Source organism: Lycium ferocissimum, chromosome 8 (assembly GCF_029784015.1).
Source record: "Lycium ferocissimum isolate CSIRO_LF1 chromosome 8, AGI_CSIRO_Lferr_CH_V1, whole genome shotgun sequence".
Taxonomy (NCBI): Eukaryota; Viridiplantae; Streptophyta; class Magnoliopsida; order Solanales; family Solanaceae; genus Lycium; species Lycium ferocissimum.
Window position 1 is genome coordinate 28,361,332 of NC_081349.1, and position 72,089 is coordinate 28,433,420.

Consider the following 72,089-nt stretch of genomic DNA (forward strand, 5'->3'; position numbering starts at 1 on the left):
AAAGTTTGCCAAACTCTATCTCACATGCAAAACTCTGCCTGCAGGTAGAGTTTTGCATTCAAAATTCTGCCTGAGGCCTAACTTTAGCCCGAATAGGCGATGGACCGAAATTAAAGACCACCAATTTGAGGGCCAAAAATTAAAGACACCCTTTGAAGGGTTATCGTGCAAATGACCCTTCTTGATTCAATTGTTGGGCCATTTCTGTTATGGGTTGCAATTAGCCCTTTTATCCTTGCTCCTTGGAGTTGATTGGTTGACTGCCAAGTGCTAAGAGAATAAATACTGCATAGTCCAAATAGATAAGTCATAAGTGGAATACAGATAGAGAAATGAAAAAGGCAATTAAAAGAAACCAAACCATAAATAGGGAAGAAGAAATGCAAAATCTGGTTCTCATATCATCATCTTCTTTTTTCTTTTCTACAAGATTAGAAGTCTTTCATATTCCTAAATCTTTAATCATGCTTCTAAAAGAACATTTAGAGCTGAAAATTTTGTTTTAAGAAAAGATTTACAAAGCAATCACCAATCTATATATATATGCAGTTCAAATAGTTGCAATGCAAGTTCTTTTTCAATTTTAGGAAATCCTGTTATGTAGAAGAAAAATTTACAAATTTAAAGTTAGCGAATGCAACATACCACACGTTTACATCTCTTTTATGGAAATGAGTTTGAACTTAAATATAAATATAATATATTTTAAAATGTTTATTTATAAATACATAATATAAAGAGCCATATTTTTTTTTTCGATTTACCATTCCGTGTCCGATACTTGCTTAAGCACCTCAACTAATACAATTCACATAACATAAGGTTCATTAAAAAGGCGTAAAGCTCCATACCAGTTTTTTTATATAATCAAAGTTCGAATCTGAAACTTCTGATTAAGAGTAAAGATGTCCCGTTCATCCCACCAGGGCATTATGGTGGATCAATAGTTGCTTAGGCTTTTCTGATCTTCAAATTAACAATGTCAATTTGAGCCCCATCACAAAGCACAAAAGTCAACATCTTTCTTTTTGAAAATTGTGGATGGCTTCCTCCACTAAAATAAAGGAAGATTCTTTCACCATTAATTCCATGCACCAACTATGAGGCTTCTTTCTATCCTCCCCCCATTTTTTATTAATTCATCTCACTAGTCTTTCTTATCACATAATGTCCACGTAGATAAGATTGGTCTCTTACATCAGCTAAACTTATATTTATTGAATGATTATCGAAATCGTGAATTCTTAATTAGCACTATTATATAAAACGCAAATATAATGTTTATTCCTTCTAGCAAGAGGGTTTCAAGACTCGAGATTAGTCTGTTTGATGACAATTTTCACCAACTCTAAAAGAAAAAGGAATTTATATTAAGCACTCAAGAGGGGACCATACTAATAAGCTATTGAAGTTATAATTTAATTATTAATTTCATTCTTCAGTGCAATATAAAATTACTTGTTCGATAAAATTCTCGTTGAGTTAACCTATTTCAAGGATAAAACATTTTCTACTAGAAGTTTGTAATTATCGGTAGTAGGCGAATTCGATCTTAAGGAATGGCTCAGATGGTAAATACCCTCCACCTACAATTCAATAGTTGTGGGTTCTCTCACCAAGAGACCAAAAAGAGGGAAAAAAATCCTTGTGGGGGAGGGGTTTAAAAAAAAAAAATCATAATCATTCTACCATGCCTTTGGTGGTAAGTATTTGAGTAATTTTTTCTTTAAATGTTTTTTCCATTACATTGGGGGATCAGGGATGCGGTTTGGGGAAAGAGAAAACGGGAAATGAGAATCGAATCCACCAATATCATGTAGAAGATTTTCACTAATAACTAAACTATAGTCTTGATAAATACTCTTTATGTGCTTTAATTTCATAAATTTCAAATTTCTCATCTCTTCTTATTTAATAAATCTTTTTTAATCGCCGAATTCAACCCACAAATTTTAAAAATTACTCCAGTAAACTAATAATATATGTAAGCTGTTTTTATAACACTTTAGACTTTCTTTCTATTTATACTTTTTTTTGTTTTGTTTTCCGCCTAATGTTGGAGTGTGTAAATTGGGTTATGAATAATTTAGATTTCTGCTATGTAAAGTTTATTTAAAGGGAAAGCATTTTTCTAATATGATTCTCAAACTCAAAATTTTTGGCGTAGGGCGAAGAGATTCTATTCATCCTAACACAACCTTGTTGATATACGCATATGCAGTCAAACCTCTATATAACAACATCGTTGGGTCTGGATTTTTTTGGCTGTTATAGAGAATGACTGTTATATAGTTGGTTGTTATAGGCAAAAAAGATGCATAAAATCTAATTTTTATTTTTTTAATGCTATAAAAATTAAAAAAAATCATTTAAATTTTAAATCTCAAAGATATGCATACTTCACTAACTAAACGTTAAAGAAAGTTAATATAATTTTAATAAATTCATAAATGAATGAATAAAGTTTTAAGTTCTAAGACGCATACTTTAAACCTACTTGAAAATTAAGTTCTTTCAAGATTGATGGAATAAATTTATAATTATAGCTTGTTTCGTATTCCAATCTCTTAGTGGTAATATAACACTTGAATTGACGAAGATTTGGGTCCAAACTTACAGCAAACGGGTATCCAGTTGCTTTCCGTAAGAGTTGAACCGTTGAATCTTCTATCCCAGTCCAAGTAACAATAGATATTCTATTTTTATAAAGATAATTAATTATTATGTTATCAAAAATGAAAAAATAACTGTTATGTGATGAGTAATTTTACAAAGAGTGTACTGCTATAAAGTTGGCCGTTAAAATACTGTTATAGAAAAGTAATATATAACATAAAAAATTGGTTCCGAAAAAATTTAACTGTTATAAAAAAATGTTATTATATGCGATAGAGAAGCTGTATACTCGTTTATTTCTTTTTATCTATACAAATCTTTTAAAATATGGTAATAGATCAAGTTGGAGTAGGATTTAGTAATTGGTACCTTAAACAGAACAAAAACAAAAAAAGTGACAGGGTATGTTTTTCAGCTAATTCCTCGCTATGAGTCCCTATAAAACCAAACACACATAGAGAATTTCCATATATATTCCAAAGATTTCAACTTTGCCTTTTGTGTCAACTCTCTTTCCTTCAATTCTCAAAAACCCTTGTTTTCTGGTACTGTCACTCCTCTTTTTCTGTTTTTTTTTTTTTCCCTGCATATATTGATTCTTGATTTATAGTAAGTCTTTTATTGGTCTTTCTCAACCTATTTTTCTTAAAGGGTATCTTTCTTTTTTGCTCTAAAGTTTAGTCTTATTGTTCTTCTACTGCAATTTGCCTTTTTTTTTTTTTTTTTTTGGGTATGTTTTTGTTTGTTCCCCCACCCCCTTATTTTTTGTTTTTTTTATGATAATGAGTCCTGTAATTTTTTTTTTTTATTTTAATGATCAATGAGTATTGCATGTATATGTATAGGTTTTAATTCTTGATTCAAAGCCCTTTTACTGATCTTTCTCTATCTATTTTTGTTGTGGGTATTTTTCTTTTTTTGCTCAAAAGTTAGTTTTATTATTGTGCTAGTTCAATTTGCTATCTTTCTTTTTTTGGGTATGTTTTTGTTTGTCCCCTCTTTTTTTTAGTCCTGTATTTGTTTTTTTTTGATTGTGAACAATGAGTATTGCATGTTATAGTTATGGTGTTTTGGTGTCAATATACTTGTATATGTATAGGTTTTGAAATACCACCTTTGTTCTGTTTAAGGTATTGAGATTGCTTTGATTCTTGGTTTATAACGCTTTTACCAGTCTTTCTCTATCTATACTTTTATGGGTATCTTTCTTTTTTGCTCAAAAGTTTAGTCTTATTATTGTTCTGCTAGTTCAATTTGCTTTCTTTCTTTTGTTATGATAATCACAGTCTTTCTGTATCTATACTTTTATGGGTATCTTTCTTTTTTGCTCAAAAGTTTAGTCTTATTATTGTTCTCCTAGTTCAATTTGCTTTCTTTCTTTTTTTATGATAATCATTCCTGTATTTGATTTGGGTTTTTTTTTTTTTTTTTGGGGTGATCAATGAGTATTGTATGTTCTGTTTATGGTGTTTTTGGTATAAATATACATGTATATGTATAGTTTTTTTTTCAAAAATACCACCTTTGTTCTGTTTCAGTAGGTCTTGATTTTGCTTTGATGGTGATTTACTTTTTCAGTAATTAACTGCGTTATCTGTTGAATCAAACTGTCTGTCTAGCTATTTTCGGGGGGAAAGTGTTAATCTTTTGTTTTTTTATTAATCTGCATTAAGAGCAAAAAATTGAAAAAAAAAAAAAAAAAACTTTTTGGTAGTAATTACTGATTAGTACTAGTTTTGTTATTAATTTTTGGTGTTACTTGTTTTTTTTGATTAAGCACCGGGTGTCCGAGTCTCTTTGAGCCCCGACTAATCCCGGGGGTGCACAGGCCAACTTTTTGGTAGTAATTACTGATTAGTACTAGTTTTGTTATTAATTTTTGGAATTTTTGGTGTTACTTGTTTGTTTACAGTTTAGTGTTTACTTCTGTTTGCTTATTTATTGCACTACTTTCTTGTTGTTGTCGTGGTCTAAAAGGGAATTGCTACTGAAAGGTTGAAGATTTATGTAACGATTTGAAGAAACATCATGGGTTCAGTTTGTTGCTGTTTCAATGTTCCGGATGCTGGAGAGAATGCAGCCTCAAATGGTCAAAATCATAGCTTCTGCCAGTGTTTTAGTTGCTGCTTTCAGAACTTAATTAATAAGGTGCCTGTCGAAAATTATTTTCGTTCTGCCATGAAATTTATTATATTTTGTTCTTATAATGTTTGGATAGTGCACTGTACCATTTAATGTTTCACATTATTTGTAGCGAATCCCCAGCCAACTAACTAATTATGCCTTACCCAGTTTTATGGCAAGATTGTTAACAACCGAGAACTAATCATGTCTAATTGAAGTAGTTAATAGACCACCAAACTCAACTAACTATAACAACAATGAATATTTAAGTAGCATGGCAGGTGAAGATACTTAAAAGGAAATACTTTAACTACCTTAGAGAACTAGGGAGATAACCTACCTTACTCTTATGCAAGGAATAATGTAATTCCGTAATATACCAAAACTAAAATACTTAGGATTATACTAATGTAAAGGATCTGCAGCATCTTCTGTCCTTGCATAATCCACCACACACCATTTAATTATGGATACTGATTTAGCTTTAAGCGACTAATAGTTCAAGATCAGTCGTCATTTGCTTCTGATATTCTTTTGTAATGTATATGAACAATGATGGCACTTGATGGGACTTTCTGATTCATGTTTTACAAGCTCATAAAATAGCAAACTCGTAGAATACCAAAAACTCTTTGCCTGGGGAAGAATGATAGAATGTGAGACACTAGTGTGACCACTCATCAAAAATGAACAAGTCTAACCATGGAAAAGCTCTGTTGTTTTTGAAGACAAGTGAAATCTAAAGCAGAAAAGAATTTTGCAAACTTGGCTCTATTGATCACTGTCGCTAACCTGGAACATTCTAGTTATTAACTGTAGTAAAAGAATCATGACTAGATTGCTAGCCTAGCATCTGCTTTGCAAATGACTCATTTTTGCTTTGGCTTTTTCTCCTCATTAAGATACTAATGGCCTGTTTGGCCAAGCTTCTGGGAAGCCAAAAGTGCTTACTTTTTAAAGTTGAAGTGTTTAGCCAAGCTTTTAGGGGAAAAAAGTGCGTTTGTGTAGTAGCAGAAGCTGGTTTTCAGAAGCTAAAAAAAAGTAGAAAAAACAGCTTTTATCCAGAAACACTTTTGAAACATTAGCCAAACACAGAGTAGTGCTCTAATATTGGCAGAAGTACTTTTCAAATTGATTAGCCAAACTGCTACTTTCCAAAAGTACCTTTTCGAATAACACTTCTGGCAAAAAGAACTTTTCAAAATAAGCATGCTGGCTGTTCCTTATCATGAAATTGGCTTTTAAGTATTACTTCTCTTCAGTGTGGAACAATATTTGGCCAAGCACAACAAACTGCTGGGACTTCAGCTAGTCAAGGCCCGTCATCTTCGACTACTGTAGTTGCCATCAACAGTTCATGTAATACAATCAGGTCTCAGCAGGACAGAGGTTTACCAATTAGTAATGCTCCAAGACAGCCACAAATGCAACAACAAGATGTCACACTTAGACGACATGACAAAGGAACAAGTCATTCACGAGTTGAGCCCGAACCAGATATAGATGCTGATGTTGAAATAACACAAAAGCTTTTAGGAAAAGGCAAGTTGCTTAAATCAGACTGTGAAGGAGGATCTAAAGAATGTCGTCCCGAGTCCCCTAAGAAGGACTATTCATCAAAGATAGTGACTGGAGTTCAATATGAAGTTTCCTCATCAGAAGATGAGGATGTATGTCCCACATGCCTCGAAGGTAGCTGACATTATTTTACACATTTATGATGGTAAAGAATAGGGGTGTCAACGACCCACCCAAAAGTTACTTGGGTTGAAAAAGGTTGGGCTAAAAAGCCGGTCATAACCCAACCCGCTCTTCTTACTAGGGTCTTATTTCTTTATTTGTTATTTTATAATCTTTTAAGTGCCTAATAAAACTATTTTTTCCCCTTTATTATGGCTATATATATATAACATTATCAAACAAAAGTAAAAAAGCAAGTCTTTTTCAAAATATTTTGACAAGGTTTCTATGGGTCAATTTGGGCTAAATATCAGCCCATTTTGGAGTACATATCAGCCCAATTTTTAGGTGGGCTGAATGGTTGGGCTAAAATGGGCGGGTCAAATTATTATGGGCTAATTTTGCCAACACTAGTAAAGAACGATTTGAGCTGCAACAGATTGATAAAAGAGGCTGCTCTAAGGCTCTAAGTTTTGCTACAAGGTTGGATAATTCTCTTGATCTGCCTAATTAGTCAAATGCCACCTTTTTTTTTTTGGGTGCAGAGTATACACCAGAGAATCCCAAGATATCTACAAAATGTTGTCATCATTATCACCTCAGTTGTATTTATGAGTGGCAGATGAGAAGTGAAAAATGTCCAGTTTGTGGAAAGGCAAGATTTTTTATTTCTTTTTACTTTCAGTTCTTATGTTACTCTAGTGCATTGCAAGTTTGCAATATCTTATTTGCTGCATAGTCAAAGTTAAGATCTTCCACAAAGGGAGGAGTCAAAATACTGCTATGTTAATCAAATTACTAATGCTTTATCAAGGAGTTGCTATATTTGCAATATGTTTCTGTTCCTCCGAGGACTTTAAATGGCATGTTATTATGCTCCCTCTGTCCCAATTTATGTGTCATACTTTCCTTTTTAATCAGTCCCGAAAACAATTTCATATTTCCTATTTAGAAATGGTTTAACTTTAAGTTTTCCGTTTTACCTTTATGAATTGATTTACCGCCACCCAAATGAAATTTCAAAAGTCTTTCATTTTTTTCTCAAACTTTGTGCCTAGTCAAACACCGCCACATAAATTGGGACAGATGATATACATGCTTTGTCAGTATTATAACGTAAATAGATTTAAGATAAAGTCTTGTTATCTGAAAGTGAAAGCAATGCCAAGATGGTGATTGGTGCTCAGAAACTTGATATATATTTTTGGGGTTTCTATTGTAAAATGCAGACAGTTAGTAAGTTTTTAACCTATGTGTATCTAACATTCTTTGATTTCATTGCACAGTTGATGGAATTCGAGGAGACAAATTGATGGTCAGAGCTGTGAAGAGAAGGAGCTAAACGAAATGAAAAACAGACGTATATGTGAAGATTTCATGCAACTTAGTAAGGTGTACATAATTTTTGCCCACACTGGTCACCGACATTTTCGACTTACTCTGGAGTTGTTCCTTTTTTGGGTTTTTAGTTTCTGATCGTTTGGAACATGCTCTATTATACAAAGGATCGAACAGTAACACGATATACCATCAAGAGAATATTTGGTTCTCTCCTTGAACTTTTACTTAAAGCTGGTGAGACCTACTACTTGTGCTAATGAAAATTTAGATGATTGACGTTATCAACTTATGCCATCTTTTTATGCTATGTCCTTTACATCTTAAGATTGGTGACATAATGCATTGCCCTGTTTTGCTCCTTAAGCTTTCTCAATCACTGTATAAGAAGAAGATACAACAAAACCAATTTTCTTGTTAGCTAAATGTAGTTTTAGAAGTTATGGAAGTCTTCTTGTTTAGTAACTTCCATAATATTTATGCGGACTCTTTGTTACAGTCTTGTAGATTCTTAATGAGGTGGTAAGGTTGATGTCCTCTTCCACTCTTTGTAATCTACATGTTGTGTATGGAAAAGGTAGGGGTCAAGCCAAACACCGCAAATCAAAAACATATGCTGGAGATGATGGCTTAAATTCTTCTCAAAAGTGCTTATAGTTGCCAGTTGCATATGCTCACACTAAAGGTAAATATAGAGTTTATGTTTTTACATTCTTGATGAAGTGAAGACCAAATCATGCCTAGCTAGCCCCTAGGGATTTCTTGATTAACAAAAAATTTATGTTCTGAATGAAACATTTCAAATGAGAACAGAGAATTGCAAATGGATTATCTCATGCTTTTGAGCTGGAGTTGGCCTTCTCTTAGCCCTCCAACAACCTTGAGAAACTGAGTGTTATGCACCACATTAAATTCATATAAGAAAAAAATTAAAATTGTACGGACAATAATCAAAGACAAAGGTTTAAACTATAGCCAACAAGTGGACCTCCCCTTCCAATTTACAAAGGTTAGGGAATTAACATTCTTAAACAATAATACAAAGACAATAAGGCCTATACATATCAATATAAAGACGCTAAATATTAAGAACTTCTCATGCAAAGATTAATTAACGTTTATTTTCCTCCACATAAAGCAGATGAGAACACAGAATTGGAGAACTCCAGCAAGTAGGCAATTTCTCAGGGTGAACACATTTGCGTATTTATGTGGTAAAGCATCCCATATGGCATGAATATAATGAATCCAGATTTAGGTCAAGCTCATTCCTCCTTGCTTCTGCTGCTTCCTCTTGGTAATTACCTCTAATCAAATGAATTAGGAATTAATGAAACAATCAAACAAGTAATGCTTAACAGACTTTCTAGCTAAAAGAAATTAAATCTGGTTAAAGAGCAGGGCGGCCTGGTGCACAAAGCATTAGCAGTGTTTGGGGAAAGGCCGCACCCCAAGAGGTGTGATCTGGTTAGTTATTGAAAAACCATGAGCCCTCAGAGATTTCTGAGTTATAAAAAAATTGCTTCTAACTCACATTAAAGTAATCTTGTTACTTTCAACAGTAAGATTGACACTATTGGTTTCAGGCGCGGAGATAGGGGGCACAATGAACCCTCTTCGCGGGAAAATTATGCATTTACAAGGTTAAAATTATTTTGATTTATATATATGTATATATAATAGATTTTGAATCTCCTTGGCTTTTTGGTGAGTTTATTTTGTTATATTGTGAATTCCGTTAGTGAAAATTCCGACTTTGTCATTGATTGATTTTGTTTATCTTGTTATAGAGGAAAACAATTACCCAATATTTAGGCATGGATGTGGTTGTAAGAGGAAAGATGTTGAAGTATGAACTTGATTTTGCTGGTGCCATTCACCTTCCTGCCCTACGATCTTATCCTTCTCCTTGATCTGTTTAGAAGCAATTCAAAAGTGCAAATAACATGTTACTATGATCTATTAAATGATATCTACAATTTAGTGCAGAATTTGAATAAGTACAAATTATGTTTAATTTTGAAAATTTTGCTACTTCCTGGACAACTTGGAACAAATAACAAGAGACAAACTCACCTTCTTGGCTAGTATGTTATTTTCCTCCTGGATTGCCCTTTCCTGTGAAAGCATAAAGAAAAGATGCACTCAAGGCATCAATCAAAATTACTGCTTAGTGCAAAAAATAACCACTACTAATACCTTTTTCTGCAGTTCTGAGATTGACTCATGCATGAGTTGGTTCTGCAACATAAGAACATTTGATGTCACAAGAAATACAATAATTAGTACAAAATAAATCAAACGGCAATGCACCCAACGGCTATTCCCATTTATCCAAATCTTGATAGGTAGAGTTACATGGTACCTATTATGGATTTATGGTAAAAGGTAACATGTACATGTTGAAATAGTCAATGTGCACAAAAATTGGCCCGTCACCACCATTGTAAAAATAAGCAGATGATAATGACAGTAGCTAGCTGTAACATCAGTGGTGGTCAATTTACTTGCCTTACAACAGTAGTTGAGGACTCAGTTTTCATGCAATTTTGACAAGTTTTATCATGGATCAATTGAGGCAGCCCAAATTAGCCCAAACTTTTCACATGGTCTTGGGCTACTCCCAAACTTTTTGCACGGATTGGCCTTCAAGGAGCTGGTCTTTAAATTTTGTCCCTCAAACTCAAATTGCTGGTCTTTAAATTTTGCCTTTCGCTTAAAAAAGTTGCCGAAAATACCGCGAGATTTTGGGTTTGAATCCCTGCTCAGTCAACAACAAAAAAAAAAAATCGCAAAGGCAAAAAAGAAAAATTCTTTGCCTTAAGGCAGATGTTAGCCCAAAATTTTTTTTTTTTTTTTACTCTGCTAGAATTCTACAAAAGTTAGGCTAAGATTTAACTTTTGCCAGAATAGGCCTAATTTTGCAACGAAACTCTGCCTTTCGAATTTTTCTTTTTTTTACTGAGCAGGGGTTGGAACCTAAAACCTCGAGGTATTTTAGGCGAAGGACAAAAATTAAAGACCAATGAAGGGGACAAAAATTAAGACTACCCCCGAATACGGCCAATCGTGCAAACTGCCCCATAATGACCCCCATTAGATAGATGCCCAACTGAACTCACCTCAGTTATATTTTTATGGGTTAAATTTGTCACTCCTTCCCTCATTACTTCTACAACACAGAACACTGGAAAAGAGAGGAAAAAAAAAAAAAAAAAAGAAACGATGGAAACCTTTCTTGATCGAATAAGCTTAAGTGCAGTATCAAGCTGTTGTTCCAAGTTTTGCAGGTCCTTAAAGCTCATTGAATCAAGATCTTCTCCCATATAATGCCTGAAAAATAATTCAAAAAAAAGGTGATGATAAACACTGAATCATTTTAAGGTGGAACTCAAAGCATATAATATTCCTGCATGGAATATTAAGTATTCATATATTTTACTTGTGGTTCCTTTGTAGGAGATCAATCCTAGCCTTGAGTTTAGTACATTCCAGGTTCCAGTTTTCCTGCACCTATATATTATCCAAACACCAATAGATCAACTTGATGATAAAAATGGGACATACCTTATTCAGAATTTAAGTAAATATCGTTAGTGTAAATAATTTTTACATCATCAGGTCATCTTTACCTATTGTAGCATGTAAATATATTTTAACTTTAAGATTTTAAATCCCAAACTTTAAAGAGATTTACCTGCAAATATCATTTGGATGACTTGGTGGTGTGAATGTTTTTTTTTTTACACTAATAATGTATGAAACTTAAACTCCAATTTATTTATTTAAAACCCTTTTTTAGGTCATACCGGTGATTCAGAATTATTTGTAAGCAAGCGTCTCTCTGCATATGAGTATCTCTCATATCGTTCAAGTATCTGTTCCATACTGTTTCAAATCAAGAAAATAAATGATCATTAGTTTTTCTTCTCTATTAAATAAAAGTCTTAATAACAATTATGAGTAGGTGGTTGTGATGATTAGGTAGAAGAACATAAGTATAATGCAATAATTAAGAACCGCATATTATATTATGAAGTTCACACACAATTAAAAAGAATTATAGTATTATATAATTCAAAATATCAATTAGAGTATTATAATTACTTGTACAATTTCTCTCTAACACTTTTAATTCCAAACAAGTCTAAACCATTAATGCGACGTCAGACTCAGAGACAAAGTTAGAATTCTAGTTACGGATTTGGCAGAACTTAATAGCTTTAGCCAAAATTTTATATTCGCATAGCTTTAGCCAAAATTTTATATTCGCATAGCTTTAGCCAAAATTTTATATTCGCATTAAGAAATCTAAGAATAATTTATTCAGAACTCACTAAGCTATTTTTGGATTCAAAAACCATCAATTCAAACTACTGAATCTGCCTCTATCACTGAAATTAATTAGCTTGATTAATACTCCCTCCGGATAAAAAAAAGAGTCCACTTAGCTTTTTTTTTCTTGGATGAAAAAAAGAGTCCACTTAGCAAATCTAGAAAGAATTAACCTTGTTTTTCCATATTTGCCCCTATTAAGTGTTATATGATTAAATTCCAATGCTTATTTAATTAGGGGTAGTTTAGTCAAATTACCTATTTTTAATTTGTCTAGTAGTTAGTATTTTCTTAAGGGGTGTGCAAATGACTAAGTGGACTCTTTTTTTGATCCGGAGAGAGTAGTGTATAGAAGGCTTGAAAGAATAAATTAAATCCTACAATGAGAATAATTGTAAAGAAAATTTATTCCAGTTTGGAACAACTAAGAATAAGCAGGAACTAATTGATTCAGCCATCATCAGTTTTATGTATACCTTAACCAATTTCGAGAGAGTAGCATAACATTTGCAACTACTTACTACTTAATTATCCTTTGACAGCAAATGCTTGAAAATATTGTTCCTTTTCATTAATAATAAGTAGCAATTAATTATATTATATATTATACATGTAATATGAGTAATTAATGAGGCCTCATGTTTTTATGGCCTAAAATAGCAGCTTTTGTTTCCTTGATGTTGACTCGCCATGTTCACAAGACAATTTCTATATGGATAAATTTTGTTGTAAGTACGATCTCAAAAAACTGAGTTCACGTGGTGTTTTGTTATCAAGTTAAGTTTTTCATTCGATTATTCATCAATTTATGTCATGAGAAGGAAAAAAAGTGTCACTGCGGCCACTGTTATTAGACCATTTTATTTTAATAAAAAATTATTAATATATAATAAATTATTAAACAATATATTATGATTTCCTCTATCAACCGCACAAAGCGCGGATATATTTACTAGTTTTCAATAAAAATGGACCTTTTTTCTTCATAATGTGTCTTCATAAGATAATTACGACAACAATAGATCAAATTGTTTTTTTAGATTCGTTCCGGAAGCCATAAAGAAAAAGAAAGTTTTATGTTAAGGATTCCGCAGAAGTCAAAGTTCCACGTTTCCAAGAATGGAGTAGGTTTCTTGGAAAGTGTTTTTCAGAGTATCTAATCATTAGATCAGATAATCTCCGAGAGTCATTTTTACAGAGAAACGTCAAAAATATCCTTACAAGATAGAAAATTATTTAAATTTGACCTCCTTCCACTTATTGGTTGCTCTTAATATTTATTTTCAGATTAAAAATGCTCTTTTTTCATCTACTTAACACCAGTTGCTCTTCACAATTAAGACTGCCTCTTCTTTGAACGTGATTATGAGATGATATATGTAAAGCTTCAATTAAATAGGTTGTATTGATTTATTGATCTACGTGAATATTAGATCAAACAACAAATTGCCAAAACATTTGAATATATTTGTTAACAATTGTTGGGGCTAGATTTCTAAGAGTCCAACATTGCTAAAGGATGAAAAAATTGAGTGGAATCTAGATCTGGAATCTATTGCATTTTGGATGAAGAAATTGAGTTGAACCTAGATCTGGATCGATTAGAGTTTTTTTTTCACTGAGTTTGAACCAAATATATCAGCTTCAAATAAAGAAGACATCATTGTCTTTTGAATTTGTTAAGTTGCAAAACATAAAGCATTTAGGCAACTGAGTACGGACAAATACTTTCTAGTTATTTTGGGTTAACCCAAATGGTCGGGTTATTTATTGTTGGGGCCATGTGGACCGATAAATCAACGTAACCTATTTTAATTAAAGTTCCACATGTTCCATCTCATAGTTCCATTCAAAAGAAGGGGCATTTTTAACTCAAAAATTAATGTCAAGGGCAATTGTGTTTATTGGATGGAACGAAGGATGCAAATTTAAGCTATTTCCACTACGTTAGAGATAATTTTAATCCTTCTCCGTACTAATTAATACATTTAGGTATTCCAATATACTTCTAAGGTTTCAACTTATGTCAGTATACTTAGATTGGACACAAATTTACAAAAGAAGAAGTTTAAATTTGCATGTCATAATAATTGTGTGATTATAAATTTTTAAATTTTTAATGATTAACGGAAAAGGGTCAAAATTATTCCTCTACTTTGGGAAAAGGGCAAAAAATATCTTCCCTTACGAAGTTGGGTTATAAATACCCCTTCTGTCATTAAAGTTTTCAAATATACCACCGTCTTAACGGAAGTTCCCAAATTCTCCAAAAAAACTTGATTTCATTTTTTAAACTTGACCCAACTAAGTAAAAAAACCCATATGATCATAGAGCCAACGATTTGATTTTTCGTTCTGATTGGCTTGACATGAATCAAGAAACGGAAACCACAATTTAAATATCTCGAATTATTCATTGATTTGATACACGAAGTTGTAATTATGGCTTATTTAAAGCTAAAATAAAACATTTAAGTTAAATTATATCACATAAACTTTTACATAGAAAGTAGGGAAAATTTTAAAATGTGCCTCACACAACTGACATTAGTTGTGTGAGGCTCTTTTTGTGAGAGAAAAAAGTGAACTCAAAATTTGCTGACCCAAAAGTGTAAGATGTGAGTCCAATTCTTTATCTCACAAAAAAAAAGCCTCACACAACTAATGTCAGTTGTGTGAGGCACATGGTAAAACTTTTCTAGAAAGTAGTATTCTTAATTTGATTATTATGATTTATGTTGTTCTGCTTTAGTTGGAACTATATCCAGTGTCTCGGGAACTAAGGCTGCTAAGAGAAGTAGTCATAGGTGTAGAACTACCAGTCTGTCATTGCCTATGTACACACCAAGAAATAGGAAAAGAAGAAGAAAAAAAAAAAAACATAGCTCCAACTAACTATGATAAAGGATCTACATGTTATTTGGAAATGAACTATCATATGATTACTGAACCATAAAGTCTCAAGAGAAATTTAACAATATGCAATGATTTCTTCAAGAATGAAATCATGACTCCTTAATAAATTGAAGAAAACAAGATAATATGTACTCCATAAAAGACTCTTATTTTTCCTTGTTCATCTGATAAAAAACTAAAACGTTTTTCCTACAAAAGGAAAACTTAATTGGAAATACAATTACAAACAATGACTATGGAGCTAGAATAAATAACTATATCAAAACAATCAGGCATCAAGAAACACAAGACACCTTTCAAAGAAAAGAACATCAATTTTCTTCCATAATTAAATCAGGATAAAAGCTTACAAAGAATGAATCCTTAGGCAAATTGAAGAAAAAAGACGAGCATTGTACATGAAACACTGTTCTTTTGCCTTGTTCATCTGATAAATTAAATTTACTAGATGTTGTTGTTACAAAAGGAAAAATTATAGTATGAAAAACACTTCCATAACACAATTAAGAACTATAACAAGGATTTTTTTTTTTAAAGAAAAAAGTGAAAACCATCATGCAACAAGAAACTCACAGCAGCCTTCAAAGAAAAGAAGATCAATTTTCTTGTTTTAGTTAGTTTTGTGACTATTAGAGATAATATTTTAGTTAATTATATCATTCTTTTCATAGGAACAGACGAGATCTTTGTAGGATGGTATTCTTCATGTCATAAAAATTACAAACTATTATTCCTAAAAAAGGAAAACTTATACTAGTAGGAAATTATTACAAACATTAATGAAGATGGTATCTTCAAAGTTAAGTAAGTCAAGCAAGCTAAATTAAATAATTATATGAAAGAAATTAAAATAAATTAAAACAACAATCATGCAACAAGAAATTAAACTCAAGATAATTTTCAAGAAAAGAGATTAATTTTGTTCCATATTAACTTAAATTAAAAGCTTACCAACAATCAGAAGAGTACTCAAAGATCTTGCCCTTTTGGGAGAAAACAATTAAAGCAACTTCAGCATCACAAAGCACTGATATTTCATGAGCTTTCTTCACTAATCCACCTCTCCTCTTTGAGAATGTCACTTGCCTGTTTATTTTATTTTCTATACACCTTAATTCTACTTTCCCTCTCCCCATCTTCAGGAAAAATAAAAAATTATAGATTGCACTTCTTTTCCACAGCCAGAAATGGAAACCCTGAAATTATATATTTCCCTCAGGAAAACCCTAGTTATGGTTACTACTCCACAACAATGCATAAAGAAATTAAAAAAGAAGACCCCAACTTATTATAAAAAGCAAAAAGGTAACCCCCACTTGTTCTTTCTTTTCATTTTTTTGTTTTCTTGTGATTCTTCAATCCCAATTTATGTGACGCTATTTGACTAGCCATGCATAAGGAAAAAAAGAGTTTTCAAATTAACAGAACTTGAACATTTGTGTGGCTCAATTTCAAATTAAATTATTTTTGAAAAAACAAAGGTACTCACTTCATTGTAACTTTTTAAAATTTGATATATTGGAAATACGGTTTAATAAAGATAGATTTTGAAACTTGTGATCTAAAATTAAACTTAAATGTTTTTTGTGACATAAATCATCTAATTAAAAATAAAATTGATAATTATTAAATTAAATTATTTTTATAAAAGATGAAGTAATTTGAAATTGACTAAAATAAAAATATGCTGCATAAAATTGAAACATAAGTTGGGACAGAATTGAGTAGCCTTTACTAAATGTATGATTGACTAGAGATATAGGTGTGTAAAAAGGTGCGCATAGATTAAGGAGAAGAGAAGTACGAAGTAGTGAAGTTTAAAGTGGTATTTAAAAGAACCATGTGGTTTTTAAGATTGTGTTGTCGAGCTATGGTTAGATCAAGGTACAAAATAGTATGGTATTCATTAATGTATGGTGGGTATATGAAGATCTATCACAGATTTTTAAGTGTATGTTCCGTACTATTCTGTCTTTTTCAAAATACTGTTGACGGCGCTTTTATTTTATTTTAAAAATTGTGTTTGGTATTTTTATGGGAAAAGAATGTGTTAGGTATTTTTATGGGAAAAAAATATGTGCTTGGTATTTTTATGGGAAAAATATGTGTTTGGTGTTTGATAAGTCCAGGAAAAAAACTCCTAAGGACTAAGCAAATCATTTTTTTTTTCATTTTAACATTTTTGTTTTAGTACAAGTCATTCATAACATACAAAAAGAAATGCAACTTTTAAGGATGGCTTCTATTGATTAATCTGTTCGTATCTTGAATATCTTTTCATTTTTGTTATACGTATTCACTATTAGTACAGTGAATTTTACGTTCTCTAATTATTTTCGCTTGTTATAGTAGGTAATATCGTATTTTAAAAAGCTTTCACTCTAGTATATTTTTTGAGTGACTTAGGCCTCATTTGTTTGCACTTAATGAAGGTTTTCTTCATTCAGATTCAGCCCATTAAGTGCATTTGTTTTGTTTCCTTATAAAACCTCTTAATGGATCTGAATGGATCTCAACAAATCAGATCTGTAAGAGAGTCTTATTCCATTCAGACTCATTAAATTAATACGGTTATTCACCTTTCACGCCTCTGTCTTCTCGGCAAAAAAATCTTTCACGACTTTCTTCTTTTCTCAGCACAAATATCCTCTTGAGCTGATGAACTTCCATAATCACTACAAGTATATTGTATACTTAGTATTTTTTCCATTCACAATATGGTTGGGTGTATTGATGTCTATCAACCTACTGCCTAGTATTGAGGTTTTTTGATAATATAGTATTATACCATTCTATAGTTCTGGTTGAGAAACTCAAACCCATAGGAAAAGATTAACGCGCCAATCACCGCAAGCAAGTCCTTTTCTATGTGATTTTGGCATTTTGTGGTACTCTTTTTAATTGGGTCTGTACTATTAAAGCAGAGCAGGAATGTTTTATAGCAAGTTTGTAGAAAGTTTTGATCTTTTTAAGAAAAGAAATATCTTTGAACTGCAAAGTTTTGAAAATTTGCTAGGAATTTTATGAGTTTTGTGCTCAATTTTGAAGTTTTATAGAGTTGAATTAACTGTTGAAGTTCGTTTTTTCATCTTAAGTAGAGAAGGGTTCTGTGTTTTTCTCATCTGGGTAAGAATTCTTGAAATTTTGTTAGCTTAGTTCTTGGTAACTATGAAAAATTATCTACTAATTTTTAAAATTGTAAGTGAACAAGATTTTGTTTAGCTGCATGATTTTTTTTAATTTAAAAGATTAAGTTATGTTGAATCCAACCAAAAAAAAAAAAAAAATCATGTTACCTTGTTATAGTAGTTTTTATATGGTATATAAATTTTAGTTTGCATTTCAGATAGTTTAATTTTTTTTTTTATCAAATATAAATATTTAAAATATTATTTTCTATCAAAAAATATAAACTCACTGTAATATTTTATTGATATAGTGTAATTTCACATGCACATTCAGATATTGAAAACAAACAGTCTTAATGATTCTGTATTCAGATCTGAAGACCACATCTTAATATTTAGATTTGCATTCAGATCTAGAAATCTAGATCTTAATGCGCATCTTAATATTCAGATTCAGACGTTTTAATCTTAATGAAAACAAATGAGGCCTTAATTGTGTGTCTCTTTTTTTTTTTCTTTTTTTTTTCTTACACTATCAATGTAGTATATAACTTCAAAACTCATGTACATATATGACGTGACAAATTGACTAGCTTTTGGGGAGTTAGGGTGGTGGTGGGAAAGGGAAGGCGAGGAACAGAGCATAAGAAGAAACAATATGTGTGAAATGTCACTTGTGTAAAGTTTTTTTCCTACTTTCATCTGCAAAGTTATTTTTCTAATTTTTATCTCATCTTTTTATGATGCTCTTTCACTAGCCACGAGTCTCTACTGTACGTCTTTCTTTTCTCATTATCCTTTTTTACCTTCTGAGTTAAAGTTTAATGCATAAACTTTCAAATAATCAAGGTATATTGTTACAATCTAATTATAGATGGCTCTATAATCATTCCCTCAAATAACTTTAAGTGTTGATACGTAGAAACTTTAAACTAATTGTGTAGGAAAATGACTTTGGTAACCAAATATCAAAAGATGACCTACTTTCAAAAGACATTTTCCTAAAAGCATTCTTTTTCATTGTCGGCACTCAAGGGACAAATCTTTAATTTCTATCCAACAATTATGTATTGAAAAAACCCTCCACAAAAGTTTCAACTGGATCACGGTCACGATATTGATCATGAGAAGATGAAAATGATTTCGATAAACCTACTCTACTTGGATATATGAATGCTAAATTGCGTAAAGGGTGGGACTACATCATTGGTTACAAGTTCGGCAAAATTTAGTAATTTTTATCCTAACCTTGTATTTATATTAAAATTTTCATTTAATATGTATAAATAATCTATCTAAAATTTTCATTTAATATGTATAAATAATCTATCTCAAACTCAATAAGCTGGCTTGGCCTAGGATAAAAAAAACTCACAATATTAAATTCTGGATAGATATCGATAGTATTTTCATCTCACTTGAGTAATAGACAAGTGATGATCACGTTACTTTTGCTGCGTCCTGATCATGACATTGGTAGGAAAATTAAAGTGTCTAGCCTAGTAGGCTAGTAGCCTTAATGAAATTGGATTATGGTTAAGATCCTTTACAGAAAAAGTGTGCCACGGATTCGAGTATAACATAAATGGGAGCATTTTAACAAATGACCTTTCTTGAGATTACTTTTGAAATTCTGTTCCGGTGTTTAACTTTGTACGCTAAATTAATCAAACTACTTTTAAAGCTAAAACACTCTCGTCCGACTTAATAACGGGGATAGGCAGATAGCAGTTAAAGGTTGGCCTCAGAAAAGGGTCATACAGAGCAAATATCCTTTAAAGGTCATAAAGAGTGTTAGTCTAAGGGCCCGTTTGGGCATAAATACCAAAAACTTTTTCACTTTTTTTGGAATTTTTGAAGTTGGAGTTGGAGTTGGAGTTGTGTTTGACCATAGTTTTTAAAATTATAGTTTTTGGTGAAATGTATTGTAAAAAAGTGAAAAGAGTGGAAATTTTTTGAAAAACAAATTTTTCTTGTTTTTAGTATTCCGGAATACAACTCCGGAAAAAAGTGAATAGTTTTTATGGCCAAACGCTAAAAGTAAAAAAAGTGAAAAAAATTTCCGGAAAAAAGTGAATAATTTTTTTGGCCAAACGCCCACTAAGCTTATAAGCAAGTCAAAATAGTTTATAAACATTTTTTGATTTATTTATGCATTTGGTCAGGGCTGGCTCCATGCCTAGGCAAGTAAGACCTATGCCTTAGACCCCCAAATTTGGGGGGCCAATTAGAATTTCGGAAAAGGCTCAAATATGCCATCGAACAAATGACTCATTTATGCCACTCGTCAATAGTTTGGCTCATTTATGCCATCGAACTATCGGAAATGGCTCATTTATGCCACTCATCAATAGTTTGGCTCATTTATGCCATCGCCCGTTACCAAAATGACTCATCCATGCCATTTTTTATTAACGCCGATTTTATAATACCAGATATGACACGTGGCCTCCAATTAGAGGTCTACGTCGTGTAATTAAACTAGCCCAATTTTAAATTCCAAATTAATAAAAAATCTGACCTGTACACCCTACCCACCCACAACCATAATCTAGTTGGAGGCCACGTGTCATATCTGGTATTGTGAAATCGACGTTAATGAATGGCATGGATGAGTCATTTTGGTAACGGCGATGACATAAATGAGCCAAACTATTGATGAGTGGCATAAATGAGCCATTTCTGATAGTTTGATGGCATAAATGAGCCAAACTATTGACGAGTGACATAAATGAGTCATTTCCGATAGTTCGATGGCATATTTGAGCCTTTTCCGTTAGAATTTTCTTAAAGAAAAATAATTACTTATGATAAAAATACAACATTTTTTATAAATTTATATTTATCATCTTTAACCTTTTATTTTGTCTGCTAACAGTCGTATTATTTTATTCTCTTTAACTCCTTTTGTACTTTGTTTCTTCAAATCTCTTAGCCAATTGTTGAAAAGTGTTGAACAAAGTGATTTGCAAATTCTTTTTTTGTTTCTTCTTAGGTTTTCAAGCAATGCAACAAACATATTAAAGTGGGTATACCAAGTTATCAACTTTTTAAATTAGACTTTATGGTTCTGAATCTGTTATTTTTATTTAAAATTTTGTCAATTTATTGCTTATACAATTATGTTAACAATTCTTGTAATAGTTGTCTCAACTAAAGGGTGTTTTTCAACACTAAAATTGGTAAAATCTTACAAAATATTAACAATTGGAAAAAATATTTTGCATCTAAAAATTTTAGAAAAATAGATTTCAAATAAAATATCTACGAAATTTGTTTAGGTTTTAGGCCTCTAATTAAAATTTCGCTTTAGGCCTTCAATTATGTTGAGCCGTCCCATCATTTGGTAAATAGGAAAGTGCTTATAAACACTTTTTTATTAAACACATTAACTGCTTATTATCGGACACAACATGACTTCTATCCAAACACGTAATTACATATGTATAAAATTAGTTTTCAACATGTAAAAATGTTTTTAAACACTTGACGCTTATCAACCACTTTTATATATCTAACCCAAACGGGATCTATAACAAGAGCCCCACATTTGGATGATTCAGTTCACCATAAATTATAAAGACCTACTTAAATTTCAAGACGAGGCAAGAGGAGCCCACATGAACAGAAAGGGAAAAGAAGTAAAAGAGTAATTCAGAAATGCTCCTCTGACTTATTAAATAGTGTTGTTGCCAGACCTTTCTTGATAATAAATACATTCACAATATATAACCATTTATAGGTCATAAATACAGCCCTGCATAATCCAAAGTGTTTGCTAGCTAGTTAAACATGAAAACAGTAGGTTTTTTTCAACAGTGGAGCTCTATTTGTATGACAGCATCATTATATTGTTTTCTTTTTCTTTCTAACTTATGTAATAAATAGCTGTTACAAATTAAAGAAATAGGAGTTATTTCTCAGTCCTTTGGCTCTGATCAGCTCAAAGCATCCATCCAGGTACAACTCCAGTGGCATCATGTGCTGATGGTGCTGCATGTTCTGGTGGCACGGTATCGTACCTGTAACTAAATCAAGAACATAATTACATCTCACTGTCTCAATCTCAAACAAGTTGGCTAATAAAGTCATAAGTGAATTCAGTATGTAATCAGTGCTCCTGAATCTCGAACTATATGTATGTCTACAATAAGATTAAACTAACGTGTATATACATTTTGCACGTTTAACTAATAATATACATAGGACGGGTCTTTAATTTTTATCCCTTTTCACCCATAGTAAAATCAAGTTTTTGGCATTATTTTGTAAGTGACAACGTCGAGTTGTGAATATTATGGTATGTAGTGAGTTTAGTATGACCCTCCTAGCCAAGAGGTCAACACGTCAAAGTTTCACTACAATTACTTGGAATCTGTTTAAAACAATAGCAGTACTATCTTTTTTCGATTGGGTATAGATGGCTTCATTTATTCCTCCAGCCCATCAATTAGTTAACAATCGACATATTTTAGTTAATTGTTTGATTTGTGTTAGTTGTGTGTGCCTTAAATCCTACATAAGTCTTTGGATAAAGTTATAATAAAGGATTTCTTAGAAGCTAGGAATTTTCAAGATCACCTTATAGGCAATGTATTATTGCAATCCATAGGTTGAAAAAATTCCTCAGGCTGAGCAGGCTGCTGCTGTCTATACTGTACACTTTGCTCCCCAGAATGCCATGATGTTTGAAAAGCAACACCAAGTTCTTCCAACTGCAATTAGCAATTCGATAGACAAACCATTGTTAAAATAATAACAACTATGATGTTACTGAGTTAACTTCACGTATATGATTATTGAACTTTACCAACTATAATAATTCATGCATAGTTCAATTACTGTGGTGTAACAAAAGATAATTTGTAACATTACTGTCAAATGTAAAGTTCTAAAGTTATTTTAATGTGACAAAAAATATTATTATGATTTAATGTTACAGTAGATAAAAGTTGAATGATCATAATGAGTATTGTGAATCTTAGAAGTCGTAGCACATCAAATAGCACCACTGTCTCCACACATGCACTAATCTTATGTGCTACTCTCTTTGGTCCATATACTATCTTGTGTTTTCATCTTTGACGTACCCCTTAAAAAATTACTTACTCCTAAAAACTAAAAAGAATTTTCAAACTACCCTTAATTAATTTTGCATCTTCCAAATTGATTAGTAGTAAGAGTATAGAGAGTTGAGATGTATATATGGTGTGAAAGCAATATGTCATAATATTATGTGCATATCAAATGCTTTTGAAGAAAAACCAAGAGTATATCTAATAGGAAATTGTAATTGAAAAGACTTCTTCGGGATGCGTAAATAAGGATAAATTTAAAAAAATATAATTAATACCTTCTTGATTATATTTTGTACAAAAATGAAAAAAATAGAAACTGCTGTCAAATTATTGTTACCTTGATCCTCAATGATTTGTTCATTTCAGTAAGAGATTGTTCCTGTACAAGAAGCAAATAACACATATAATATATCATGTTTCCTATACATTTGAGTAAATAGCAATAAATGTCATCTTGATTTCTTATGTTTCTGCACGTACTATACGTACCTTTTGTTGAAGTTCGACAAGTTGATCAAGCATGTGTTGTGTCTATAAAACAAGTTAAGAAGGAGTTGATTAATTAAGGGATTATTGGATGATTAAACAACTATATATTCTCCAATTCCAATTGAAGTAATTAGATGTTGGTATTGAATGAACTCATATTTATGAACAAGAGATCATCTTAGATGTTGGTATTGGATGAACTCATATTTTAGAACAAGAAATCATCTAACTTGAATTTCCTCGTAAAATGTGAAAGTGACTGAAAATACCTTGTTTTTGCAACAAGAATAATAGACATAAACACATATAGGCGGATACAACATTGTGACATCCGATTTATCTTAATTCAGTATTTTTAAAGTGGAGCATATATTTATATATGTGTAAATTAACTAAAATATTAATAAATCTGAACCAATGTTTTTTAAAATACAAGAGTTCAACGTTAACAACCGTAAAAGTTAAATCATAGAATTTGAATGCTGAATTTTCTTTAGACAAACATTATTTATAAATACATCTTAGGTAATACATACCCTTTTTGACCTTATTTGCCTCAACGATGAATCCAATTGACGCTCAAGTTGTTCCAGGTCTTTTGTGTTCAATTGTCCCAAATCCTCTCCAAGCAAATGCCTGAAGAATATGAAGAAGTTATTTGGTCATATATTACCCGAAAAAAGAAAAATAATTAAATATAGAGAATGCATAGCCTAGTTGTTGTCGTGTGATCAGGAGGTCACACGTTCAAGTCGTTGAAACATTAAAGCTGTGCACAATATATCTAATATGGTCTGATCATTCTTCCGAGCCCGCGCATAGTGATAACATAGTGCATTGGGTCGTTTCTTTTAAATAGAGAATGCAACAATTAGGAGTTAGAAATTACATTTAATATTGGTCTACTAAGTATTTGTCTCACCTTTGAGACTGTTGTAACACTTCCACTCTTGTTTTAAGCTTCAAATACTCCTGGTAGTTGTTCTGTTCTTACAATAATACAACAAGCAACTTCAAAATTAGCCATCAACATGAACTTTAATCTTACTAACTATATTAGGTGAAAAATAAACTATATTTCCAGTTTCCTCAGCAAACTTTGAGTAATCATCATGCTTAAGGAAAAAGAACAAACCTGTGAATCTGCTGAAGGTTGGCTTCCTTCAAGTGCACCATAATTGTATCTGTGGTATCTCTCCAATGTCATGGACATGCTAGAAATGCAAGTTACTGAACGATTACACATTGAATTTGATGCATTTTAGAAGGTAAGTACAGTGAGGGCTCATTCGTATTCATTAAGATTAAGACGTCCAAAGGCGGACCCACGTGGTAAGGAGGGACGGCACGTGTACTGGGTAACTTCCGGAACTTTTTTGTATGTATATATATATATATAGCCTATGCACATAGGACTATTTGGTGCACTGGTTGAAGCCATCACTTCCCACAGCCCATACCCAGGATCGATTCCCCAAATAGTGGTCTCCCTTAGATGCTTTTTGTTAATAATCCTCTTTTGCACCGGATATTATGCTTTTACCCCAAAACATTAGTATGCACAAATGAGATACCCAGGATTGATCCTGCAACCATTCATACGGTTTACACAACTTTGACCACTGATCTACCACTGTAAGTTGGTTCAACAATGTTAACGCTTAGGTATTACATCTCAAATTTGAATACTAAACAATTCAGACTGTTTGTTTTTTTAACACGTATATAATTTGACTTTATTAAAAAATTAATAGATAAAAATTCACTAAATTAAAGTACTAAATTAATCTAATAATATATATCTATAAACTATACTTAAAAAATTATATGGTGGTTGGTGGTGGTGGTTGTAGTTGTGGATGCCTATTGGGATAGTGTTGGCACATGGTAAGGTGTGGGTAGTAGCTAGTGGTGATGATGGATATCGATAGTAGTAGAAGTTGATGGCCGCGGTGTTACACCTCGAAAATTCTCGCGTCGTTTGCGTCGTGAGTAAACTAACGTAAGCTCGGAGACGTCATGGAACTCTTATCAGGTTAAGGAATACTCTTTACAAATGCTAAACAAGTGTCTAAAGGTTATGGGATCAAGCAAATCGAAGAAAATAAGTTTGTCAAAAAAAATTTTGGACGGAAATTTTGGGTCAAATTTAGAGACGTATATCTTTTAGCATATGAAGAGTTTTGAAGTAAAGTAAAAGCCTAAAATGAAGTTCATGAAGTATAGTTTCCAACGCAACAAACCGCTCGTCGATATGACATCGGAGTAAAGAGTTATGGACGTTACAAGTTGGGCGGCGGAAAAGCGCGCGCTTCTGACGGTGCGCAAGCGCGCGTTACTACGATGCACGATCTTGTTGCTAGTGCGGGAAATTTTAGGTCGGTGGCAAGTATAAAAGGACCCTTTTGGTCATTTTTTTGGGTCATTTCCCATCTCTAGACCCTTCCACAACATCCACATATATTTCTACAAGTCTATATGACAATTTTGGCCATTCTTATTTCATTTTTAACATAACCCCAAGTCCTAGAAAGCCCTAGAAACCTCTCCAAACATATTCCAACATATTTTCAAGCCTAAACCAAAGATCCAAATGAAGATTAAAGTGGTTAAGGTTTCCAAGTGAGGTCTACACTTGTCTCCTTTTCTTGAAGATGTTTGGGTGAGTATTTTTAAGATGGAGTAACCATGGAATTGAAGTGTTCTTGAATTTTGAGGTAAGATTTCATCTTAGTTTCATGTTTATGAGTTTGTTTGGTAATTATGTTAAGATTTGAGGAGAAGAAAATTGGAGGAAAAGTTCAAATATACATTTGATGATATTTTGAGTTGTGAATTAATTTGAGTTATAATTATTAGTATGTTTTGAGCATAATCTTGTTATGAGGGATAATAATGATGTTAAGGAATTGTCGTATACGAGTGTATAAGGGGTTGTATGAAGTTGTTGTTATGGATTGATTATGAAAAGAAGTTTTGGGATTAAATTGAGTATAGTTTGAATGTAATCTTTTGATTATGGAATTGTTGATGTGTTATTGTGCTTTGGGAATTGTTTTGAAGATTGGAGGGAGTAGAAGATATAGGGGAGATGCTGCCCGAATTTCGGCAGATTCTAAAAAGGGTTTAATTTGAAGGCTTAAGATAAGCATACGACGACAAGCCTAACAATAGTATGAATTCTCTTGAATGTAGATTTACGAGCTTGGGAGGATAAGCGTTAAATAGTTAAGGAGACCCAAAAGGTATGTTAAGGCTGTTCCTTCTTTTCTTGGCATGATTTCATATATGGTGAGAGCGTGATGAACCTTATGACTAGAGATTTGTCAAAATAGAGCTTGTCATATTGTTACTTAGTTTCTGAGTGTTATGTTATTCTCTCCGAGGGCCATATCCCCTCCCGTGTCCTTGAGTCCATAGAGAGAGACGTAAGATATATATATATATATATATATATATATATATATATATATATATATATATATATATATATATTCTTTAGCCTGGCCTACGGGTCAGTTAGGCCAGGTGAGACAGATATGCCTGGCCGACGGGTCAGTGAGATTTTTCAGTTGCCTGGCCATTTGATCAGTGACATTTTTCAGTTGCCTGGCCACTTGGTCAGTGAGATATATAATAGCATTATATTGCATTTCATATGAGACAGGTCAGGTGAGATATTCAGGGCATTCTTTGGCCTCCAGATTGTATTGTTTTCAGTTCAGTTTCAGTTATCTTTTGCCTTACATACTCAGTACATTATTTCGTACTGACGTCCCTTTTGCTTGAAGGCGCTGCGTTCATGCCCATAGGTTCAGGTAGCCAGACAGGCGATCCAGCCTAGTAGGCCTTCCACTCAGCTACAGACAGTGCACTCCACTTGGCTCGGAGCTGAGGTCCCTTTTGGTATGCTATTTTGACATGTATATATGGGTATGGCGGGGCCTTGTCCTGTCTTTTCTACAGCTTGTACTCCATAGAGGTCTGTGGACAGTTGTATGTAGCTGGGATGTTATGTAGCCTTGTCGGCTCTTATTTTTGTTGTACAAAGATACGTAGCGCCTAGTTGGCTAGTTGGCTTACATATATATATATATATATATATATATATATATATATATATATATATATATATATATATATATATATATATTGGTTGTGAGTTCTCGATGCATATAGGAATTAGTATAGCACAGTTATAAGTTATTTATGGGCCACCAAGTTGCTCAGCGAGATGCAAGTAAGAGTTTGGGTAAGTAATGGTCGGGCACTCGTCACGACTCATCGGCTCGGGTCGTGACAGGCGGTTCATAGTCGTAGTGAATGATAATGATAGCTAATGGTAGTGGTGAATAATGATGGTTAGTGATGATGATTGTAACTGATGGCTAGTGATAGTTACTGCCTAATTATAGTGATTGACAGTAATGATGGTTGGGAATGGTGGATTTGATGGTGGGTGGTGGCACGTAGTTGATAATAGTGGACGGCAACATCGATAGTTGATAATGATGGACGATGGCGCGACAATGATAAATGAATGGAATTGAAAAACTATCAATTTGTAATAATCTTTCAATATATCATCTTAATGATATAAAGACTTTGTTACAGATTTTAATCATTTTAGACCTATTTAATTGTTGAAAAATATATATAAAAAAAATGCATTTGATGATTAAAATCTGAATAATTAAGATTCAGATCTAAAAAAACAAAGTGACTTAATAACTAAGATCCACAGAGTGTTGGACTAAACTCTACTATCCGATCCTCTTTTTATATTGTACTCCACATGTTAACTATGATAAAGTCGCAATTATATTATAAATAGACTAGTGACTGGGGCAGTATGCTTCATGTTAACAAGCACTTCGCCAACTAGAATGTCATTCACGACTTAAAATTCACAACTATGTCAACCCAAGGATCTTTATAATGTCCACAATTACCACCAAGGTTTACAGTGGGACGGATAATTTTGGACCACATTTAATTAGAGTTCTTGGGTTCAAGCTTTTGAAATAGAAAATTTTTAGTAAGGAGCGCTTCAACTTTAATGGTCCTTACGAAGGGGTAATTCGGATTAGTCGATATCCCAAAGCGGATACCGAACATCGGATAGAAAATCAAATAAAAAATATCCTCAATTATTAATATAATTCGTATTACTTCTTATGATCATAACAGTGTAGGAGACTACAAGATACAGTAATCAAATGTCTAAATCTAGCCTTGTTATTAATCGACAAATTAAGCCAAGTGATTGCCTCAACATAATGATCATGTATAATGTTTAAGATGCCACGCTCAAATTGTAATTTTTTTGCACATTAATGATCAATGAAGACAAAGTTAAAATTGAATTTTTTTTTAAAAAAAAAAAGAAGAAGAAGAAGAAGAAGAAGTTATGCCAAATGATTCAGTATTTTGTTGACATTCATTTCTGCTCAATTTTTTTTAAGGAGACTACAAAAATTATCTTACAGCTTATTTTGAACTTTGAAGACGAAAATAATGACGACACATAAAATTTGGAGACAACTTAACGATAGACTTCTACATGATTAATCTATGATCACTTTGACGAACTTATTTCTTATGCATGATAAGTATACAGTTCATCTGATCCGTCTTACTTTTGTGAAGTTTGGAAAGCGTGATATATAGTTCTTTTTCTTCTTCTTACTTATCCTCTTAGAGAGGTTTAAATTAGTCTTTCATTCACCTAATATGATTACAATACCATTTATTAACAAGTATTGCATGAAAAGTATAATCAATTAGTCAGCACATATATTAGAAGGAAAAATAATAATTAATCTAATCAATTAGCCAGCAAGAGTTTAGCACTGTGATTTAATTTCAGAGTAGTGATGATTATCAATTCTGAGATATTCCATTTGCTTATAATATATGAAGAATTTGTGCAGCTTTATATGAAAATTGTCACGTTTGTCCTTATATGTGTCTCTACTTTAAGAAAAATAAAGTTTCATAAAATGAAGAAATATGAAGGTGCACATCAAATCATAACCAAAGTTGAATCTTCAAATTGAAGAGTCACCTCAAGTATTCCTTATAAAGGTTAGTGCTTTATCTATTAATTCATCAAGATTCTCGATTTTGTAATGGTATTAATTTGTACTCTACAAGAAAAACTTAGATCTTATGTCATTACATAGATGCAGATAATTTAACCTTGTTCAAATACACATAGATGCAGTCACAATTCCCAGTACATGAATGTACTAATTTAACCTGTGTACCTTAGAGGTTTACACATTAACATGAACTATATCTAATTCTAATTCAGATCCCACATCAACAAACATATATATATATATATGGTCAAAGTTTCAACATATACCAATGACCAAGAAAATTACTACAAATAACACCAAGAATTGACATCCTTTTCTCTTCAAACTAAGGGCAAAATGTACGGAAAACTTAGTCCACGATTTTTTTCTCCAGTCACAAATACGATAAGAAGCACCCTTCAATAGTCAGGCAAAGAAAAGATAAACGATACGACTGACATTTCTAATCTTTGAGAAAATCAAGACCTTTTGATCATGAAATACAGTTTTAAAAAAAAAAAAAAAAGTCCTGACACTAGGAAAGATGTATGAAAAACTTAGACCAAAAATATTTTTGTCCCATCATAAATATGATAAGAAGCACCTATCTATCTATCAACATGCTAAAAATAGAAATATACTACTACTGACATCTCTATTCATCGAAAAAATGTATGAAGAACTTAGCCCACAAATATTTTTCTCCCATAATCATACGATAAGAAACAGCCTTGGACAGGCTAAAGATCGAAATATAATACCAGCGACATCTTTAATCTTTGAAAAAAATCGAGATCTTTTTCATAAAATAGCATCAATCAGACACTGGAGTGTCTTAGTAGACACTAGAACATATACGATAAGAAGCACCCCTTGATCGACAGACTAAAAATATAATTGTAGTACCGATAACATCTCTAATCTTCAAGAAAATTGAGATCTTTTGCATCAATTTAAAGACCGCAGCGTCTTAGCAGACACTGAAAAATAAATATGTGAAATGAACATACCTTGAGCTGCTGCAGAATTCATAGAGCTTGCCACGACTAGAGAAGATAATAACAGCAATTTCAGCATCACAAAGAACAGAAAGTTCATAAGCTTTCTTGAGGAATCCATTTCTTCTCTTTGCAAAGGTCACTTGTCTATTTATTTTGTTCTCAATTCTCTTCAATTCTACTTTCCCTCTTCCCATCCTAGCTATAACTTTCTTTTTTTGGTTTCCCAATGAAATATAATATGGAAAAATATAACAAGATTGTTTCTAACAAAAAATTGTGTGTTTTGCCATAAAAGACTATGTAAGACAGCACATTTATGGTTTTCGCTCTTCTCTCTTCTCCTTTACATCTAGAAGTAAGGTTAATATCTGTAGTTGTTGTTTATATATTTGTTATCTCTTTATTATGTAAAATCTAGTTATTTCCTGCCAAAGAAGAAAGGGAAAAAGGTTTTTTTATTTTACTAGTAGGTATTCAGAACCCATTATTTCGATTAATCTAGATTAGTGTTGCGGAGGGCCCATTTAAGGGAAGGTCGCGCAGAGATCAAATATCTCTAGTTTAGGGAGGAGTAGTGGCGGGATTCAAGTGGTGTTAATTGAAACCTCTTTGTTGGAAAATTACACTATATAGATAAGCAATTTTTTTTTAATGTGTATATATTATACAATTTAATCCTCTTAGTTTTTTTGTTGTGTCTAATTATAGTTTTGACTCCCCTTGGAGATAAATTTTTATTCTGCCACTAAGGGTGGAGAAATTATATCATTCGGATTAGGGTGGGCGTTCGGTTCTTCGGTCCGGTTTTATCAAACTTCGGTGCTATTTCGGTTTCGATTTTTTGAAGGTAAACACCGAACCAAACTAGTTCGGTTCGGTTCTTTTGGTTTCAGTTTTTTGAAGTTCGGTTCGATTCGGTTTCGATTTCGCTTTTTTTCAATTCGATTATTTTGATATGGTATTAGAAGAGATTCCATTTACACTAATTTATATTCTCAAAAGCAATAAAATATAAAACTGATAAATTGAAATCAAAATCAAACAAACAGGATACACAAGAACAGAAAACCATAACCATGATATAGGATTATTAAGTGTTATATATATACCGTAAGAATAATTAAGAAAACACATAAAGGACATACATTAATCCTAAAGACACATCCTAGTTACCTTCCTTTGTTGAGGATATTTGATTTTCTCAACTGAAGTGAAAAATTAGGGATACAAAAGCAAAAGAGGGCTTGTTACAATTGAGTTTTTTGGGCTTAAACTTAATGGGCATGGACTATTTTAATTTTTTTGGGTAATATATTAAATTTCGATGTTTTATCAAATTCGGTTCTTGCTTTTTGGTTTTATCAAACTAGTTTGCTCGATTATTTGTGTTTCGGCTTTTTGATTTTTGGTATTTATGGACCGAACATATCCCTAGGGGTCAACCAAACTAGATTAATTTTTTTTTTGATTCGGTTTGATTTTTTGATGTTATTCGGTTCAAATATGCAAAATGCATTTTTTATTTATCCCAGTATTTATATCCCATCTCCTGATGATAAAATAATCTCAAAAAAATAAATTAATCAAATTATAACCATATTCCTTAGTGGTAGAAAAAAGCGTTGGTCCTTTGTTATCTTCTTTGAAAACTTTGTGGTTACTGATACTTTTCTTTCAAAAATTTTAGTTGTCATGTCCTATCAGACTGCAAAAATATTTAACTTTATAACCAAGTTTTTAACCTTTAATGTTTTTTTTTTTTTGGTTTTCTTTAATATTTGTAATGGATGACCACATTAATTGTGGGTGAAAAAAAAAGAAATCTTCTCTTATTACCTTTTTTATTTATTTTCTAATATTAGCCCTCCAGTACCCCAACCTCCAGCTTGTGGTGTGTTTTTTTTTTTTTTTGTTTGTTGGGGTGGGGGGGGGAGGGAAGACATTGCCACATGCAGTGGGGAATATATGCCTTTGAGATTTTCCAATATAAATGTGCTCCCTAGGAAAGGGTTTTTTAAAAAAAAAAAAAAAAAAAAAAAAAAAAAAGGAAGAAGAAGAAGAAGAAGGACGGACAACCTCCGAAGAAAAAAGGAAAAGAGAAGAATAACCTCCACAGAGAACGCAAAAAGTAGAAATTGTAAGTTGGTTGAATAGAACTTTTAAATTTGTCAGTAAATTTTATTTAGATATTCAAATTACGATTTGATCCAATTAAAAATCTTAACATGTGATAAGTGTTTCTATTAAAAACTTTCAATTCAATTTCTTTTAAAAAAAATTACTCGTATTGTCAAACGTCTATTATGCCGGAGAAAAAGGAAAAAGAACGAATAATCTTCAAAGATAGAGGTAATCCAAAAAAAAAAAAATCTCCAAAGGAAAAGGAAAAAGTAGAAATTGAAAGAGACAAAAGAAAGTGTCTTTTTAGAGAGACGGACAGAGACATAGAAGACTCCTTTTACGTGCTAGTAGAGACACGAAGAATTGGATGTCAAAGTCAAACTCAAAACCTTAAATACACGTGTCAAGTACTTAGATGCAGTACCCCCACTCTCAAAAAATGATTTCATTTCATTTTTGTTTTGAACATATTCGCCCTTTTATGTAATTCAATTTACATACAAAAATTGAAAATGGACCAAACTTTTAGATCATTTTCTAATGAATATCAGTCAATATAATATATTTCAGATACTAAATGGTTATATAAAAATGCCTTCTATTAAAAACAATTAAAACTAAAATTTTATATGTATGTATTATTCAAACTAAATACGAGTGCAACGTTATATATGCAATTATCTCTATATATATATATATAGGTCACTTATATGCATATTTTACTTGTTATCGTGGTTGCTTACCTCATTTTCAAATTACTTAATCGCACTTATTATGAATAAATGTGTATATCCATACCGATCATCTTTTAAAAGATTTATATAAATATGTTTTTACACTATTGGTATATAAAAAAATTAACAAACAAACCAATAACTAACATCCACCCATAGCTCCAAAGCAGGAATATTTTGGAGCTGTTGCAACTAGGGTTGTTCACGGTTTTGGTTAAAATCAAAACCAAACCTAAAATTTAATCAAACTGAATAAAAAAACAGATATTTGGTTTGGTTTAGTTTGTTTTAAATTTTAAAACCGATAATATTTGGTTTGGTTATGGTTCTATTAAAAAATAATAATAAATAACCGAACCAAAACCGATAAATTATATACATAAATTTTATAATTATTTATATGTATAATATTAGTTTTTCATAAATAATTATAAATATTTTATACCTTTTAATCATTAATTTGATTTTTGGTCTACTTATTTCATATGATTATTTAAGGCCCATATTTTGAAGAATATGTCCAAGCCCATGTCTTTAAGTCTTTTAACTCTTAAGTGTCAAGTGAAACCTACTAATGTGTTTCACATTAATCTAACGTCTTTAACTTAAATTTTTAGCCTTTCTTTGTTAGCCATTTGATTTTAGGTTGTTTTTTTTTCTTTTTTTTTTTCAAATTTATACCTTTCTTTTTTCTTGTCGACGGGTCCTAAACTTCTAATATTTTTCATACGAAAAGGACTGAGGTTGTAGATTTTGGAGGTTCCTATAGTAAATACTTCAAAGAACATCAAGATTCTGTCAGAAGTCAAGCATACGGTAATGCCCTAATACTTCTTCCGTGGGTATCCTCCTTAAAAAGCGAGAAAGAATAACCCACGTAATGAGACTCTAGCCTTGGGGATAATAATAGAAAAACATCTGAAGTTTGGGATCATTACACAAAGTTTTTTTAATAAATGGGAGAATTGAGGGCAAAATGCAAGTACTACCCCAAAGTTTGGGATCATTACACAAAATTTTTTTGATTCATATATTTTTATTTTTATTTTAGGTAGTCTTTATGTTTAATTAATATGTATGTTTGTAATAACAACTAAAAGCTCCTAAGCTCGACTTTATTTCTAGGTATGTGTATTAAGATGACAAAAATGGTGCAACCACTACTAAGTTAGTTTTTAGCTCTATATGTAATAGTTTAGCAACTTTGGGTAACTTGAGTACTACACTATCACTAATAGTGAAAATGTTTCTATGATGTATATTCCACCTTAAACTATAAATGAAAGTTATCGTTTGAACAAAAAAAAAAAAAAAAAAAAGACATGTCTTACTTTTTAATGTTTTACTGATAAGTCACTCACTAGTACAAATCCAAAAAATTGAACCAAACCGACAATAATCAAACCGATGGTTATTATTTTATTTGATTTGGTTATGATTTTAGACATTTAAAAACCGACTAAATTGGTTTGGTTATGACTTTAATCGATAATCGACCAAAACCGAATCATGAACACCCCTAGTTGCAACTTTCAATCAATCAAGTTTCATTTTCCATTTTTTTGTGGAAATTGTGGGACAAAATTGCTAAAGGTTCCTACAGTAATTTCATCTCATTTGCCTTTTTATATAGGGACACCTTAAAATCACCTAGACTGGCAAATGTCATTTCTATAGCCCTCTACTTTCAGCAATATATGTAGTAATCTGGTATGGTCAAAAAGTTAAATTATATCTTTGGTGAAAATGTGATGGATTTAACTTTTTTGATTGAAACTAATTTTGGGAACATAATCATTCAAATTGAAGTTCAGTAATGGAATAAGTTTACGATATGTAGGTCTATATATATTTAATGTTTAGATGTGTTTGTTGTCTATCTTAAGATATATCGATATCAGAATCTCAAAGACTGACTCGATACAGATTTACTACCGTTAATAGTCTTTGAGTTCCGTTGAACTGAATCACCTAATTGAAAAGGACTATATACATTGAATTAATCACTATAACAGATCAGCAATCTTTTTAGAGTTCAACTTTTATACGCAGAAGCTAAATCTTTTACTCTAACACTAGATTATTTCAATTGATGAAACGAAATAAAAAAGGTTAAGTGAAATCTAGTAATAGATGTATATATATACCTATTCTATTGAGATAAAACCGCTAGAGCTAGTAAGGGCATAATGTAATTTGTATCTTTTGGAGTAGTTCTCAAATAGCTACTTCTTTATTGTTTTAGGGCTAAGTTAGTGACTTCAAAGAATTAGGTGCCCCATGCATTAATTTTGTTCCTCTTTTTTTGTTTACAAGTATCCATTGTTTTGGAGTTGAAAAGAATATAGAGTTCCTGATCCAAAATAATATTAAAATAAACCGTAACATGACATATTTTCCAGAAGGAATTAAGGTATATAAATATTCTCATGATAGTGTGGATGAGAAATAGGATTAGTTCTATTCCTCGTTCTCCCATGTTGCCAGTCTTCATGTCCAAGAATCTAGGGACATAATTTTTATAGGAAAAGAACACGATACGTATAAATTCTAAAAAAAAAAAAATTAAAAAAAAAAAAAAAACCCAGAAGTGCGGTAGGACATAAGAGATCCATCAATTCTTAATTAGAAGTTTTGATTCCAAACTTTTGGAACGTAAAAACTTCTGAGCTGGGAGAGTGATGATCATAGCCTACGCGATTCTACATAAGTTGGACCAACATCAAGTATGATTTTCACTACTAAGGAAATTTTAAAAAAGAAATACGCAAAGAAGCCAAGAGCTTCAATATGTGCTGACACGCAGGCGTGCACACATATAAGTGTACTTATATATGTTCCTTGTTGGTCGCGTGTAGAAAATAAATTCACTTTGTGCAGGAATATTAATTCAGAAAATTGTTTGGATATAAAATTATTATAAATTTTCGAAATGTGAAAAATTTCAAAAAGCTATTTTAACAATTTTGACTCCAAATCACTCCCAAAAATGCAAAAATAACTACAATTTGTATTTATTTCTACACGCAACTCCAATTCCCAGTTATCATTTTCAACTTGCAAACAAATACATAGTACTACCTTTTTCATATTTCACAATTCTTATGAGGAAACCGTAAACAAAGATTCCTTTATTGTAATTGGAGAAATTGTCCAAGGACAAAGCAAAGGTAAAGATTCTAGACAGCACCTACTCAATGGCCCAAACCCTACTTACCTACTCTATGGCTAGGATTAGAGACTCTCTTACTGTTTCAACTATTGGTACCAGTACTAGTGTTAAATACTCCTAGTTAATTAAAACTACATATATAGCCGTCTCTTTAAAAAAAAAATAGAGAAAATTCTCTGAAACCCCTAAAAGTAAAATTCTAGCAAATTCAATACCGACACGTTTGGTACTTGATATTTCAATTTTAGTACCTTTGACAACGACTTGCATTTTCTTTTGTTTTGGCACTGTAAGAACTTAAGGAAGTAGTCCTAACTCCTAAGTAGTATGAAGCAGTTTTCATGGTGTCTTGTAGCCATTTTATTTCAATATAGTAAATATTTTTTAGAATTTTTATACGGTATAGCCGTTCATTAAAATAATAATCGATATATCTATATATTTACGGACTTTTACATTGTATGAGTTTTTTATAAAAATAATGCTGATAACTATATTAGTTTGTCTCTTAATGTATAATATACATCTTTTATATATAGTTAATGTATACAAAGTATATTTTTTGTAGATTGGCTAGCGGATATAATTATTTTTTCCTACGACCAAATGTGCTCAAACTGCTATCCTATATGCAGGATTACTTGTAAATATTTTATTATTTTTCTAAAAACAAAACTGTCCAATCTTTTTGGATGTCCAGTGGTATTTAGGTTTGGTTTTGGATGTCCAGTGGTATTTAGGTTTGGTTTTTATCTTCATTTATGGAAGAATTTAGATTAAATTTAATTTTAGAAGAATTGATAAATATATAATCGAAATTTAATTTTTGGAGAAGCTATCAAATTTCTAAAACATTTTACAACTATTTTCGTATGAGCGAAAACCAACTAACCAGACATCTTTATGTACTACTTCCGCATTTAAATTTATGGACCAATATTTTTTCTTAATCTATTCAAGAAAAAAAAAAACGTTATTTTTAAAAATTTAAAAGTAATTTAGCTTTTATTTATTTGTAATGACAAACTTTTAGAGCCACACAAGTGTACAGTTTGTTGTTGCCCGCAAGTTTCAAAAGTGTCATGATCATATAAATGAGTATGATGTATTAAAGGTCACAAGTTTCAAACGTATTTCTTTCTTTATTAAATATCGTGTTCCATCAAACTACATCGAATTGAAATGAAAGGGTATTAAATATTTTTTACATAAAGTCAAAAACAAAAAATTGATTGAAGGAAAGAAGGACCACAATACAATTATACAAATTGTTTTCTGTTCGAAAACATCCCTTTGGCTGCTTTCATTTATTTCCTATGATGAACACACACTTTGGTTTCTGATTGTCCGCAAGAAAAAGGTGTCTTGATTATTTTATATATATACAATTAAAAATTATGAACGTGGTTCACATTCTTTTTCCCTTAAATGGAGGTGAAGTTTGAACCAGTGAAGCCTGTCAATATGAATAGTTAGTGATCGTTCAAACATGGTACTAATTAAGAACTGCCATTTGTAGCTAGTGTTACTTTTGAGTTTTGAATATTAATTTCTTTGTACTAAGCTGAAGTGGTTTTTTCATTACTACATATATCATGATGATAGATCTCAATTATTGAATTTCTCCTTTTACTATAATATTGAAACAAAAGATCTTTCATTTTGAATATTTGTATTTCAGATTACATTTGAATAAGTTTATAAGTCGATATTACCTGTTTAACATGAATCGAATGGGTATAATCGACCCCAATAATTGATTGTTTTTGCATAGATTGGATGTGTTCAACGAAGATTGGATGCAAAAATCAGTAAACCTCCGAAGATATATATTGAAATTTTGACCTCTAAAATATTTTCTCATGCTAGGAAAGATATTAGCTAATATATATGTATTGTGATATGTATATGAGGGAACGCGCATGTATATGGCCACTTATTTGTTAGTTTGATAGGTTATGCTGTCTGCATGTCGTTGTACATATTTCAGTAAATTATTTAGTGGGACAACCCTGATTCTGATATAGTACATAAAACATCTAATAATATTATTAGTGGGACGACCCTGATAACAAAAGGAAATAGCAAAAAGCATAACATAACCACCACAATAGAAGATCGACGACTTGATAATATAGAGAGTAAAATAGGTATTTAGGTGATTGAGTGATCTTTTGAATGATACAACTATTTAGTTAAGTGATTTTTCTGTCACAAACAAAAGAAACATGATGTGTATAGTAATTTTCGTGATAAAAAACGTGTAATAAGGATTTGCGGACAACCTCCGGGAACAATCTATGGATTAAGCCAAATATGAACGATGTTTATGTTATGGAAGTTGTAATTGTACCAAGTACCAACTTTAAATTTTGTTCTTTTTGGTTTAGTTTTTTTTCCTAGCTTAAGAGAGAGTAGAGCGTGGATTTTAGATGAATACTATGTTCATTTGCAAGTTGAAATTTGAAAATGAAAAACTGATCCCACAAGATCTCTTCTAGGTTATTTTTATAAATATTTTTTGTTAGTTCTTAATAAATATATCTTGAGAAAAATGTCACATCTTACGAAGAAACAACAAGTTATCCCAGACCTAATTTTTCAGACTCAAGTCCTCGTCTAATTATGTTGGTCGATAATGATATGTACGGATTTACTGCTTTTAGGTCTGATAAATGGAGAAAACATAGTTAGGTATCCGATCATAAATGCATCGCATATCGTACCAAAAGTATTAAATCCATCAAAAATATTTCTATTATCAAAGAAAGTCTTAAAGAATTAGCAAAATTTGTGTCCAAGATAATTAACATATTAAAGTGAAAGAAAAGGAAATCAAATAACTTGGTGTATGTGTACAATAAATTTAACTTCTTACATCAAAGCTAAAAGCCTAACTTAAAAAATAAATAAAAAATAAAAAAAAAGCCTAACTTAACAACTTAAGAGCGAATTACTCTCGGTTGGCCCATTAGCTCAGTTGGTTAGAGCGTCGTGCTAATAACGCGAAGGTCGCAGGTTCGAGACCTGCATGGGCCATTATTTTTAAATCATTTTTCACGTACTTGTAATTCCATCTTGAACAAAAAGTGAAGCGTTTTATTATGGGCTTTCAGCCCAATGAACCAATAATTAACCTGTGTTACTTTTGGGCTAGTCTCCGCAAATTTCCCTTTATAGACCATCATTGAATTTTTTCTTTATTTTTAAAAGTGCAAATGTATAATAATGGGCTGACAAAACATCAAATTATAATCTAAGGGTTGCAAAATGTTAGATTGTGGCGTAACATTTTGTGATAAGACTTTTACTTTGTGCAGAAAAGATTTTTTTTGACCATGATATAAAAATTCAATAAGCTATAAGAGAAATACAAGAGGATCGGTCATTTATTAAACAGTTGTTCCTAAAAGGATACAACAACAACAACCCAGTGAAATCCCACAATCATGGCATGCAAGTGCAGGGAGGTTAGAATATCGCGAGACCTTACTCTACCAAGATAGGGCCAGTTACATTTAAGACCTCGCTCGATAAAAAAGTATAAAAAGAGGTCGAGATAAGGCTAAAGAGATTCAAGCGATATGAATCAAAAATAATAACGACACGGATACGTATAACATAGGATAATCAAAGCACAGAAATAACAGATAATAGCGTAAATCGAGCTGAGAAATTATCGGCGATAACGCGACTACTAATAAGGAAGGATAACGAGACTCATCTACTAGCCTTTTACCCTAATCCTGGGTCCTCCAAACCCTCCTATCTAAGGTCATGTCCCTGAACTGTGAATCGCGCCATGTCGCGTCTACTTACCTCTCCCAATACTTTTCACTTACCCTCTTCCCCTCGTCCGAAACCATCCATGGCCAATCTCTCACACCTCCGCACCTCCGTAAGATCTCCGTGTCTCCTCTTCACATGCCCAAACCATCTCAATCTCGCTTCTCGCATTGTTCTCTCCACCTTGCGCCACTCCCACCTCGTCCCAATATCCTCATTCCTAATCCTCCGTCACTCCCGGCCGTGCTACACACATCCATCTCAACATTCTCATCTCAAAGCAACTTTCATCATCTTAATCCCGCCAACACTTCCGCTTACAACAACATAAGCTGGTTTAACCACCACTTTGTGTAACTTGCCCTGTTACAAAGGTGGCACCTTCTGTCACATAACACTCCCAAGCAAGCCTCCATTTCATCCACCTCGCCCTAATACGATGTGTGACATCATCGTCAATCTCCCCGCCGCCTACATAATAGACCCAGTACTTCGAAACTACTTTTCTTCGGATGGCACGGGTACCAAGCCTCACTTCCAAGCCATCCTCCCGAGGTGCTTCACCGAACTTGCACTCCTAAGTACTGCTCTTGGTCCTCTCGGCCTTAAACCCTTTAGACTCAGTATGTCTCCAACCCTCCAAACCTTAGCTTTAATTCCGCTACGAGTCTCGTCGATCGCACTATGTCATTCGTTAAAAGCATACACCACGCACCTCACCTTGAATTTGCCGTGTCAATCCATCCATCACCTGCCGCGCGCAAATAAAAACGGACTAAGAGTCGATCCTTGACGCAATCCACAACTCTGGAAAGTGCTCAGCTCTCCCGTTCCCAAAAGGATAACTGTCGAAAATTTCTAATTAACTTGGCCTGTCAGTTTTGGTATTTTTATTGAAAATAATTGGCATAAAGGTACCACCCGATGGACTTATTTAATGGTAAGAAATAGCCCCATTTCAAATTTAGTATTGGTAATCCATTTAAAACAATGAAAATTATATACACTATTTTTAAAAAAAAAAAAAAAATAGCACTGGAATTCAGATTATGTGCTTCATGTACGACTGGTAAATTGTGAAAAGCATTTCGGATTCATGTCATCACACAACATATTCACAGTTTTAAAGTGGATGTCATCATGAAAGTTATATATATTGATAATAAATACTTTTATTCACAATTTAAAAATTAGTAAAGTGCAAAGGTATTATATCATAAATTCCCCCCTTGTTTTCTCATAATATAATATGGATCAGATTCAAATTTAGTATTAGTATATAAATCGTATGTAATTGACTAACACAAAGACATCATCTCAGTCTCCCAAAGAATTTAGATAAACAAATATTCCTTCATTTATGCATGCTAATTATATGCCAAACAACTTATAATTTGCGTCCTATTATATATTTATGTCTTTTCCCCTTTTATGCAATAAAAATGTCGATAGACCACCAGAACTAACTATTAAAAATCACATATAAACTCATGACTAAACTTTATTCGATAACTTCTTTCTTCTGGACATTTCAAAGAAGCCACCATTTTAGCTTGTGATTTGACAATGTACCAATTATTATTATTGGTTGATGAGGTTGGCCTTGGAAAACATGTCGGAGTTTATCTTGTTAGGTGTCGATAATGCATGTTAGATGCTGTTCCATGTTGATAACTACACAATGAAAGTAGTATCAGAGGCAGACAAAAAATCAAAATCATAAAACACTGTGGCCATATATGTCGATAAAATGGCAAGAAAAATCCAACCCTTACCGATTGACAAGTTGTTTTCTCTTTCTCTAAATGCATTGATTGTTCCAAAGGTAAGGGACAAACAACACTTTCTTTTTATCCAGATAAGGTCGGGTTTGATTTTTTGCACTACAAGAAAAAATATATTTGGCAACAAAATTTTTTTTTTTGTCACATGGTTATTATTTGCGCCAGAAAGAAATCTTAAAAAAAAAAAAAAAACTTTTATGAGCTTTCACAATATTGTTAACAACGACGCGACAACTTTTTTTTTTTTTTTTTGTTCAAATCTTTATTGCAACAATAATCAATACCATGGCAACAAAATTGAATTCTTTGGCAACAAAAAAATCATTTGCCAACAATAAAACTAAGTTGTTACCAAATATAAAAAAAATTGTTGCGATTTCTATACTTTCTTGTAGTGTTGTGTTTTTTCTTATCAAGAATTTATATTGATTTGTTTGAATCATCTTATCTAATAACAATAACAACAATAATATATCGGCTAGTGTAATCTCACAAGTGGCGTATGGGGAGAGGTAGGATGTACAAGATCTTGCTCTACCTTTGTGGGGTAGGGAGGTTGTTTCCGATCAACGATCGGCTCAAAAGAAAATAGCCTTATCTAATAAATATAGTTCAAATTATTAGAGAATTAGACCAGAAAGCTATTACATTGTCTTCAAATTAAAGGAAAGCTGCTTCTAATTAGCCTACCTCCTGATTGTCATTCCTCGATCAGTTCCTTTACCAGTAAGTGATTGTTGAGGAATCTTAGCGTACGATCTGGATAGTTCCCCTCTAGATCGATTAATTCAGTGCAATACATTTTTTTAGGTCTAGTATAAGTACTTATACAAGCGGACCTTATTCCTCTTTCGGACTAATTCTGTGGGAAAAAAAATACTTTGTTGATAGATGAATATACGGAGCGATTTTTGTGATTCAAAAATATGAAGAAGTGAATACGAGAAGAAGCCAAGTTTTAACATCTACTATATATACATTAAAAAAAAATTGTAAGATATACTATAATTTTTTAGAAATATACAGAAGAAAAGTAAATCGGAGAACCTTCCTACCAGAGAAGCGTATTACATCTCTTGACAAAAAGGAAAGCTGAAAATTTTTCTACTTTCTGATTGGCATTAATGACTTCGATTGGGGTTCACCATTGACGACAAAAAAGCGTCCTATTTATGGATGCTTCCCAGATATTATTCTATACATAGTTAAAAACTAATCATCTTTATCCCCTACCACTTCCGAATATCAGATTTTTCTTTAGGATAATTATCCAAGCATCCTTATACTATTCGGTATAATTCTATCCTCAATTATAAATATCTAAGTCTAGAATTTCTGGGGAAAATACAATATATATCAAAGATATTATATTATAACTTTCTAAACTCTTTTAAATATCTATGATATTTTTATTCTTCCAAAAAATTAACTTTAATTTTTCACAGCCGAGGGGTTCGGAACCCCCTGGAACCTACCTAGCTCCGCCCCTGTGAATATCTATGACTGCATCTCCATTAATTTGATAAATCAAGTTGAATTATACGAATTATTTTATCTCAAAGTTTAAATTGTTAGACAAATTCATTATAGTTTTAGTTTAATTTTATTTAGTCGGAAACGTCATTTCTGAAGCTGATTTTTTTAAAACACATAAGGAGACAGCTATTTTCCAACAAAGATATGTACTCCTATACATGTGTGAGAAAAGCACTGTAAGTGGATATTGTAATGCCACGTTTGGGCAGCAAGTTGATAGTATTTCTTTTTGAAATATAAAATCATGCAGTCCCTTTTCCTATCTCACTTTTCATTGCTTTAATTAAAGTTGCGCTCGTGTGTATCCCCACTTGGTCGACAATACAAGTTATGCACGTAGAAATTAGTTATGTAGTGATTGAATAATGCGGAAATAATAATATAAAGATTAAAAATGGACGAACTAATAATACAAAAACTGTAATGCAGATACAAGTAATATTATAGTGATTGTAATGTATGACGTAATAATGCAAAAATTATTTCAAACTCTTCACTTCAAATATTGAAGTCGGGAGGTCGAACCCCAAGTTTTTCGGAATTGATCCTTGTTAGATGTTTGGTTTTCTATATATACTAAAGAAATCAACTTGAATATCATGAGAGTATTCTTGTCTTTTTAGTTGTTTAATTCCTTGTATTGTTAAATTTTGTATCCTTATTGCATATTCTATATTCCCCATAAAATTATATATAAATTCTCGCATAACTTATAGTATTATTTATTGAGCAGTGAAGACAAAAAAGTTGATTAATTGTGATGTGGCATTTGGATATGTTATGCTCGAGTTGGCAATGACAGTTGTATAGTTGGTTTGCTTAGTTAATTAACTGACTCAATTATTTAATACTAGTGTTTATGAGTGTAGTTCGCTCAAAGTTGTGAATAAAAGTTGTTAGATTCACATATTTTAATGTAAGCTCAAATATGATTAATACTGAAACTAAAGGCCCTTCTATCTTCTTCTACATTTCTTCTAGAATAGCTTCTACAGATTCCAGCATTGATGATAGTTGATTATTTTATGAGGAAATTACAATAGTAATCAAATAATGTGTAAAATAATGCTAAAAGTTAATACAATTTTTAATTCCTCTACCAGCCAACAGAATAATTTATAAAATAATATTGAATTTGTACAATGATTAATTTCTCCTGTTAGCCAATCGAACGGGTAGTCGGGTACTACTGCATATTTGTATTTGTATGAAATAGGCATCATCAGGTTATAACTTATAAGATGACACTTCTATCCTTAGATATGTTTTTAGACTATTAACTTAGTGTTTGTAATATTTTTCTTGTGTAATGCATTAAGTTTTGGAGCAAATTAAAGTGACAATTTAGTCTCTTATTCGTATTATAGACATGACTAAAAGTATAATTACATTCAAGCTTTAAGAGGGAAGTTATGTTCATTATTCATGTAACAAATCGATCGTGTGCCAAATAAGAGTCAAACCTCTCTATAATGGCAGGGTTTGTCCGAAAATTTCATGGTTGCTACAGTGAGGTGTTGTTATGCATATATACTGGCATTTCATGTTTAGATTTCATTTAGTTGTTATAAACAAAAGTATATAAAAAATTATTTTTCTATACTTTTTATGTTATAAACGAAAACAAATACTTGTTAATTTCAAAATCTCATTTGACTTTCATATTTCATTAATCAAAAATTGAAAAGACTAGTAAATTACTCATAAATCCATAACTAGTTATACCGTACCGATAAAAAGTTAAAATCTAAGGAACATATGCATCTAAAATTAATTAAAAGTTTTAATATTTCAAGTTTGTCGTAAGAATTCTATAATTGTAAGTTTTTTCGTAAATCTCAGTCTCTTAGTGATGATATAACACTTGAATTAATGAAGATTTTTGTCCAAACTTTCAGCAGAAGGGAATTCATGAGCTTTCCCTTGAATGATGTCTAAGCGAATTTTGTTTATCAAGTAAAACTATTACAAAAATATCTCCAAATCTGATTCAAGCAACTCTTTAAAGAGCCAAATTGAGATTCTTCTGAGGGCAGAAACATAAATATACATATAGCGTCGGCTCCTGTCTAAGAGCTTAACAATTGACTCTTTTATCTCACCCCAAGTAACAGTAGGTTTCGGCTCTTTGGTTGTCACCTTCTGCATCCGTTGTCTCTTGTTCTTCCACTCCAATGACTTGTGAAATAATCTCTTCATCAGTGTAAGTTTCAAGAATTGAAAATGCTACGTCAAACTCTATATAAGTGGCAGCATCCTTTGCTTGATTGGTGTTATGAGATGGATTTGGACTATAGATGGATTTGGACTATAATCTTTTTTCTTTTAGATATTCTTACTTGAAATTTACTATGTGCATGACATCAATGATGATTACCATAAGTATTTTAATATTTTGTATACATAATATATTTCTTACCAATATTATTACAGAATATTTGAATATGGCTGTTATAGAGAGGTAATTTTACCAAGAGTGTACCGCTATAATAAATGGCACTGTTGTTATAGGTAGAATGTTTTTATAAAGAAGTACAATACAACATGAAAAATCGGTTCCGGATAAAATCAGGCCGTTATAATGAAATGTTGTTATAACGAATGACAATTATAGAGAGGTTTGACTGTAATAGAAATATAAATGTCTTTCATAAATACAAAGTTTTGTCATTTGTGTCATCATACTTTATGCCAATTTTACAAATTGGTTATGATCTATTGTTAGCTAATTTTGAGTCAATCCATCTCAGTCCAAGTAATATTTGGGTGAGTTAATGACCAACATTTATTAAGACAACCCATTTTGATCCAATAAAATCAGTTCAACTCGCTTATTTAACACCTTTAATGGCAATCTCAATATTTTTCCTGAATATTGCAAACGACAAAAAATGTGTTATTCCGTGCAATTTCAAGATTTTAGGACAAACAAATAAATTGGTTTTTTCTTTATTATGTTTTGGGCCTAGAGGTTAAAGTGAGAAAAGAATTGGATCCTATGAAATGGGTACAGTCCAATTAAATAGTCAGTGATGAATATTGGGCTGGGGGTGGTCTTTAATTTTGGTCCCTCAAAATGGCGGTCTTTAACTTTTGTCCCTCGGGAAAATTCTGTCTTAAGGCAGAATTTTGCAACTTTTGTCTTGCGAAATTTTGTCTTGCAATTTTATTTTATTTTACTGAGCTGGAGTTCGAACTCACAACCTTGGGGTATTAGGCTAAGGGCAAAACTTAAAGACCACCAATTTGAAGGGTAAAAATTAAAGACCACTCCAAATGAAGGACAATCCGCGCAAAAAAATGATGAATATTATTTGCATTTAAGCCAATGGAATCGATAGGGGTTTAATTGGGGGGAAAGAACACCAATGTCCACTACACATAAAATAATTATCCTTTAATGCCTCCCTTATTTTCATACCCCTAAAACTATTTACCCTTCCTACTCATTTTAGCTTTTGTAGGTAATTGTCTCTTTTTTCTTCTTTTCTTTTTTATTTCTCTACTTCTTTACTTCTTTTTCTTTTTTTCGTTTTTTTCCTTTTACCCATTTTTTGTTCATTTATTTCTTTCCCAAATCATACTATTTTTATTTTTCTTTTTCACCATAATTTGATTTCATATTTAATTCTAGCTTCTTTATTTTTATTTTTTGCTCTGTTTTTTTAATTTCTTGTTCCTTTTTAATTTCATCTATTTCTTTTCTTTTTATTTTTTATCTCCATAATCTAATTTCATTCAAATTTTTTGTTAGTTTTATTTATTATTCTTTTTTTATTTCTAGTGATTTTTATTTATTTTTTCTCTCTTTTTAGTTTCATTTTTTCGAATTATTTTTTCCTTTCGTTCCTTTTTTTTCATAATCTAATTCTACCTTTTGGCCGCTTTATTTACTTTTATTTTTTATATCAATAAGAAGGATAACTGATTTTTTTTTTTCTACATCTCAAAAAACCACATATTTTAGCATATAGTATACCAAATCAATAGCAGTTGAAGTATACTATTGCAGCATACTATGATACCCACGTGGTATATACCATATACTAGCATGGTATCATAGGGGACTGTCAATTCATTCCTTCAAGAAAACACTCAATCCTCTATGATACCCACATGGTATATATTATATGTAGATAAGGTATTATAGAACGTTAGATCATTCCTTCAAAAAATACTACTCAGTCTTCAGTGATGCCTACATGGTATATCATATACTACATGGTATCATACAGGATTGACAGTGCATTCCTTCAAGAAAACATTGAGTTCTCTATGATACCAACCTGGTATACCATGTACTAACAAGGTATCGTAGATAGCAGATTCATTCCAACACTGCTCAATCCTCTATGATGCTCACACGGTATATTCATATACTATCAGCGTATCATAGAGGACTGGTTCATTTCTTAAGAAAAAAAAAAAAACTCGATCCTCTATGATACCCACACAGTATATTCATATACGCTGAGTATCTATAGAGGAACTAAGTTCATTTCTTTGGGAAAAAATAATCATCGGTCCTCTATGATACCCACACAAAGATATTCGTATACGCGCAGGGTATCGTAAAGACTTCATTTCTTCGGAAAAAACACTCGGTCTTCAGATACCTATTGTTACATTTTTGCGTATTTGAAAATATTCTTGAATTGTATAAGGGCAAATGTTGATTTGAACTAGTATATGTGTGTGTCTTCAAAAAAACACTCCTTGGTCCTGGATGATACCCACACGACATATTCATTTATTTCGGGTATTGCAAGATATGATCGGTTCATTTCTTCGAAAAAAATAATTGAGGCCCTTTGGATGATACCGACACAATATATTCATGCATCGTCACATGTCATGTGACAATTAATCGATTCATTATATTCGAAAAACAGAAGTTTCGAAAAATCTATGAAAACACACAAGGTATATTCATATACCATTCGGTATCGAGAGGATTGAGTTCATTTCTTCGAAAAATACTTGTTCTTTTTCGTTCCTCTTTGATACCCACATGGTATATTCATATACGTTTGTCTAGTATCATAAAGAGGTTCTTATTCTCTTATGTTAAAAAAGGTATTCGGTCATCTATGATACCCACACGACATACTCATATGTGTGTACCGCGCAGATATGTGTGAAGTGTGTGTGGCCGATATATTCCTTCAAAAAACTTTGATTTTATTATATCCACATGGTATATATCTATACCTTTGTGATGTATCACATAGGACATGTCCATTCCTTCAAAAAAATAAAAATTATAAGAAAATACAATAGTTTGTTAATATATTTTATCTTTAAAAAAAAAGATAAAAATAGAGAAAAGAATAAAAAAAGAAGATAACTAACCAAAAAGGAAAAACAAAACAAAACAAAAAAGAAAGGAAATTAAAAGAAAAAAAAGGAGAATAGAAAAAAAAAAAAAAAGGGAAAACAAAATAAAAACAGCCACAATTGAATTCAATTGAAAAGGAAACCGCATCAATTCCCCACCTAACGCCGCAATTTAAGGCCTTTGACGAGATGGGTATGCCGTATGCGGATAATTTGCTTGCTTGGTTTGGGTAGCACAGCAATTAAATTCTAGGGGGCAAAAGTCGGGTAAATATTTTGGTTTTAGCGGGCGTTTTGTGTGGTTTTCCCTTTAATTGGGGGGACATAGATAATTCATGTCCAGTTTTGGCCCTTTGGTGGGCTTCAAAACAACCAACTATTAGATAATAAATAAGTTCAATCAATTAAGGACAGTTACAATACTTGGACAGCATGTGTGATCGAATTCGCGATTGCACTGCTATTTTAATTATATGATCCTTTTCACAAGAAATCGATAGAAAATAACACAATGGATCTTGGGGTTCATTCTCTTGTATGAATTCTATAAAGTATATGAGATCATTCGCTCCTGAATTCACTATCCTAGATTTGTATCACACAGTAATTGAACAATTTCTAGAGAAAAAAATTATATATAACTTCCATTTTAAGTACTACTGAGGCTTTTAGGTGTCGGTACACGTGTACCTTTTACCAAAGATCGATTTTTTTTCAACAAAATAGTTGGGTGCATATGCTTTTTATCGAATTTTAAGCCTTTTTATTGTATGTGATTCCTCTTTCTTTGCCTTTGGTCCATAGAACCTGATCTATAACATTTTAAACATAGATAAGTAGTCCCACAAAACCCAAAGTCATGGACCAATCCTGATTCCTCCGTTGTGTGGAATTGTTAGTGAAAAGGCCATATGACCTAAAAACTTAGGGGAACAGATGGAGATTTGTAGGAGAACAATGACCATGGAATTTTACTTTATATATAAGTGGTGCAGACTAAAAGAAAGCAACAAAACATGTCTCATTTTCTGTATTTTTGATTCATTAGAATCTTAGTAATATACAAGGAGTAGGGTGATAGTGGAGCCCATCTACAACTGTCAAATTGTCATTGGTTTGGGCAAATTTGTTTAAGACCAATTGGGCCAAAGAGCTTGTGCTGACACAAATTGAATCATAGCCTATGGGACTTTCCTACTCTGTGGGCTTTCATGGCCAGTTAGATATGAAACAACTCTATCACTTACTCTATTGATCATGCTTACCCATGAAATATCTAGCATCCTCATTTCTCAATATCCATATGCATCATAGGGTCTTATAGCTAAACAAGTGATATATTATTATCAATAAGGATATGCAAGTCAATTTATAATAATCCAAGATCATTACATATAAGAATACTATAGAAGTCAAGAAGAAGACGCGTACATGTTAACTCGTCGCGGTTTTGCATGCCAAGTCTTTCTCTCGTTCTCCTTTATTATATGTGGACATTGTCAGGCTAGGAGCAGAGAGGGCTCGAACCTAACCATATCTATAAAAGAGAGAGCCTCAACAAGACCTATAATATTGTCAAGTTCATATCAGTATATACATGAAATGATTCATGCCCTATATGAAACTTAATAGATAAGAGGTTTGAGTCATGTTCATTAACTATATATGCGTTAGTAACTTTTGTTAAAGAAAAGAATATGAAACGAAATCCCACATAGGGTGTGGTTTGGAGGATCATTAGAGTTAACTCAAATTTAGGGTCCAATGGGCCTATTTACAGAACATGCTGATCCCAATTGAGTTTCAATGTTTCATTTAAAAAGATTATATAATATATATAAAAAAAAAAATTGCAACAAAATTAATCGTTAAGTTATCGCTAAACAACCTATAACTAATAATATTTTTGTTAAGAAATCACTAATTCATCGCTACATAGAATTGGGAAATTTTTAAAAAAATCGACAATAGTTGTATGTAAAAATTGGGCAAAATAAAAACAGCCAAATTGAATTTTTAATACGCGGTTTCAAATTCCCCATTTAATGCATTTTAATATTATTTGGATTCGAGATGGGATACGGGTAATTTCTTGCTCGAAGTTATATTTCACGTATGCATATATATATTATACTTAATACTATTAAATATATAGCCTAGTTTTTGTACAATTAAATACATCCATTTTTTGATTTTGAATGCTTCAAAACTAAATGGAATTTTTTATGTAAAAGTTCAATCAATTAAGGATTATGCTTAATTTTGGTTAATTTGTGTTTAGACTTTGTAATTCACTGCTATTTTGATTAATATTGTGTCAATTGAATAACGAAGAAAATAACACAATGGATCTTGGGGTTCATTCTTTGTATGTCCACATGTGCATGAGTGTTAGTTTAATATCATAAATTTTATAACCTTTATTAAACAATTTATAGAAAAATTACAAGTGATAAATTATTTTCCGCGAAAAATATCGAAACCGAACTTAGAAATACCGAACCATACCGAATTATTTTGGTATGGTAATGTTATAGTATTTTTAGAAACCGAAAATCAAAGTTTCAAAATACCGAACCATACAGAAGAAAGCACCTAATGCTTTTTATCTCCACCGGAATTTAAGCCTTTTTATTGTTGCTAATTTTACTTTCTTTAGTGTTAGTTAAAAATAAAAGGTGGGAAATGATAAGTAGGAGGATAATAACAAAACCATACTAACCAATCAAATGGATTCCTACTATAACATGTCCACTTGTAGCTTTCAAGGGTATTCTCGGTGTTCCAGAATTTTAGGTGCTTTAAAGATATTGTATGACATTGCTATTTAGGCGTACTTTTGCACTATTTAGACACAAAAAAACAGTCCATATTCTGTTTATTACTTGTCCTGCAAATTGCTCCATTTACTTCCATGCATTTGTTTGGATTTTCTTGAACACTTGTGGGGCCCATCTCTTCTTTTCAATTTCATTTCTCTTTCTTCTTGTGTGCCTGTCATATATGTGGTGAAAAACTTTTTCTGTATTTAATTATTCAATCAATTGTGTAATTAGAGTAAATAACTATAGTATTATTATTTGAGGGATTATTTTTTTTTTCCAGCCAAGCGGTAATGGGTTGGGTCCGTATCAGTTTGGCTGGGAAAAAAAAATTTAATCAGATTTGGGTTATTTTAGTGGGTAAAAAATTATTTGAGTAAAAATAATTTTGAAGGGTTGGATGATGCTCACGTGTACTGTTAGCAATAAGGGTATAATTGATTCCATAAGATAACCAGAAGTGATAATTGGACCCTAAAGATAACGAAGGTATTTTCCTATTTCCAAAAGGGGTAAATCTTTTCCGTTTAAAAAATATGTGTAGTTGTCATAAATGGAATCGTGTTGATTAATATATCAAAGAAAATAACAAAATTTTTGGGATGTGGAAGAGTTACACTGCAAGTCACTTTCTGAAAGCGCCATACAATTAGATGAAGATGAAAAGGCCAGGAAAATTAAAATATGAACATATTATAATATATGTTTTGTGACTTTTATACAACATGATACATGCTAAAATTGACTAAACAATGATCTGCAGGAAAGAAGTGTCATGATCTCATCTCTAGACTGCCATTCTCAAAAAAGAAAAACTAGATGTTATTATCTGGCCCCAAATATTAATTGTCTTGTCAAATTAAATTTTCATAAAATATTATAGACATTTTAGAAAAAATGAGAGATCATTTTTTACTTTTTTGAAAAAAATATTTACCTCATTATTCCAATTAATGATATTTAATTAAGTAAGACGTTTAAGAAGAAGTAAAAGATAATTTAGACAAATATTCTTATGAGAGAGACAATTAAATGTCTTGTCTTAAGAGGAGTGTACAATTTTAAAAGATAAATAATACAGATCTAAGAGAGAAATTCACGGTTCACGTTAATGTATCTTTAATTTTCTTTTTTACATTAATTATTTTATGAAGAATTAATCAAAATAGCCATTCACATAACAACTTAAATTAAAAATAGCAGGTGAATTTATAAAATGTAATATCCATATATCATATTTGTATACTGGATAATTGTATATAATCAATATATAATTTATGCATACTAATTAAAAAAAATAACAATAAATTTGATCGACTATTCGTGTAAAGATCCCATTACATCGCCATCTCCATCTTGGTAATGCTGCTAGAACGTACGTGAGACGAGTGTTGATAACTTGATATTATTAGACTTTAATAAAACTTATTTGCCCAATGCTAATGTAACCATCACATCTTTATTTGCATTAATAAGCCGTACGTGCGTTGAGTGGTGAAAACAAAATTGGATGCTTTAATCCAACATATGTGGCCAACACTAAAGTATGGGACCTCCACCCACATAAATGCCCTAATTATATAAGCTATTTCTTGTATATGAAAAAAAGAATGCGATTTAAATTGGATGCAAATTTAGGATTTAAAGTTACCAAATATATATAACGTCGTATTTTATTTTATTTTACTATTTTGCATAATGAATGAATACTTTTGTGTGTGTATATATAATAGGATTTCCGTAGTGTCATATGGTGTGATTAAATGATTATAATGCATCACTTAAAGGGCACAAAGAATTTTAGCTTTGATTGTTGTACTACAAGAAAATGTGATGAACAAACTTTCGTCAAACATAGTAAAGATTGTCGTTAATCATATTTTACGAGGAATTATAAAAAAATCTTGTTAATTAGCAACAAGTTTTTAGCGAAGAATTTCATAGTTAATTCTTGGTATTTTTTTTTTCTCTCTCTAGAACATAACATTTTATGGTATTTAATTAGGAGCAAGGATATATACTTATATCTAGTTCTATACCTAAAGGAAAAATGGGAAAATCCTCCCACATCGCAAGCGATATACGAATTCACACACATTTCAAGTTTTTGGAACAACTACGATAGATTTATGAGCAAATTTTAATTTTTGAAACTTGTTTCCCTCATTGTACTATTAATTATTTGAAAAAAATAATCACAAGGGATAATAAAAAAGAAAACTTATGCTGATTTCTGAAAAGAGGTGAATCTTGGATGATTTTTAGTTTTTTCGGGTGGGTCAAATTATTAGAGAACCCCACAATAATTTGAAAAGCTAATCTCCCAAAAATGTATGCTTAACACTTTATCTTCTCGAAATAAATGACAATCAATAAGACAAGACTTTGTCTAATTATTGAAGTTAATTAATGAGATCCACTATTATTTGACAGCTTTTGACCAAATAACCCTTCAAGAGTGTTTTTCTAGTTTCGTCTGCTTCCAGTTACTTGAGAAATGCTGACATGAAGGATTTGTTTTTTCCTAATGTTGTGCATCCGATATGGAGATTAACTTTTATTAACTGACAAAATAATAAAAAATAAAAAAAGGACTATCATGTCATTTTGAAATCCTTCTATAAGTATATTTTTATTACAAATAAACATACATGCATATTATGTAACATAAAAACATGATAAATGATCTTGTTCTGTCACCGTGTGTACTGCACCAGTTCATGTGCTAAGTCCTAACCAATAGCAGTTTATTCTTCTTTTCCTCTCTTTAGCTAGTGCATACATTCTTTTAGTGTACTTGTCCGCGCTTCGCACGGTCGTAAAAAGTAATTCTCTACAATACGAAATCATAGATTTAATTGAAGAAAAATGAAAATACAATAAAAAATTGCCTAGATAAGTAAAATAGTATGAAATCCACACATTTAGTCTAAAATACTTCCCCTGTCTTATTTTATGTGAGGATAATGTTGTTTGGAAAGTCAAACAATTTATTGTTTGACTACAATTTTCTCAAACTTAAAAATATTTTAATTCATTAACTATGTTGAAAAGTCAAAATTAAGTGTCTTCATGCGGAATCCCTTCACAGAAATTGGGACAAAGAGAGTAATTATTTCCACGAAAATAATTTTTACGATACAAATGTACAAAATATAAAACTAAAATGAATAAAATTGTAGATATACTGAAAAGTAAGAGAGAAATATGGGCAGAGAGAAAAAAGGGGAATAAAAACACAACACATATTTGTTAGCCTCAAGCCTCTTTCTAAAACATCAATTTGATACAAAAACAAAGAAAATTAAAATCTCACAAGAATCACAATGCCAAAATAAAAATAATCGGTATCAACAGAAAAGACATATGCTTCTCCTAAAACATATAGATTGATACCCAAATAAGAGGCCAAGATCCTTCCAGTATTATATCCTTCAACATTTCAATGGACCCTTAACTTGAAGTGTCATCTGAAATTTAAAGGCTTAGATTACATCTTCTTTCCTCTATCAGGTCTAAAACTCCTTGTTGCACTCTTCAATCCATCAAAAGATCAGGACTTAACATTGGGGGGAACAAACTTTCGCCTTCAGATCTTGGAGCAGAAAGGGTATCAACACTGCTTTTCCAACTATATATAAGATGGAATACTTACACTTGATAGAACAAACGAATGGGAATCCTAGATGCTTCAGAACCTAGACAAAATAGTAGAAAATGACATTGCTTAGTCACATTTGCTAACAATATAATCATAATTTAACCTAAAAAAGCCTCAAAATTGTAATCCTAAGAAAGCATACTCATATAATTATATAGATTGGTTAAAAGATGTGTTGCCAGCAATTATGCACTAATCAACTTAAGTCGTGGGATTTAGTAACAATTGGAACTTCTTACGGTGGCATTTGGACTCTCCACTAATTCTTTATTCATTAATAATGAATTCATTTCCCATTAGCTGAGTTAATGAATGTGGACAATTATAAACTTATTGATAGAGTGTTTTTAATTTTCGGTAAATATTTTGAGAGAAATATAAGAGAAAAATGTCAAAAAAGATAAATATCAATGGTGACCTACAAGAACAGGTCTTCACATCACCTACTCAATCTATATATATTGATAGATCGATTCCTTATGTTAGTGGTATATAGTGCCACTTTTGATGTTGGCGAATTCATAATCATGGTATTTAATCATATGTTTGTTTGAATGGTTCATCCTACCATAACATCCGTCCTTCTAGCCTAATGAAATGGCCCAAATCGTTCTCCATGAACACTGTGGTAGACCATAACTTCCATGGGCGTCACAAGTGACTTGCAAGCTTAAACCTCTGAAAATAGTGCATGTTTTGAAAAAAGTTATGTCGGGCAAGCACTTACTGAAAAATAACCAACAATCATTATAAACAACAATCCTTATAAACTTGTAACAAAAGTTATTCCATGTTCTGTTGTCATTCAGATTTGGCATAAACACTTGATTAATTTGTAGTAAATCAATCGATCCAAAATCTGAAAAATAACAAAATAATACAAATAATAAATTAAGTCGTAAAAAGTGATAACTTAATTTATTCTTTTAAAGCAAGAAAAGTCATCTTTATCCATTTAGGGGTTGTTTGGTGCATGGTATACCGCGATATCCGGTAATTTTTAATTTTTTTCAGGTGTTTGGTAGGAGGTATAAATTTATCCTGGGATGGGATAAATTTATACCTCCTACCAAACACAGTACAAAATGAAGCATAATCCCAAGGGTGGGATATCCCACCTTATCCCACTAAGGTTGGGATTATTTTATCTCATCTTCCAGATGGAATAAAATAATCCCAAAAGATGAGATAAATTAGTCCCGGGATAATTTTGGCTACCTACCAAACGACCCCTTAGCATTTCGAAAGTAAGACAATTCTGAAATATAACCAAGCTAATCTCTTATAGGGGTGGGAACATAGATTGCAATTAGTAGATGAAACATCGTAAATAGTAGTACCGCCTCCGCACCTCCATAAGTAAACACCAAAACAAAGTACCTAACATAGGCGGAATTCAGACCAATAACATATATATCAAAAGGGAAGAAAAATAAAAGAAAAACTTATATCAGATAATTATCAGGTGAAATGCTAGAAGTGCTCTCTGAAACTCGGTGAGAATTCATCTGATGGTCATTTTTGGTAATTGAGAACTTTGACCTGAGCAAAGACTAATTGGATTGAGGGGATTAGCACTAAATTTATTATTGAAAGTAACTTGATTTTAACAAAGTAAAGCCAATGCCCTCCAACATAAATAGTTCACCCCTTGACGAATAAACAGTGAAGTTCCCCCATGACATTGGTTGGGCTTATTCAAAGTCTCATCTTATCGCCAACAATCACTGCTAATGAAAAAATCGAAAGGGAAAGATTGATTTTGGGAAAACCAATATATTACAACAATAAATAAGTGGGTTCTCTGTGTGAAGGCCAAAATATATAGTGGGTACATAGAAATTTTATTTTGGGAAAACATGACTACTTGTTTCCTCATTTAGTGCTACAATTAGTTGCACTCTGGAGTTATAACTCTTCATTGCCTCAACCATTATATTACAACAATAAATAAACAATTAATTATAGAGAATGAGAAAATAATCCACTAATTCTAAAAGTAAAAAAAAATGAGAAAGATTTAAAAACTAATAGATAGATAGATTTGTGAATCAAAAGACTTAGACAAAAGGCCAAAAGCTGACAAAGAAGATAAAATACGTAAAATCTTGAAGACATTTAGCAGAGCATTTAACATAATTAAGACTCTTCATCCGTTAATTGGGCATTATTGGACTTTAATTTTAATTAAAAAGGGGAAGTAAAAGAATCAAATTAATTGGACATTTTCTTATGCAAAATGAGAAAGGAAAAAATTCAAAAAAAGGAGAAAAAAGATAAATGATTTTCTAGGCCATAGAGAGGTGCTACATCACCTTGTCTATGCCTAGCTTTATATATAGATATAGATTTATTAGTTCATTTAAATTAGTTTATGATAAATTGTTTATTTGTGTTACATTAAAATTATTAATTTACTTTACAAGCTTTCTTCCTCATAGTTTGTATAATTTGTTTAGTTTAAGTTATAACTCTTTAAATTTGTTGTCTTTTGTTGGTATATTACATTTTCATTATTTAGTTTATCAATAAGAAATAAAATTTTAGATTTTTTTAAAAGAAATAAAATTTTAGATTTTTTTAAAATTTCTTAGAGTCTAATAAATTTCTAATTTCGGTTGATATATTTTTTGGTTAATGTTTAACAAACTGTAAACTTCGTTGAAATAACTTGTTAAAATTAAATAGATAATTGTTTAACATTTTTAGTTTAAAAAATCGATCTTTATTAAATGTTTTAAAATATACCTCTACATTTTGAAAAAACAAAGGAAAGAGAAATATCAACCTCGAATTTTTTAGATTGTTTATTTTGTGGTAACTTATGCCCCCTACAAATTGTAAACTTCATTGAAATAACATTATTAAATTAAATAGATAAGTTTTTAACATTTCTAGTTAAAAAAAAATGATCTTTGTTAGTTGGTTAAACGTTTAAATTCAATATCCCTATTTTTTGAAAAAAGAAAGGAAAAAGGAATGGGAATGTCGACCTCAACTTTTTTAAGATTGTTCATTTTGTGGTAGCATCATTATGAACCCCCGTATGAACCCCCCCCCCCCCCCCCCCACGCCCCCCCAAAAAAAAAAAAAAAAAAGAAAGTGCATTGGTGATTCTCACTTGCCGGTATCACTCTTATGTCGGTTAATATCATTTTTTATTGAACCCGCTTACGTAAAATTCTGAATCCGCCATGAAATCATACCAATATTATGATAATTTTTTACATTGTAAATGCATATCAAATAAATCACATCTATTTTTGTGTTCTCGGAAATAATCAATGTCCATGCAAAACTCCATTTGTATACAAACTGATATTGCTTGTTTCCTTTTTCCGTGATTATTTTCCTTTTTCTGCACTTAATTAAGCTCAACTTAAGTTATTATATTATAGTCCTTCTGTTATAAAAATTTGGGCGGTGCGCGTTATCTATTTTTGTGTATTTTCCAGTACTAACTAATGGTCATGTAAAACTCCATTAATATGTACAAACTGCATCTGCCTTTTTTCTTTTCCCTTTTCATTTTTTTTTCCTTGTATTAATTAGCGTAGTATTTCAAATCGTAAAATACTAGTTTAGGAGATTTACAGGTTTCTCCATAACGGAAGTGGATCTGCATCAATCTCACATAGATTTTTATGTGTAAACCCTAGCTGTCTCTATATGATGGATTAACCCTTTTTAAACACTCATAATAGTCTTTATATATAGGCTAGCATAGGGTTTAATGTGGTGAAATCTTTTAATGAGCTCATGGGTCATCGAGCACCCATTATGGGTGGATCCGATCCAATAATACTTTCCAACATTTAGTAACCTGAACTTCTATTGATTCCAAAAATAATTCCAAAATATAACATAGTTCTCATTTTTCCTCCATAGGACAAAAACTAGATTAGTCATAAGCATACATTTTTTGTTTAAAAAAAGGGCCAAACGAAGTGATACTATTGAGGGGCTTTGATTAATTCCTCACCTCTTGCCTCACAAAATCATCAATCCCATTCAACGAATTAGTTAATGACAAGACAAAATTCCATATTGATATTGAGCTATCTTTTGTCAGGCCAATCACTTCAATCTAAACCCTATCATGGTTTTTTCAGCCTTCCATAAACTCCTTTTTTTCTTTTTCTCTTTCAAATATTGGAGGACACAATATAAAGGTGTCAGACAATGTGTCTCAAGCTATAATTCTTGGATAATTCTTTTTTTTCCTTTTCAAATCCAAATTCATCAAGACTAAATTCTGAGTGTCTTTAAAGAAAAGAGTAATTAATGTTGGTGCCCTTTCCCCCCTTTCTTAGGTATCTGCTACCTTCCACTGATAAAGGCAAGAGCGGAAAGGGAGCACAAGGGGGTTTATCTGAATTCTTTTGCCGAAAATTTATATTATATATACAAGATCAAAGTTATTTTATACGTGTGTGTATTGAATCTCCTTGGCTTCTTTCATGATATTTCCTTATATTTTGTATCACCTGGCTCCGCCATTGATGAATATATGCATTGGATAACTTTTGTCCATCAAAATTTAGTAAATGGAAGATATACTCTAGCATTTTGTCTTTGTTGAGAAAAAAGAATTGCATTTGATTCTTCTTTCCCTTTCTTGTGACAATGAAAATTGAAACATGAATTATAGGAATTTCCATTTTTTGGTGTTTGGTGGGGGTATGGGAAGAAAAAAAAATCATGGTATACACCCTTGCTAACACTAGTTCAAAGTTGAAAGCAAATATCCCACTAAAAAAAGGGTTATGAGAATCCAAGGATACACAGCTCTATGCCCCCCATGATGCTTACACCAACTTCTGGATTTCAAAGCATAAGAAGGATGAAAGGCTTAGATTATTCTACCCTACTCTTCCTTCACTATTGACTATTACTAAAGCAAAATATTTCTGAGAAATGGCATAAAAACCCAAAAAAAAAAAATAGACAAAGAATATCACTAATTATATAGCTTCATCAAGTCTAAGTCATATACACTGACGGTATAAGAAAATGTCATAATTAATTTATAATAAGCAAATTAATTACAAGTAAATCCTATAACAAAATATTAACTATAACATAAAAAAAAAAATTACACTGATAATATAAAAGTATTTGCAATGCTTATGTATACATATATAACTTAAATCCTACCTTCATAGCTCAATGCATTGCTATATAGAAATTAAATGAGCAAAGTTATATATATTGTCAGCGTAAATAATTTTTATACCGTCATGTCATCTTTATTGATTTTAGCAGGTAGTTTTCTTATGTTCAAGAATTTAAATTTCACATTAATTTAAAGAAGCTTACATATAAATATTATTTAAATGACTTAATGGTGTAAAAAATTCTTTATACTGGCGATGTATTGAATAAACTCTATAAGAGTCACCTTAACAGCCATTACTCTCAATAATTTCCCAAAGCAAACCCCTCCCCCATGTCCCTTTCTACAACAACTCTAAAACCCCTCTTGCTTTCTCTTCACAACCACACAAATTGAACTCTTATTTCAACATCCTACTTATTTTTTTCTACTTTAAATACACTTAACTCTTCAATCTTCTCTATCTTCAACTTCAGTTTCCTTTGATATACACCTTTTCAGTACTCATCATGTCCATCACTGGAATACATCCTGAGAGTACTACAGAAAAAATGTCCAAGAAAATTATCCAATGGAGGAAAAATTCAGGAGAGATTGATGTTTTTGAGGCTGCAAAATATTTCTCAGGTGCAAATGAAGAATATTATTCTGGTTACAACAACAAACAAAGTTTGAGAGGTGGAAGAAAGAGTTTTGACATGCCCATGATGAGAAATTCTTCATCACTTCTTCCTTCACAAACTACTTATCATCATCATATTATGGATCAAAAACCAACAATTATTAAAAAGGATCAAAAGAAGTACAAGCAACCAAGTTCTCCAGGAGGAAGACTTGCTAGTTTCTTGAATTCCCTCTTCAACCAAACATCATCCAAGAAAAAGAAATCATCGCAATCTTTGAAAGATGAAGATGATCAAAGCCCAAGTGGAAGAAGAAAAAGAAGAAGTAGCATTAGTCACTTTAGCTTTAGAAGCTCAAGCAATATTATTACTACTACTAATACTAATACTACTAATAGTAGTAGTAGTGATTCAAAGTCATCATTAAATTCTGGTTTTAGAACACCACCCCCTTATGCTCCTACTCCTACAAAATCCTACAAAGATTTCAAGAGCTTTGGATTAGGGAAGCAACAACATGAAGTATATGGTGACAAGAAAAATGCTACTGATAATTCTTGGTTGGATGAGAAGTTAAAGTTGAGCAAAAATAATGGAGTTTATTATTCAGACAAGTACAAAAACACAAGCAATGGATTATTATTATCAGAGAAAACTAAGACATATAACAGGGTTGTTGTTGATGATGATGATGGAGATAGTGATTCAAGCTCTGATTTGTTTGATTTACCGAATATTGACTTGGATTACTATTCATCAAGTGGTTTGCCAGTTTATGAGACTACACATATGGATAACATCAAAAGGGGTGCACCAATTTCCACCGGAGCAATCTGAAGGGAGTCTTGACGCAACGAATCGTGTGACCTTGGAGGTCAAAAACGAAATGCGTACGATAGATTTGATGTGGCCAGATTTTTTCTTGAACGTCGCGCATAACAAGAGCTTAGTGTACCAAATTTTTCTTTTGTTTTTACTTTAATTAATTTCCATCTCCTTCACAAAACATTCATATTGAGGATTTTTTTTTTTAAATTTTTTTTTTATGGTTGATGTTTAGAGTCATGAAAAAGGAAGTCTTGATTTTCTTGTCAGGATATGTCCATAGATCTGCCCTTTTTTTTTTTTTTTTTTTTTTTTTTTTTGGTGATTCCTTGGAAGTTTTTGCAAAGCTTTTTACTGTGTGTACAGTTTGGAATGTCTTCTATGGCTTGACTTTTAGTGCTTTGCTTTTGGAGCTATTGATATGATATGGAAGTGTAAGCACATCATGTGTCCACCACTATAACAGCTTTAATATCATTATGCATGATTAAGATTGAAATTAAGGGTTTTTCTGCCAATATCATGATTGAAAAACCAACCATAGTCATAATAACATATTGAGTATATATTCCTATTAATTATCTTTTGACTTTAGTGATAAGCATTAACAGATCTGATTAATTTATATTATGAGAACCTGATATCGTTAGTTGTTTACAATAATTAAGTTACCAAACATCGTTATTGATGTGTCACTTCATTGTGTTCTATATATTTCTATTAATGTTCGTTTAAGTATGATTAGGGTTTAGCATTTGAATAAACTCTTCCCCCTCTCTTGAGCTATCTTCTCCCACCCTCTTGAAAATAAATGGCGAAGTTAGATTTTTTATTAACTGAATTCGAGAATATATATATAAATTATTTTTGGCAGTGGTGAGGCAAGTTTACCGAAAATGTATTATGTGTATATATATAGGTGAAAAGTCCCGTCACTAGAAAATGTATTGTGTGTATATATATAGGTGAAAAGTATATATACACACAATACATTTTCGGTAAACTTGCCTCACCACTGCCAAAAATAATTTATTGTTTATCAACTATAGTATAAAGGATAAAATGTATAATGTATTATTAACTCAGCTGTCATATTATTTTTGCATGCTATTGTTAATTTTCATTCCTGATCATTTTTTCCCTCTTTTTTCTGCCAAAAAGGATACAATCTATCTATGGAGATATGAACCTTCGCTTAAGTTTACCCCAATTGTTTATTAATCAGAGAACTAATAATATATTAATATTTCCTACAAACGAATGGTTAAATTTAAAATATTGATATTTAAAAAAATTGTGAGGGGGGAGGTAAATGAAATTAAAAGGGCTTAAGTTACATATAGTACACTTTAAATTCAATAAAAAAAGATAAAGGGATTAATGTGTACGGACGAGCGAATATCTGTCCAGCTCTGTATATATATACTGATAAATAAGACTTCTAGGGTTAAATCAATAATAATTAGATCTTTGCTAAAATTTAATAACACACCACTTTGTCTAATCAAAGACACAAAGCACTATAAAATCATTCAAATCTATTCCAAAATCCAAGTTAGGAACAGACATCAATAAAGACAAAGAATCTAGGCCCGACGTTGATTTATTTATGCATGAAAATGACCCAAATTAAAGCATGCTAGCTCCATATAATATAAATCAAAGAGAAGAGAGACAATTAAACAAATTATCAAAGGGAAAGGCGATTTATGTTTTTGTGATTATTGTAAAGGTCAAAAAGGGTCCAAAAATATTGTCTAATCAAACGAGAATGGACAAATCTAAAGGTAAAGGACTAGGTTTTGATAATTATTAGCAATAATCATCTTGAATAAAATTTATAATATACAACTCAAATGCGTTATGTGTGGGTGCGCGCATTGTTTGCATAATCTGTGTGTGTTTGTTATCACATATACATGCTTAATATCCCCTCAATTCTAAAATGCTTATTCACTTTTCAGGATTTCTCTTGGTTCCAGGGAAACTGCTATACCCATTTTGGAGCCCAACTAATTCATATTCACGTCGGAAATCCCTATTTGGGGTGAAGTTGCCTCTCTACCAAAGGTAACTTCATTCTCAGGGCCCGACCCCAGACCTTTAGTTAAGGATGGAGGGATATTTACTTCTACACCACAACCTTTAGTGGTTAGTTTAAATTACCAAGATTCGAAGTGATTGAACTTTGTCTAATATTTTAAAAGAATTTCTTTTGCGATTTATACAAGCAAAATTAGAATTTTTTTTTCACGATTTATACAAGCAAAATTAGAATCTTTCAAGGCCAGCTTGCTCGCACCTCGACTAATTTCTCTAGGCATTTCTTTATCTCCCACCAAAACAAATATCGTGTAACCCTATTCACCGATATTGCAAAGTAGTACTTTTTCATATATTTTCTGAAATTCTATGTTTGAATTTTAAATTTAAGTTAATGGCAGTCTGATTTAACTTCCTAATTGATAAAATTAATCTGCAACGAGCGAAAAATGTCAACAACAAAAAAAATTGATAGAGGGAGTATATATTCGCATGTCCCAGCTGGTTCAAAACTATGATAGTTGACCCATTTTAATTTGCCAAATGCTATAATCAGATTCTTATCAAAAAAATAAAATATAAGAACTTAAAGAAAGCAGGATGATTAAAAGGATGAGAGCATGGAGAATTTGGACCATATACATACTCACCAAGTTATTATTCAAATAAGCATTTGCTGTCCCAAAATAATACGACCACTGTCACTTTTTGGTTCTAGAGAGTTATTAAATAGAAAAAAATGAGCCAACACTTTTATCATATTTTTTTATTACTTTAAAAATTATAATGCAGAATTTGCTTGTAACTTGCACTGTACTATATTTTATAATATTTCACTTTATTTTGAAACACAAATACAATTGGCCTTTACGTTACATATGCATTGACTCGTGAAAAAGAGAAACTATCAACAAATTTATAGTAGCAAGGGATAGCTCGTATATTATCCAAGAATTTTCAAAATAAGGTTTAAGAAGGGTGGAAAAGAAATGACATTATTGAGCGCTTCTTCTTTACTATTAGGACTAGAGTTCAACGTTTAAATATGTAAATCGTTTTTACGCTACTAAGTTATTTAGAAACAAATTACGCAAACTTTTTCATCGTGAACGATACTTGGAGTTAGAAAATGGTCAGTAACATGTTGTAACTAGTTAAGCATATTGATAGTGTAAAAGATCGTTGCACATATAAGCTATATTTTGATGGGATAAAAATAAAGTATATAAGTGAAGTAGAAGCAAATTGGACCCAAAAAAAAAAAAAGGGAAAAGAAAGTCGCTGCCTCATGAAAACAAAATAATTATTCGCCCATACCCCTCTTATTTTCATGGCCCTAAAATTATTTACCCGAAATGCCCCCAAAAATCCAAAATTATGATACCAACATGGCATATAAATATACTGAGATGATATCATGTTCATTTATTCAAAAGACAGACTTTTCTCAAGAAAACCTCTATGATACCATCATCTTATATACATATACTATGATGGTATCGTGGAAAACTGCTTCAGTCCTTCAATGAGATACTCCTCAGTCCTCTGTGATACCATCGTAGAACATAAATATATTGAGATGGTATCATGGAGGACTGATTCAATCCTTTTCTTAGTCCTCCATGATACAATCACGATATATAAACATATTATGATGTTGTATCATGGAGGAAGGGTTTTGGGTGAGGAGTACTCGGGTAAATATTTTAGACCGGTTAGATTGGGAGGGGGCATGGGCGAGTAAATATTTTACATTTTAGGGGTATTTTGTATTGTTTTCCCAAAAAAAAAAAAAATGAAAAGAATTGAAAATGGGCCGAAGAAGAATGGATGGACCAACTAGACAAGCCATCTGAGATGGATTCAATCCACTAAGAAACTGTCCATACCATTCTACAACCAAAAAGGCAAGTTTATCAGTGCAAGTCCAAATAAAGAAGTTGCTTAAAACTCATTTTTTTGCGCGGATTTCCTTCTTTTGGGGTGGTCTTTAATTTTTTGCCCTCAAATTACTGGTCTTTAATTTTTGCTCTTCGCTTAAAAAGGTGACCCAAAATATCTGCACGAGGTTAAGGTTCGAACCCGCATTTCGATCAAAAAAAAAAAAAATCGCAAGGCAAGGCTTTTGCAAAAAGTCTGCCTTAAGGCAACGTTTGCCTTACAAGGCAAAGTCTGCCGCCTCCTGCATAGGTTCATAAAAACCAATGCCTTGCGAAATTATTATTATTTTTTACTCTACTGGATTTCGAACCCAGAACCTCGGGGTATTTTCGGTCACCTTTTTAAGTGAAGGACCAAAATTAAAGACCAACAAATTGAGGGACAAAAATTAAAGACCAGTCCGTATGAAGGATAATTGTGCAAATTGCCCCAATCCCTGTCCGGTAAGCCCAACAAGAAGCCCAATAATGTGTATCTTTTTTGTTTAATAGAAGAAAAAGAAATCATTAAATAAATAAAAAATGGTGTATTTGAAGGGATTGAATTTGTAGTCACTACAAGAAAAAGACAATTTTTGTGACAGAGAATTTCTTCCACAATTTCATCATAAATTTGAGCGTCGAACTCTTTTCTTGAGAGAGGAATAAAACATTATCAAGTAATCACAAATCCGTCATAATTTGATGAATTCATCAAAATTTTGTTTTTGTTTAAATGTCTAATAGTTGCAGCTCCGAAACTTTTGGTGCAAAATTTGAGTCCCGCCAAGTGTATTCTCCACTACTTTTTTCTTTCCTTTTACTTTTTCTTAATGTTTTTATCCCTAACTAAGTACATAATCATTCTAACCAACCCAAGAAACAAAAAATAAATAGTATATTTTTTATTACTAGAACTTGAGTTTCTAGAAGACCATGTTTTACTTAGTAACTTTTAAATACTTCATTTCGAACATCTTCGAAACGTTGACGCCTTTTACAAGTCTAAAAATAATTAATAATTGTTTGTCGCAAGTATAAGATGACAACAGTGAAGGTTGAACTTCAATTATTATATAAACAACAACTCTATAAGAAAACCTTTCCTTTTATGTGGAGTACTTTTTTTCTTGTTAGTATTCGAAAAGATCTACACTTTAATAATAAAGCTATTAAGATGTTAAAATGTGGCTATTTCCTTTACTATTCACAACAATAAAAATAAATAAATAACTGATCTGATTTATTTATTCTGATTGGGTGGTTGTGATTGAGGTGAACTTTAGTATTATTTTGTTTATGCCATCCAAAAGCAACCGTACATGTGCCAATATTTTGCGTTGCTAGTTTTATTGTACTAATATATAGAGCACATCATTAGTTATGGCATTTGGTTACAATGTTATTGTTTAAGCATGAAACAGTTTCCGATGACACATAACTGTCCAGTGCAAAAAAAATAAAAATAAAGGAGATATACTTGATACTTGTCCAAATATGAAATAACTCATATAATTTGATAAGTACTATCGAAAAGCATTTAAAGATCTGCGTGCAACTCTCGCTATAAATACACCGACGTGGGATCCATTGCAGGTATGTTGTTGTTATTGTTTGGTAAGTATCTGTGAATTTTAATATATGAAATTTGATAAAACTAGCTAGGTTATAGGAGAGTATATTAATATACCAATTTGTCATTCGATAGAAATATATCGACATTTTCTTTTTGTATAATTGTATCAGTATGTCTATTGCACTAGTTATTTTAAAGGACCAAAAACAAAAGGGTTATTCAATTTGTTGTTCTTTTTAACTTAGATTAGATGCAAACAAATAATTTATACACTTTTTTTTAATAATTGATACACTGTCATAGATTGAAATACGTTTTTCAAAGTGGTTAGATACTTAAAAAGTCCACCTTAAAAGCCATTTTATTCTAATATGAGTGTATTAGATACCTAAAAATATTAAACAAACTTTGGAATTAATGAAATTCATCATTGTCCCTCGAAATACGATGGGACAGTGTAAAAATACCATATATTTTTCATTTAGAATTCTCGACTATCGTTTATATATTTTGTTTGCATCATAGACATGTGACAGGAAAAATTTCTACTTATGTACTCGTAGTAGAGATGGATCTAGCTTGTAATCTCAGTTCACGTAAAATCAGTAGTTTTTATTAGAACATTTATATGTATTAAAACCCGATTATTATTGCATATTAACTTGAAGTTATTGTAAAGCCACAGTTTTCAAATTTTGAATCTAATGCTCCATTCCTCAATCTTATTTATGTCAAAGGCACAATAAATGAACATAAAAGATTTGTTAACAAATGTCATGAAGTTAATAATTTTTGTGTCACGAACAAGGGTGACATTCAGCGTTGCAATAACTATAGGGGTATCAAACTACTAAGCCACACAATGAAAGTTTGGGAGAGAGTGGTGGAGATGAGGGTGAGGAGACGCCTGTTTATTTCCGAGAATCAGTTCAGATTCATGTCGGGGCGCTCAACTACAGAAGCAATTCATCTTATAAGGAGACTAGTGGAGCAATATAGGGAGAGGAAGAGGAACCTGCACATGGTGTTAATCGATCTAGAAAAGGCATGTGACAAAGTGCCAAGGGAGGTTCTTTGGAGATGTTGGGAGGTTAGAGGTGTTCCTGTGGCGTAAATTCGGGCAATCAAGGACATGTGTGAAGGAGCTAAGACCAGGGTTCGGACAGTGGGAGGAGACTCGAAGCACTTTCCAGTTTTGATGGGGCTGCACCAGGGATCAGCTCTTAGCTCGTTTTTATTTGCCTTGGTGATGGATGGATTGACGCGGCAAATCCAAGGTGAGGTGCCATGGTGTATGTTGTTTGCAGACGACATAGGTTTGATTGACGAGACTCGCAACGGAGTCAACGCTAAGCTGGAAGTTTAGAGGCAAACACTGGAGTCTAAAGGGTTCAGGTTGAGTCAGACCAAGACGGAGTACTTAGAGTGCAAGGTCAGTGGCGTAATGCCTGAGGCTGGAGTGGAAGTGAGGCTTGATACCCAGACCATCCAAAAGAAAGAAAGTTTTAAGTATCCTGAGTCCATTATACAAGGAATTGGGGAGATCGACGATGATGTCACACATCATATTGGTGCAGGGTGGATGAAGTGGAGACTCGCATCAAGAGTCTTATGTGATAAGAAGGTGCCACCGAAACTTAAATGCAAGTTCTACAAAGTGTTGGTTAGACCAACTATGTTGTATAGGGCTGAGTATTGGCCAGTCAAGATCTCCCACGTTTAGAAGATGAAAGTAGCGGAGATGAGGATGTTGTGTTGGATGTGTGGGCATACTAGGAGAGATATGATTTGAAACGATGATATCTGGAACAAAGTGGGAGTGACATCGATGGAGGACAAGATGCGGGAAGCGTGTTTGAGGTGGTTCGGACATGTGAAGAGGAGATGCCTGAATGCCCCGGTAAGGAGGTGTGAGAGGTTGGCTATGGACGGTTTCAGAAGGGGTAGAGGTAGACCGAAGAAGTACTGGAGAGAGGTGATTAGACATGACATAGCGCAGTCCCAGCTTACCGAAGACATGACCGTAGATAGGAAGCTTTGGAGGACATGGATTAGAGTAGTAGGTTAGTAGGTAGTTGAGTATTTTCCCACTTAGTCTTCCATACTAGTAGTCGTAGTAGTACTCCTGAGTTTCTTGCCTTATGATATCTGTTATTATCTGTTGTTGTTGTGGTTTGTTCTTTGGTTATTACATTACTTTGTTTGCATGTTTATTCGTTATTTCTTTTGCGCCCTGCTCTGATTTGCTTCTTCTTATGTCGAGGGTCTACCGGAAACAACCTCTCTATCTCTCAAGGTAGAGGTAAGGTCTGCGTACACTTTAACCTTTTCAGACCCCACTTTGTGGGATTTCACTGGGTATGTTGTTGTTGTTGATCTATTTATTGCACACAGTTAATCTTTCTTCAATCTTATTCTATTTATATTTTATATTATAATAGTTGACTCAACACGCACCCCTTAGACCCTGAAGAAGTAAAGTTAGCTCATACATTGTATCACTGTTTTAGCGAAAGAAGATATAGTATTGAAAGAAGATATGGTATTAACTGTTGAGAAGTCAGCTTAATAGAGACAATAACATTTTAGAGCTCACAAGAATTATTGTTGTCTAAAGTTGACTTCTTGAAATTGTGAAAGTTATAGTATATAAATGAAACGATGTCAAATAAAGTAGGACATAGAAAATTATGCTTGTTAAATTTAAAATTATTTAGTTATTGTTGTTGGTGGGTACTTGTTGTGCCTTTTACTAATTGTTTTGGCACGGTTTAATGTGTAGGCTTAAAGTAATTATGCAGGTTTGATGCAAATTCAGCCTGAATATTTATTTTTCTTTTTTCTATATATTATAAGTGTTGGTTTCAACATGTCAGTTTTTCAAAATTAAATGAAACTATTAAGGGTATTTTAGTCTTTGAATCATTTTCCAATATAAGCTTGCTTTAGATGGTCGTCTTCTATGCTTTATTTTTTGGACCATATCAATAACTCCAAAAAAAGCCGATCCTTTTCCGTTAATTTACATATCATACCTTAAGATGAAATGTCACATGTCATAAATATGGTGGGGCCATTGAACTTCAAAACCGACATGTATGATTTAGTCTAATTTCCTCCATGCATTTCCATTTGAATCTCATGAAGCATAAATATATATCTATACTCAGGTTTATATAAAAAATGGAATCTCATGAAGGCTAATGTCACACCCCACCCTTGGTAAGGCGTAATTGGCACCCGGCACCTTACGGAAACCGAGCGAACCAACTTATAAGTTGTATTCTCTATGTCTCGAATGACAAAATAAGGCTAAGGCTAGATATGAACTTAATATCATGTATAAATATATGTCCAATGGACCCACGACGCCAATATAACGACCGCAGAACATAACGAAGCTATACACGAGGCGCAAAGCCTCTATGAACATGGTGAAGTATACAAGTCGGGACGGACCCCCGACATGACACGAACAAAAAATCATACAAATATATAAACATCCGGACTCGGCGGCGCTCCGGAAGAAGTGGAGCTCGCCAATCGGCGGTACGAAGGCAACCTACGATGGAAGATCCTCGTCTTGTCTATCTATACCTGTGGGCATAAACGCAGCGTCCACAAGAAGGGACGTCAGTACGAACGATGTACTGAGTACGTAAGGCATGAATAACAACATAATAGGAAATATAGAACATAACATGAAATAAAAATAACCTGTATATCTGATTGCCTCATAAGGCGGATACCATGCATGCTTAGCTTTCTTTTAAAAAAACATTCCTCATATATATATATATTGTTGCGGAACGTGCAGCCCGATCCATATATTATATCATCATCTTGCATATATATTGCCGCGGAACGAACGGCCCGATCCATTTATCCCACATATCCTGCGTCCGGGCATCCCGCGTCCAGGACGATATCCAGCTGATCAGGTGGCTATGCGTATATAACGCCTCACCTTTCCCCTTACCCCATATGTACATATAAATATATATATCATATACATATATAACATAAGTAGCATGCATGAGAGCCCAAGTAAAAGTTATCACTTTATCGAAGTGACGTAAGGTCGGTAGCCTCCGATTTATATTATGGAACAATTATCATCGCTCTACCTCACCTTGAAGGAACAATGATTATAAGGTGAGATCAACAACAATGAGTGGAATCAAGAAAATCATGAAATAAGCTCAGTAATCTCATCTTAGCATTAAAAACATAAGCTTTGAAATTT

The 72,089-nt window shown here is 32.0% G+C and overlaps 4 protein-coding genes and 1 non-coding gene across 10 annotated transcripts; 3 read left to right on the forward strand and 2 right to left on the reverse strand.

Moving 5' to 3' along the window:
- The first annotated feature begins 3,003 nt into the window (after positions 1-3,003).
- LOC132067820 (E3 ubiquitin-protein ligase At3g02290-like) lies at positions 3,004-8,042 on the forward strand. 4 transcript variants are annotated; one of them, XM_059461166.1, is made up of 5 exons: positions 3,004-3,161; positions 4,594-4,764; positions 6,003-6,432; positions 6,966-7,075; positions 7,707-8,042. In XM_059461166.1, exons 2-5 carry the CDS (start codon positions 4,645-4,647, stop codon positions 7,731-7,733), a joined length of 687 nt encoding a protein of 228 aa, XP_059317149.1. In that variant the 5' UTR covers positions 3,004-3,161; positions 4,594-4,644; the 3' UTR covers positions 7,734-8,042. The 4 variants fall into 4 exon arrangements, with proteins under 4 accessions (XP_059317149.1, XP_059317150.1, XP_059317152.1 ...); XM_059461167.1 differs by having other exon boundaries at positions 3,006-3,166; positions 4,611-4,764; XM_059461169.1 differs by having other exon boundaries at positions 3,012-3,161; positions 4,611-4,764.
- A 666-nt stretch (positions 8,043-8,708) lies between these two features.
- LOC132067819 (truncated transcription factor CAULIFLOWER A) lies at positions 8,709-16,286 on the reverse strand. Its single transcript, XM_059461165.1, has 8 exons — positions 15,961-16,286; positions 11,568-11,646; positions 11,201-11,271; positions 10,992-11,091; positions 9,958-9,999; positions 9,835-9,876; positions 9,563-9,672; positions 8,709-9,065 (listed from the first exon to the last, which is right to left on the reverse strand). The coding sequence occupies exons 1-8, from the start codon at positions 16,143-16,145 to the stop codon at positions 8,966-8,968; spliced, it is 729 nt and encodes a 242-aa protein (XP_059317148.1). The 5' UTR covers positions 16,146-16,286; the 3' UTR covers positions 8,709-8,965.
- A 5,483-nt stretch (positions 16,287-21,769) lies between these two features.
- LOC132067818 (MADS-box protein 04g005320-like) lies at positions 21,770-31,306 on the reverse strand. Of its 3 annotated transcripts, none has more exons than XM_059461164.1 (8): positions 30,798-31,306; positions 24,840-24,888; positions 24,627-24,688; positions 24,241-24,340; positions 23,705-23,746; positions 23,553-23,594; positions 22,719-22,852; positions 21,770-22,165 (listed from the first exon to the last, which is right to left on the reverse strand). In XM_059461164.1, the coding sequence occupies exons 1-8, from the start codon at positions 30,980-30,982 to the stop codon at positions 22,081-22,083; spliced, it is 699 nt and encodes a 232-aa protein (XP_059317147.1). In that variant the 5' UTR covers positions 30,983-31,306; the 3' UTR covers positions 21,770-22,080. The 3 variants fall into 3 exon arrangements, with proteins under 3 accessions (XP_059317147.1, XP_059317146.1, XP_059317145.1); XM_059461163.1 differs by having other exon boundaries at positions 21,770-22,159; positions 24,840-24,918; positions 30,798-31,300; XM_059461162.1 differs by having other exon boundaries at positions 24,840-24,918; positions 30,798-31,298.
- Positions 31,307-39,780: 8,474 nt separating this feature from the next.
- On the forward strand, positions 39,781-39,854 carry TRNAI-AAU (transfer RNA isoleucine (anticodon AAU)). The gene has a single exon. It is a non-coding gene; the product is annotated as a tRNA-Ile (tRNA).
- A 21,317-nt stretch (positions 39,855-61,171) lies between these two features.
- Positions 61,172-62,668, forward strand: LOC132067814 (protein BIG GRAIN 1-like E). Its single transcript, XM_059461157.1, has one exon. The coding sequence runs from the start codon at positions 61,367-61,369 to the stop codon at positions 62,315-62,317; it is 951 nt and encodes a 316-aa protein (XP_059317140.1). The 5' UTR covers positions 61,172-61,366; the 3' UTR covers positions 62,318-62,668.
- Positions 62,669-72,089: the final 9,421 nt, after the last annotated feature.

What these genes read in the sequence shown, in the direction of transcription:
- LOC132067820 (XM_059461166.1), top strand. Translation starts at nt 4,645, where the DNA reads ATGGGTTCAGTTTGTTGCTGTTTCAATGTTCCGGATGCTGGAGAGAAT. An exon ending in TTCAGAACTTAATTAATAAG is followed by an intron (nt 4,765 to 6,002) that starts GTGCCTGTCGAA and finishes ACTTCTCTTCAG; the next exon opens with TGTGGAACAATATTTGGCCA. An exon ending in ATGTCCCACATGCCTCGAAG is followed by an intron (nt 6,433 to 6,965) that starts GTAGCTGACATT and finishes TTTTGGGTGCAG; the next exon opens with AGTATACACCAGAGAATCCC.
- LOC132067819 (XM_059461165.1), bottom strand. Translation starts at nt 16,145, where the DNA reads ATGGGGAGAGGGAAAGTAGAATTAAGGTGTATAGAAAATAAAATAAAC. An exon ending in CTCCTACAAAGGAACCACAA is followed by an intron (nt 11,092 to 11,200) that starts GTAAAATATATG and finishes ATTATTTTTCAG; the next exon opens with GCATTATATGGGAGAAGATC. An exon ending in CATCCATGCCTAAATATTGG is followed by an intron (nt 9,066 to 9,562) that starts GTAATTGTTTTC and finishes TCATTTGATTAG; the next exon opens with AGGTAATTACCAAGAGGAAG.
- LOC132067818 (XM_059461162.1), bottom strand. Translation starts at nt 30,982, where the DNA reads ATGGGAAGAGGGAAAGTAGAATTGAAGAGAATTGAGAACAAAATAAAT. An exon ending in AACCTTCAGCAGATTCACAG is followed by an intron (nt 24,689 to 24,839) that starts GTTTGTTCTTTT and finishes TTGTAAGAACAG; the next exon opens with AACAACTACCAGGAGTATTT. An exon ending in AATAATACATTGCCTATAAG is followed by an intron (nt 22,166 to 22,718) that starts GTGATCTTGAAA and finishes TTCTTGATTTAG; the next exon opens with TTACAGGTACGATACCGTGC.
- LOC132067814 (XM_059461157.1), top strand. Translation starts at nt 61,367, where the DNA reads ATGTCCATCACTGGAATACATCCTGAGAGTACTACAGAAAAAATGTCC.